Source organism: Zalophus californianus, chromosome 9 (assembly GCF_009762305.2).
Source record: "Zalophus californianus isolate mZalCal1 chromosome 9, mZalCal1.pri.v2, whole genome shotgun sequence".
NCBI lineage: Eukaryota > Metazoa > Chordata > Mammalia > Carnivora > Otariidae > Zalophus > Zalophus californianus.
This window is the reverse complement of record NC_045603.1, coordinates 135394886-135465664: the sequence shown is the minus strand read 5'-3', so window position 1 is coordinate 135465664 and position 70779 is coordinate 135394886. Positions and strand designations below refer to the sequence as shown.

At 53.6% G+C, this 70779-nt stretch overlaps 2 protein-coding genes across 2 annotated transcripts; one reads left to right on the top strand and one right to left on the bottom strand.

Moving 5' to 3' along the window:
* Positions 1–5896: 5896 nt before the first annotated feature.
* LOC113922995 (calmodulin-like) lies at positions 5897–6471 on the bottom strand. Its single transcript, XM_027595438.2, has one exon. The coding sequence runs from the start codon at positions 6469–6471 to the stop codon at positions 6022–6024; it is 450 nt and encodes a 149-aa protein (XP_027451239.2). The 3' UTR covers positions 5897–6021.
* An 18754-nt stretch (positions 6472–25225) lies between these two features.
* CALML3 (calmodulin like 3) lies at positions 25226–25674 on the top strand. The gene is given in 2 exon segments (XM_027595474.1): positions 25226–25529; positions 25532–25674. Coding segments are annotated over 2 exon segments (447 nt in total).
* Positions 25675–70779: the final 45105 nt, after the last annotated feature.

The following is a 70779-nucleotide window of genomic DNA, read 5'->3' as shown; positions in this document are numbered from 1 at the left end:
TGTGGGCACCTGGTAGAGTCATGGTTTCCAGGGACAGGCTGGAGCAGTACTTCTTACTCTTGACTTCTCAATCTCCGCCACATAAGCACTTGGGAGCGTAAAACAGATGGTCAAGCCTGAGCTCCTGGACCAACAGGGGGGTCAGAACATCAGGGTCCACCAGACCAACTGGGGAGGTCAGAACATTGGGGAGCCCCTAGGCCAACTGGGGGGTCAGATCATCAGGGTCTCCCCCGGCCAACTGGGGGTCAAAACATCAGGCCCCCCTCAGACCAACTGGAGGGTCAGAACAACAGGGTCCCCAAGACCAACTGAGGGGTCAGAACACTGGGGGACCCCCAGACCAACTGAGGGTCAGAACATCAGGGCCACCTAGACCAACTGGGAGTCAGACCATCAGGGTGTCCCCAGACCAACTACGGGGTCAGAACATCGGGGGACCCCTAGACCAACTGGGGCTCAGATCATCAGGGCCCCCCAGACCAACTGAGGCATCTGAACATCAGGGTCTCCCCAGACCGTCTGGAGGTCAGAACACTGGGGGATCCACACATGGCCTTTTTCAGCAGCTCTCCAGTACTCCAATCGTTTGGTTGAGGGAGGACTCTCTGGGTTTCAGCAAAGGGCAGGCGCAGGGGCGCCTGGGTGGCTCAGTCGGTTAAGCTTCTACCTTCAGCTCAGGTCATGATTTTGGGCTCCTTGCTCAGCGGGGAGCCTGCTTCTCCCTCTCCCTCTGCCTGCCGCTTCCCCTGCTTGTGTTCTCTCTCTCTGTGTCAAATAAATGAATCCAATTAAAAACAAAAACAAAAAAGGGCAGGCACAGGCTGGACCAGTAGAGGTGAGACGCAAAGCGGGTGCCAGTGCCTTGGGCATGAGGGCCATCTGCAGTAGGGAAGAGATGAGAGCACCATAAGATGGTAAACAAGTGTAGATGAGCAAGAAGGAGCTTGCAGAATGGGACGTCTGGGTGCTTTCCCAGATAGAGTAAAACCAGAGAGAAGGGTGGGAGGAGCAGGGGAGCTCCTGTGTGGGTGGGCGGTGGCTGGGAGAGGCCGGCTCTGCTCCCTCAGAGGGTAACTGAGCAGTCCCAGTGAATGAGGGGTATGGCAGCCGCACTGTGGACCCTCAAACTTAAACCTGGACTAGTTTACAGAGAAAAAGGGACGAGGTGTCCTATCTAGATTTTTTTCCTGACAATCTGGACCACACAAGCCCTATGCCCTGGGTGGCAGAGGGGATGGTGCCCTGTGAAGAGCATTGATTTGAAATCCTAAAAACTGGTACAATGGCCTGACATCTACATCTCTGTCCTATGACTTACATGGCCTGGACCCTCCCTGTTTCCACACCGGGAGCGAGTGAGCTTGTGACGGTTTGTTTTTGGTAACTTGGCTGGACTGAGAGACACCCAGATGGCTGGTGAAACGTTGTTTCTGGGTGTGTGTGAGAGGGGTTGGTGAAAGCAGGTGGCCCCTCCCAGTGTGGGGGGTACCAACCTGCCCATCCAGGGCCCAGATAGAACAAAAAGGCGGAGGAAGGGCAAATTTGCTCCCTGCTCTTGAGCTGGGACATGGGCCCCCCTGGATCTTGGACTTCCAGACTCAGGCTGAATGACCCCATGGATTGTGGGACTTCTGGGCCACCATAATCACGTGAACCAATTCCTCTTACATCCCTCTACACGTCCCATCAGTGCTGTGTCTCTGGGGCACCCTGGCTAATCCAGGACTGTTGGAATTTTATATCCTGTGCGTAGAGGATGGGGCAGCAGAGAGGTGCCCTCTCGCTCAGTCACTCCAGGTCTTTTCTCTTCCTGTTGAGTAGACATTGCAGAGACCCCCCACAATCCAGTGGGCACTGTGGAAGCCATCACTTGTGGGGCACAGGTGAGGCCTCGTGGGGGAAGGAGCCCGCCCGGTCACCCAGCATCCAGAGCAGATGCGGGGAGGGTTTACAATCGATCAGCCACACTCCCGGGGTCCACACATCTTGCGCTCAAGGAGTTCATGATCCAGTGTGAATGTGGATGAGTTTATATTATTATTTGGGGTTCTGAGGAAGAAGACTAGGCCTTATTCACAAGGAGCTATAATATAAGATGCACTTTGATGAGAATGGTACAAAGAGAGAGTCAGTCATTCCAATGTGTGTGTGGAGGATCCACCACCCTGTTCTGGAAGGCTTCCTGAAGGAGCAGCCTTTTGATATGGACCTTAAAAGAAAAGCCTGTCAGAAATAGACATAAATTAGGATTTTTAAAAATCCAGGGGCAATTCAACAAAGAAAATGTATTACTTAGTATACAGAATTTGAAATATCTGTTTTGATTGGAAGTAGAGTAATTCATCTAAAATCAATGTCCTGATGAATATCTTGAAGGATTTGGCGAGAATTTTGCTTCAGTTCAGATTAGTTTTACTTTCACCAAAGCTGGTTTCCCCCAGTAGACTTGTCAGTTTAGTTCTGCTCAGCTAAATGTCAGTTTTGTGGGTGATTCCTATTTCAGACATTCGGTAAAGACTGAGCCTTTACCGAATACCACCTAGAACACACGCAAAATCTGTCTCACTGAGCCGGTTCATACATCTGTGAATTAAAGCAACAGGCTCTACTGAAAATCTGTTAGAAGAGAGAGACCTGCCTGATCCATATGGTCCACGAGATCCTTGACACTGGAGTCTGGCTCTACTCCATCTCTAAATGACTCCATTCTCCTCCCCCCAAATCATAGACCCGATGGACGAAAACGAACACAAGAGCAAACCAAGAACAGAACGCGGAGAACGTTCATCTTAGTCGGTGGTGGGGTGAGGTTCGGGTGAATTGGCTAAGATACATGACCAAGCCAGAACAACACAACAAAGCTAAAACTTTCAACCAGGTGAGGAAAACTCTAGAGAAATACTCAAAAAGTCTTAAACCATCTCCTCCAATATGATCTCTGTGATCCTCATAAAGTGTTTTTACAATTTTTTTTTTTTTTTTTTTTTGGTAAATTGGGAAATAACCAGCACATCGGCCATTGGCAGAGCCAGTCTTGGCGAACTGATTTTCAGAGAACTGACTTTCCCTGAAGTCACCTCGAGCTGCGTTGGCTCTGGGATGCCTCTTGTGCCCCTTCCAGTCCTCCCCAGAGCTCTAGACTGGGGCAGGGCGGCTTCCTGAACTTGGACCCCACCCTCGAAAGTCCTCCAGGAGATTTGGAGTCACTGCTGAGGCTGTTTCTGTTTATCTCCCAGGTGCCAGGTGTAGCGAGCAGGTCACTAGGATTGTCGCCTTCCAGAAGGTTCTCCACCCTGTGGGTCCCGACCAACCCTCTCCACCAGACCCCCCATGCCCAAGGGGTCCTTCCTCCTTGGGGCGGGGCCACCAGGGTCTCAGGGTGGAAGACTGCAGGGGGGTGCGGGATGAGGCACTGCTGGAGGGGGCAGCCTCTGAAGCCTCAAAGTCCACACACATCTGTCTCTCATTGGAGACCTGAAGTGAGTCACTTCCTTTCCCAGACCCTCAGACTCCCCGTTTGTCCTCCTGGGGCAACAGATAAAGAGAGGTTTCTGCTGCTCTGTTCCTGCCCTGTGGCCCCGCACGCCCTTTTCAGGAACAGCTCCTGAGTGAGCAGCCTCAGACGCCCCATCTCCTAGCCCCCCCGGGGCTGCCAGGGGCCTCATTTCTCCCCTTCCCTCCGCCAGTTCCAATCTTTCTAGTGCCACGTGCATGAGGTTGAGCAGAGCATGCTGTAGACATACGAAAACACGGACAGCAGAACGGCCCCGTAGCTGGCAGCCAGCTTGCGGAGCGCCGCCGGAAAGCATCGGTGGACAGCCTCCCGGCCCCTTGCCCCCCGCGCCTGTGCAAACACCAGTCCTGAACGTGCGCTCACTGTTGATGGTGGGAGTTTACTATTCCCATGCATGAGCCACGTATGTCTTCAAAGTCAGGGAAGAAAAGGTTTTTTGTTTTGTTTTGTTTTGTTTTGTTTTAAGAAAGAAAATCGACTTTACACTCCATCCACTCCAGCAGCGGTTCTCAGATGTCTGGGGCCGTGGCACAGTGAAATACCCACATTCATTTGGGGCACTTTGTAAGGACTCTTCATTTTTCCGAGTAAAAACATGAAAAAAAAAAATCCCACCAAAGTATCCCCTGCCATCACGGTGGCTACATGGAAGAACGGACATTTAACATGGAAAATACAGAAAGAGCATGTTCTCAGAGTTTTAAACACGGCATACATTTAGGTTAGTCGAAAAAGTCTTTATTTTTCCTGTTTCCACACAGAGCCTGGAAACCTTCACCTTGGGCCAGCTTGGCATTTAGGCCTCACTCATTTAGAAACTCAGACCTCTGTGACTACGTCTGGAAGGGGACAGGGACTTTCTGGAGGGAACCACCCCTGTCCTGGACCCGGAGAGTATTTCTGCCGCTCCTTCCCTCACCACCCCAGGTCTGTTTGCTGCTTTTGTCCCATCTCTTTATTGCCACATCCGAACCTCCCCCAGATCCCACATTTCGGTCATCTTGCTCCCTGGCCCATCCCCTGCCTCCCTTAGAACCTTGGGGGATGTGAGACTCCTTCCCTGCCTCAGAGCACCGCCCCCACACAGCCCACCGGGCCTCCCAGCCCTCAATCCGGGCAGGACCTGCCCTGCTGTGCCTGACACCTGCTGGGCTTTGGAGGGGGCCTGGCCTTGGGGACTCGGTCTGAGGACAGGGCTGGGAAGAAGGAGACAGCAGCGTGTGAGGGTCATGGGAGATTGGAATGACCCACCGACGATGTCAAATGGGAGAGAAGAAAACAGAAAGACTTCATCCGAACCACAGCCCCCCCTTGGTGACCTGGCCCTGCCCCCCCGCACTGGGGGTTAGCTGAACAGGCTCTGCCACTCACCCCCATCCGCGCCAGAATGAGGGGCAGGCGGGAAAGGGCGGGCACCGGTATTTTGCAATAACCCCCCAGGGAAGCTGGCTTGGTCTCCCCACCCTTAGCTGAGAACCACTAACTTGGCACAACTAGGGTAAGATAAAGTCAGTCACTGCCAAAAGCAAAAGAAAAACTCATTTCACGAAGGAGGAAGCAGAAGCCCACCATCACAGGACACCCAGGGCCGCACAGCTGGTTGAAGACGATGCTAGAAAACCATGTGTGTTTTCCGAATCCTGAGGCCCCGGGCTTGTCCTGCCTCCCCTACAGCCCTGGGATTTCAATCTGATGCCACCCTGGGCCTCGGCTGCCTCCCGTGCAGGGTGACCTTGGATTAAGCCATCTCTGAGAACCAGGACAAGGAAGGGAGTCTTGGAAACTGTGACGAGCAGCCTCCAACAGGTCTGATTTTGGGGAACCACGCCGCAATGCCACAAGCCCCAGTTCGAATGGGGTTGGGGGCAGCAGAGGACGACGATGGTGTGAAGGATGGTAACCTCATTGTTTGTGGTGTAGACAGTGTCTCGGTCCCAGGCTCTGGCCTCCAGCCTCCGGTCTGGACCCAGGAGCTCAGGCAGAACCTTGAGCCAAAGAAACATGCCTCTTGTGTCCTCCCCCAGCCTGACACACCCCTCCTGCACCTGTTCTCCTCAGGCATCCGGGAGATGCTGGAGGACCGTCTGGCCTACGCAGGTCGGCTCTCCCACTCGGGCCCAGGGAAAGGGGCTGAGGTGCAAAAGAAACCCAAATACCACCATCTGGAGCCTTTGATTTTCCACATTCCAACCAAACATTCAAGCACCAGCACACACCACCCTTGGAGGTCACATTCCTTTTATTTCAACCACCACATTGCTTGGGGTTTCCTCACGACCGCCCAGTGAGGCAGGGGGCTCCCCACTTCTCTGCAGGAGCAGCTCTAAGGCCTCGCTGGGCACAGAGAGCACAGAACACGGGCCCAGGAGAGGCCAGGCTTTCCCACCAACAGGTAATCTCCCATCCACCACCCAGACTTCCCCTTGACGTCCCTGCCACAGAAGCAGGGGCCCCGAGAAGGCATGAGGACCAGAGTCAGTCAGGAGACGGGCCAGGGCCGGGTCTCACTTCTGGGAGAGGATGCGCAGGAACTCCTGGTAGTCCACCTGCCCATCCTTGTCTACGTCGGCCTCCTGGATCATGGCGTCCACTTCCTCCTGGGACAGTGTCTGGCCCAGCTTGGCCATGGCCTGCTTGAGCTCGTCCACACTGATGCGGCCGTTGCCATCCAGGTCAAAGGCGCGGAAGACCTCCTGCACGTCCTGCTTGCTGCCCCAGGACTTCATCCTCTTGATCATCTCTGCCAGGAACTCCTGGAAGCTGATGACACCGTCGCTATCCGTGTCCACCAGGGCGATGAGCTCCTTCAGCTCGGCCTCCGACAGATCCTTGCCCAGAGCCTGCATCACGGCGCCCAGCTCCTGGGTGTTGATGGTGCCATCGCCGTTCTTGTCAAATCTGGAGAAAGCCGCCTTGAACTCGGCCACCTGCTCTTCAGACAGCTGCTCGGCCATGTCGCTCACACCCGTCACAGAGCGGCCAGCCGGCTCAAAGGGCTCACGTCAGAGCTGGGGGCCAGCGACTGGCACAGGCAGCCAAGTCTGTGTGAGGGCAGAGCTCCCGTGGCAGCCTTGCCCTGGGATGGGAACCCCCTCCTTTTCTACAATTGGAGCAGAGGGAGGGGAAAGGCTCTCCACCCTCCGCATGTCCTTGGGCGAAATCCTCCTCCCAGGGAGGGACAGGCAAGCGCCAGACCAGAAATGCCGGAATTGGAGTGGCGGGGCCCGCCCAGGAGAAGCTGGGGGAAGCCAGCGTGGGGGCCGTCAGAGGCCTGTCAGCCTCCCCAGGCCCCCATGGCAGACACAAGCCACCTTGGAAGCTTCTCACACAGACCATGGCGGGAAGGGAAAGGGAGCCTCCCTCGGTGGCCACGGCAGGTGCTGGAGGAGAGGGGGACTGTCCGGCGCTCCTGTCTGTGCTCCTCTCGGGCTACTGCCCAGCTCTCATCCCGCAGGGCGGACCGGTGGGGACGGGTGTGGTAGAACTGCGTGGAATTCCACCAGGGTGGACCCATGGGCATCATTAAATCCCCCGCCCAGGGCAGTTGACGGATCTGTAGATGGAAGATGCAGCCCGCTGCCCGCGGCTTCGAGCAAGCAAGGGGCCTGGGCGCACGCAGAACCTGGCCCCCCGGGTTGGTGCTGTTTATGACACGAATATTCCAAGTGTGATTTCGGGGGGTGAGGAAGAGTCTTTCTGTCCCCTCAGAATACCGCTCCTCGAGCTCCGTGATTCCTCTGACCCCGTTCCATTGTTAGGTTCAAGCTTCCGCGTGGGGACACAGGGGAGGAGTGCAGGGTCATGCCCGAGAGCCATGGGGTTGCTGAGAAGCGCGTGGCCCCCAGGCTCCTGCGTTCTCTCGAAGGAAATCATCTCTGCCCACTGCTCTGAGTCGCAGAGTTTAGACCAAGAGCTCAACCCTTGGGGACTATTCCCAAGTCCTTAGCAAGTGGGACCCGAGGCTCTGAGGGGACGTTTGCCCCGGAGTCTCTATGGTGTCTTTCTCAAGCAGATCTCCTCTTGGCCCCTAACATTCCCAGGATTTCCACCCACCTGTGCCTCTGTGTATGGAATGAACTCCCTCACTCTCCCGAGGAACTGTATAAATTCCAGGTCTCTCTGGCTCAGCCCCTCCGACAGACTGAGGAGCCTCCCCTTCCCTAGAGTGCAGCCGGGCAAACACCTGCCCCCCCCAGCCCACCCCGAGTCAGGGGACCCGGGTGGAGAGAGAGACACAAAGGGAAGTGTTCCAGTTGTCTAACTTCTTTTGCAAAGATGTCTTGATGAAGGATTGCTGTTTCATCTTTGTGGTGGAATAGTACAGAGACCTCAATAAACATTGAGCAATCAGTTTCTTAATGAAACCGACAGCCGGTATCGTGTGCAGAATGTGGTCTACCTGGGATGCTCCTGCTTCCACACGTGACCCAGGACGGGTGGGGCTCCTGACAACGAAGACCTGCTCTTAAGGATATTTGAAGATATAAACCTATACTTTACATTTTCTTCTTACCTTATTAGCAGGACTTGTGATTAAAAATCCAAGACGCGTAACATTTTCTTAGTTTCCCTTGGTATTAGATGATGCATCGTAAACAACGAAGAACTTTTCGGATGCTATCAGGAGACTAAAGCTCTTGGTTCTAGCTCCGTCACGGATTTGGAAGCCTAACTTGGGTCTCAATATCATCATTTATAAAATGGGATAATACGTCTGCCATATATGATCAGGGCACTTGAGATCAAAGATCAAAGTGTCTTTGGTCAACGGGAGGCATCATTATTCTAGATAAATCTCATCTCTGGTAGCAAGCTGGTTTGTGTTTGATGTGAACCAACACTCAAGAAAAGGAGGACCTCAGTCTCAGTTTTGTTATTATACCTTTCTTGATTGGGCTGATAAACTAAACTCGTCTGCCCGGAGGTTCTAGTCACATCAAACAGTCCAAGGCTCCGACACATTAGTCAGCTCTTGGACATCAGCCTCAACAACGCAGTTCTGCACAGGGCAGGGGCTTGTGTGTAGAAAGAGCATCTAGCGAGTGTCCTCAGGGGACCGGAAGGTGAGAATGATTGTCGCTCACTCTCCCCACGGACAGATGGAGTCTCGGGAGGGACAGACCTATGCCCAAGGGCACCCAGTAACTGCGGAAGGAGCCACCGTTCTGGTGAGTACCTCCCCCGCCTCGGCCTGCCATCTTGGACCCCGCTTCCTCTCTAATACGGTGTGTTCTCTTCTCAGAGCATGAATCCATGTGGAAATCCCTCCCTCACCCTCCCCACCTGGCCTCCTGCCTCAGCAGGTGAGCAGCCGGTCAGCTGCACGGGGCCATCGCTGCTCCCGAGTGACCAACAAACACCACGGGGCGTCTGAGAGTTGAACTCAGGGCTGGGAAGGGGGGGCGGGCAACACGGCATGTGTCACCAAAACCTAATCCAGCTGGATGAAGCCCCCTTCTTCCTCTGCAGCCGTGGTGCAGAGCCCCGGCCCAGCTCTTTGGAAGGAGCGGGAGGGAGCTGGGGATGCCTCGCATCCACGGCTGAGTCCTCATGGGACCGCACCTCTCGCCGGGCTCCCTGTGTGTTGGGACGAGGGTGTCCATCAGGGATGAGTCTGAGGATGGGAGATTGTCACTTGCTCAGCGCCCACCGCTAAGCCCTGGTGCCGAGTAAGAGGTGTGCACAGGAAGACAAGTGAGAAGAACAGCTCACATCAGCCCATGGGGTGTCCGTCTCCCTCCAGCTGAGTGTGAGGGAGACCAGGAAAGGTGGCCCGCCGAGGGGCACAGAAGGACCGCAGCTGAGTGGCGGGGGGACCCAGGTTGGCTGAGAAAGGAGCCCCTTGAGCCAACAAGAACAGAGAGGATGTGGCTGGGCAGAGCAGAGACCGGCAGGGTGGCTGGAGAAAGCCGGGGGCCTTCCTGGGGTCACCTGTCAGAGGTCAGCTCTCCTGCCCAGGACCCCCTCCCGCTCCAGCCCCTCCCAGTTTATCTCCCTGACCCTGCTGCCAGGGACATTCGGACTTCTCCCAGGGAGGGCGGCTGTGGTCCTGGAGGCAAAGAGGGTGCCCTGGTGGAGGAGGCAACAGGGAGGAAGCAGCCTCCCCCTGCATCCCCGGCAGGAGGGGTCCCAGAGGCTGTCCCCACAGGCAGCAGGCCCCGCTGCCCCAGGGAGTCCTGACTCCCCACTGCTCATGCAGTAACCCTGAGTGTGCGTGCGTGCGTGAGTGTGCCTGTGTGCGTGCATGAGTGTGCGTGTGTGTGTGCTGGGCACCGGCGTGCGAGGTGGTTGGCCTCGTGCTCAGGCCTTCAGAACAGATTGCGAAGCCAGCCCATGGCTTCCCCAGGAACAGGAACACACTCAGCCCTCCCTTCCCTGTTGGCTTTGTGGGCCAAGTACTGGTGAGAAACCAGTAAGACAGGTTTGGGGGCCTCCTCTGGCTCCTCAGACAAGCGGGAACCTGCTAGTCCCTCCCACCTGAGCCAGTCTTTGGGGTTGGCGCCTCCCCCCAGCTTGCCTGGAGCCCCTGTGGGGGGACCCCTGTGTGTCCGCGCGAGGCTGTCTGCACACAGAGCTTCCAGAGCCAGCTCCCAGAACCCGGCCTCGCTCCAGCCTTCTGTGAGTCCTGAGCAGGAGAAATGATGAGCCGCTGCGCTGCTGGCAGGGGCGGGGGGGGAGGGGGGGGGTAGCTGAGTCCCTGCTGTGCCCAGAACCTGAAACACAAGTCACACTCCCCGTGGAGCAATGCGACAGGTGGCTCCGTCGCTTGTCTTGGAACCGGGCAGCTGTGGGGCGTCGCCCTGGCCTCCCAGGTCACGGGCTGTGCAGCCTGAGGCAGGTGACTTCACCGTACAGAGAACACCAGCCCTGCCTTGAGAGGGTGGGGCCCGAGGTGGCTGCAGGAAAGGCACTAGCTGGGGACTGGCTCAGGCACCGGGTCAACAGGAGCTCAGCTGCCATCCTCCCCTCACCCAGCCGCCAGCTCTCTGCGGGGCACCTCCTCAGGCTTCGCGCTCCTGCAGGCATCTGCTCGCAGGTCAGAGGACAGACAGCCTGGAAGCAGACCAGGGTGGCTGTTCCCAGTTCTCTCAGGAAGTCTGAGGCCAAGCGGAACACCTGGTCTCAGCGATGCGAGGGACAGCCTCCCTCTTGCCCAGCGTTCCCGCTCCTAGCGCCTGCCGCGGACCAGGTGCTCCCGGGTGTTGAGTGAGTCGGGGAGGTGACCATCATTCCACAGGAAACGCTCACATGTTGAAGGCTCAGAAGCCGGGGGTCACCTTTCCATTTAATCTTACTTTTTAAAAAAGATTTATATATTTATTTTAGAGAAAGAGAAAGAAAGGGAGAGAGCGCGTGTGCAGGAAGGAGGGGCACAGAGAGAGGAGAGAGAGAATTTCAAGCAGAGCCTGGAGCCCGACTCGGGGCTCGACCCCACAACCCTGAGATCATGACCTGAGCTGAAATCAAGAGTCAGACTTTTCACCCACTGAGCCACCCGGGCACCCCTCGTCTCTCCGTTTTAGATCCTTGTCCAAGCAAAGGCGTGATTCTTGGGCTACCAGCGGGTCACCTGGAAAAGGGCAGAGGCCCTGCTGTCGTGGGGCTTGTGTTTAAAGGAGCGGGGTTGGAGTCGGATCGCTCTGCACTCAGCACCGCTTGTTGGCGGGGGCTGCTGCGTCGTCGGTGCCCACAGTTTGCCCAGACTTGCCGGGTGGTTGGCAAGAGCCGTCCTTCCCGCTCTTTTTTTTCAGTGACACACCTGGGAGCTTGGCAGGATGCACGTCGCTCCCCCCGTGCCGTCCACCCACATAGGCAGCCTCAGTGACGATGACGTTCTTGCTATCTGGGACTTTGTGCGAGAAATACTTTGAGTAGGGTATTTTTCCAGAGAACGGAAATGTATCCCTTCAAACACCAAGCCTTTTAACTTTAACCATCTGTGCTGGAAATCCTTCTAAGACGCATCATCTGTTTTGTTTCCCACCATTGCAGACAAAGTGAGGTGGACCGTAGCTCCAGTGGTGAGAGGTGAGAAATGGGACCGTTGGTCTTGTCATAGCATAGCCCTGCCCGTGGGGACGGGAGCAGGTGTGTGTGCCGTGCACTGGACGGTCCGAGTTTGCTGCAGTTTCTGCAGCTGATGCTCCCCACCCGCTGTCTGCAGTCGGCGTTACACTCCATGGTCCCAGGCTTCATTTCACGACTCGTATGGACATAACAAGGTAGAACCAAAGTTGTCAGGGAAAAAAAGAGTTGACCAAACTTGTAAATCAGCAACTTTAATTTAAAAACAGTCATAAATCAGGGCCCCTGGGTGGCTCAGTCGGTTAAGCGTCTGACTCTTGGTTTCGGCTCAGGTCACAATCTCAGGGTCGTGAGATTGAGCCCCGAGGTAGGCTCCACGCTCAGCACGGAGTCTGCTTCAGATTCTCCCTCTCCCTCTGCTCCTCCCTCGCTGGCGCGCATGCTCTCTCTCTCTCTCTCTCTCTAAACAAACAACAACAACAACAACAAAATGGGCACTTCAGTGGATCAGTCGTTAAGCGTCTGCCTTCGGCTCGGGTCATGATCTCCGGGTCCTGGGATCGAGCCCCGCATCGAGCTCCCTGCTCGGCGGGAAGCCTGCTTCTCCCTCTCCCACTCCCCCTGCTTGTGTTCCCTCTCTTGCTGTGTCTCTCTCTGTCAAATAAATAAAATCTCTAAAAAAAAGCAGTAATAAATCAGTTGCTCTGACGGCGGCGCCCGATGCTTCTACTAGATCTCTAGATTCAGGACGAGATCCTAAAGCATCAGGGTTGCTGTTGCCTGAATTCTGGCTCAGAGCAGGTATTCATTCCCACAGACACACCTGCCTCAGCACCGTCCCCCATCTCTGCTCCAGGCGCTGCTGGGTCCATCCATCCGCAAGAAATGAGGGAGGGGGCAGCCCCAAGACATGGCCGCAGACCAGAAGAGTGACTGGGGCGCACCCATGCGTCCGATGCACTGCTCACAGGGCGTGAATTACGTCACAGCGCTCCCAAAGCTCTGCCCACGGGACCCCCATCCCTGCCCCCTGGGGTTCCCTGGGAGAGCTCACAGCAGTTTTCCACCGTCCCTCCACTGCTGCACCTTTCTGTTTGCCCTGAGGAGAGCCAGGCAAGAGGGAAATAGGGTCTCCATACACACATGCCCTTCCCACTGGGGAAAATGCCCACGTAAAGTGGGTCATAACGTCCTGTGTTGCCGAGCAGAACATTTCAGAGTGTTTGTGACAACCTCCTGCCCCACAGAAACTGAACTACATAACTGCCCACATTTTATCTTGCTTTTAAAATGACCTTTTAAAATGACCTTTTCCTTTACCCACCATCCACCGAAGCATTAAGAATGGACCTTCTAGAGAAAGAACAGTTGGCAAGTTTATATGAACTCCTCTCTTGGTGGGTGGGTGAATGCTCCATCACGGTCAGGCACCAGACCAGGGACTGACTTTTGGGATCTCTGGGGGCAGGTGCAGAACCGGGGTGTGGCAGGAAGGGTGGGTACAGCTGCTAGAGCTTGGAGGGGGCAGTCTGGGGGGACAGTGGGGTGCCAGGATATCAGGTGGGGAGAGCGGGGTCTCTAGGTCCCTGGAGAGACAGGTGCTAACAGGAGGAGGAAGAGGGGACCCCCAAAATGGAAAGGTTGCCAGAAGCTAATTATGGCTTCTTCACCATTTTGTCAGAAGCACCAGGACACAGCGAAATAGTCCACCTGTTACAGGAGAACATAAACAGCTTGTTACTGCGCCCATGTTAACGGCCGTGACGCTGGAACACAGGCAGCCTTCAGGGAGTTTAGATCTAGCTAACGAAATGCCAGCAGACGGGGGTGGGGGGCAAGTCAGAGGTGGGAGAGCAGAAATACATTTAAATAATTCTGGAAACGCCTAAGTTATGAAAGACTATGTTAAAAATAATACTGACTACATCAAAAATACACTGTTCTGTGAGTGACAAAAAGTGACTGTCAAGGAAGAAGAGTTGGTGTCTCTTCCGTATCGTATTTTTAGTGTCAGAACTTAGAAGAAGAGATTAAAGATCTCATTTGAAGCCTCAGGCGCACTGAGAACGCAAACAGCTTCTTTGGGATTTCGTGGCAAAGACAAAGCTGTTCACGATAACAGCTGTTCTTCCCTGAAAGTAATACGAACACCATGAAACTCAGATTTCTCCCAGGAAACGTGGCCATCTGGAGACGTCCAAGAACAAATTTCCAACATCCCTTGCTCCAGTATAATTATGTGAATAGTTTCTGGCCAAAATGATGTAAGCAAACGAATTGTGGGCAGCCTCTGGGAAGAGAGGAGATTGACTTTCTCCACCGTGTTCCAGAATTCTGCTGTGCAGAATTCGGGTTTGAGGGGAGGCCTTTGACCCGCCACCTTGGGTCAGGAGGTGGTATAGAAGTGTGGACAGGGCTAGAAAGCCCTGGTCCCGAATATTCCGAAGACGCCTTGTCACATCAGACTGCTCTGCTGTGGACTTCCTTCATATTTATGAAATAAAATCCTATATTGTTTAAGCTTAAAAAAAAGGGGGGACAGATCTGGGAGGAAATGATCGGTAGACCAATGATTTTGTATATGAATGAAGAGCTCTTAATTAAAAAAACACACACACAATAAAATAGAAACAGGCCAGCTGTGTGTGAAGCCAGCTCACAGAAGAGCAAACCCAAATGGCCAACATTGAGAGACTCTACAATTGGGCAGGAGACGGAGACATACAATTTAAAATGATAATGAGGTATCATTTTATCCCCAATCTGGCTGGCAAACGTTCACTGGACGCTGTACCACCGGAGAGGACACGAGGAGATGGGTATTGGCCCAGGCTGCTTGTGAAGAGGGCGAGTGTGGCCGCCTTGGTTCGTCCGAGAAGTCTGGCAACCTGTCGTGTAGGCAAAAGCCGTCCTGGGATTATAGGGGCACAATCACAGGTCTGGGCCATTAACGGTGGGGAGGTGCCGAGATGCAGGACAGCGGGCAACTAGCAAGAGAAGGAAAAGATGAAAGAGATGGTCAGTGCGTGTGCCTGTGTGTGTGCACGCACGTCTGTGTGCCCGCGTGTGCGTGTGTAAGAGATCAGCGATCTCTTGAAAGGACGTTTATTCCGCTCCTGTTTCTGGAATGACTCATTTATTTTCTTCACAATCCGAGGCCTCACAAAGCTTTCATTTCTAAGAAGGGAATTACGAGAATCACACTTGGCGGAATCAAATTTAAAATCCTGGGTTTCCGCCCCGGAGGAGGCCTGAGTGCCCCCAGCTGCGCCCTCGGGGAGAGTGCGGGGCCCTCTGCGGGGTTCTCTGCCCCCTCCTCTTAGACCCAGGGACTGTCTGAGGGACTGTCTTGGCAGCTTCTCAAACTTGCCCAGGACTTGATCAGGTGTTGACTTTTTTTTTCCAAGTTGCAAATTTGGTGTCGTTGAGTGTCACCTGGGAAGCCTTCACAAGTCGGGGAAGTCGGCTCTGTGTTAAATAATCCCTGTTGGGGAAACTCTTGGCCCCTTCAAGGAGCCAAGTGTAGAGTATGTGGGTCCTGAGCAGGCATGGGGGAAGCTATTTGACGCCCCCCACCCCCCCAAGCCGTAATAGCGCAGTCGAAGGTAACGTCGTGTGTCACATTCCCTCGGACCAGGGATCCCCGCGCTTGGCTTCAGGAGATGCAAACGTCTGTCTTCCCGCCCCCTGCTGACGGCGGCATGGGCAGCCGTCCTCGATGTCTCCGACGGCCTGTTTGGCAGCTGACATGATGTATCCGAGGCGTGGCTGGGACCGGGCCGTAGGGTGCGGGCCATGCACTGAATTCTGGGAGAGAGTAGGCCTCAGAGATGTCAGTTTTCCAGCAAGCACAGACTGGAACAGCCTGGAAGAGGGGCACACGCAGGTGTATTTTGCTCACACACACAGTTCCCTCCCACAGGACTGAGGCCTGTGGCCGGCCTGCCCCCAGCCCCCCATCGCCCGCTGTTTGCAGGCCAACCCTGGCACAAGGACCCTTCATATTTTCAGGGCGGGACGCGGGGTGGTGCCTGTGGCCGCGGGACCCTAACCTCACAAAACTGAGGACGGGGACTCGGTCCCCTCCGAGCCCGACCCGGGAGCCCTGCCGGGAGCACAGGCAGAGGGCAGTGGCTTAAACCAGGTCAGAGCCTGGAGCGGGGAGAGCAGGACCCGCCCCGCCCCGCCCCCGCCCAGCAAGCTCGTTGCCCAACCTGGGAAAGGGCCCTGGTGACACCCCCCTGGGGGAAGGCGTGGCTCCCCGTGACCCCTGCCCGGAAAGGCTCCATCATCCCCTAGGGGACGGTCCCCGATGGGCCAGTTTCAGCGGGGAGAGGTGGGCCTCTCGTCCCCCCGGGGCCCCAGTACTCCTGCCGCCATTGGGGACGGGGTAGCAGCAGGGTTCCAACACGCCAGGTGGCCACCACCCCATCTGACCGCGCCGCACTGGCTCACCGGCCAAGGACTCCGATGTGTGACCCATGTAGTCGCCCAGTGGATTGTTCCTCTTTTACAGATGAAGTGAGTGAGGCTCAGACACGGTGCAGAACTCGTTCGTGGCACAGCCAGGACCTGGAACGCAGGTTCCCTTCCTCAGGGGGTCTCAGGCCTGCAGCTGCCCTCCTACGCCACTGAAGGCAGCCACACGCACGGCTCAAGCAACCGTGGTGGCCCGGCAGAGCGGCAGCCAGGGCTCCCCCCCCCCCCCGGGCAGCCGCGCCCCGGGTGCAGAAGGGCAGCAAGGCAGGTAAGGCCACAGGATGTTCCAGAAGGAGGTAGCGGTTCGGCGGGCGCCCTGCCTCCCACCAGCTGCCTGGCGTCGGCAGCCCCTTACCTGATGGCAGTCTGCTTTGCGTTATATGTATTATTATATTATATTATATTATATTATATTATATTATATTATATTATATTATATTATATTATATTATATTATATATTATATATAGATATATATATATATCTACAGCTCTCTCTTCTTTTCTTTTCTTTTTTTTTGAGACGGTGAAGGAGAGAGAATCTTAAGCAGACTCCACACCCGGAGCAGAGCCCAATGCGGGACTCCATCCCACGACCCTGAGATCAATGACCTGAGCGGAAATCAAGAGTTGGACACTTAACCGACCGCGTCACCCAGGTGTCCCAGTTTTGCATTTTAAATAGGATAACTCAGCTAATGTGCTTGGTACGTAGCAGATCCTCTGTGCACTTTTGTGAAATCCTTGGAAACGGTTTCTCGAGAAGCCCTCATTTGCAGTCAGCCTTCAGCATCACCCCCACTAAACTGTATTTACCTAAGTCCACCATTATCCTCCTATTTTCTGGAACGTTCTGGGACAAGCTGCCCTGATTCTTGCTTGACTTTCTCTGTCCCTCGGTAACCTCATCTGTGGCTACGCCCATCTCTTTACTGGGGCTTTGATATTTCCCCTTACTTTTATTCCAGGTTCTTCATCTGTGTGTTTCAATCTCCATGCTCCCCATTAACACATGGAACAGTGATTTGTGTGGGATTTTTTTTAAAGATTTTATTTATTTATTTGTCAGAGAGAGGGAGAGAGCATGAGCAGGGGGAGGGGCCGAGGGAGAAGCAGGCTCCCTGCTAAGCAAGGAGCCAGACTCGGGACTCGATCCCAGGACCCTGGATCATGACCTGAGCCGAAGGCAGATGCTCAGGCATCCCCAACAATGACTTGTTTTTTAAAGATCTCTAGACTTTAACTCTTCCCTTAAGAGCTTTCTTCACATTTTTTTTTTTAGTATATCTGACTACTTTCTCACATCTTGAAAAGAGAGCAGAGCTTCCTCTCCACCCTGCCCCCTCTAACTGCAGTGTTAGGAACCTTCCACTTTCTCGCGGGAGCTCGGCTCCCACCCCCCCTGCCCCTCCGAGCACACGGGCTGCACTCTCCAGCCTGACTCTATTCCGTGCACGATCAGAGAGCGGATGTCTGGCTTTTTTACACGCTACTCTCTTTTTTTTCTTTCACATACATGCTGCCTTTATACCGGCCCATTTCCCTTTCTTGAGTGTATTCCAAGCTGTCATCATTTACCGTGAAACACCTTCTTTGAGAACTAAAGTGTCGTGAACCTGTTCTCAGTATTTGGGTTCGTGGTCATTTTGTGTGTTTGTTTCCTCAAGCTACACAGCATTTTCCCTATGATGCATTTGAAATTCCTTCTTCCAGGTATACTAGACAGACAGACACACAGATAATAGACAGGTAATGGGTGATAGATGATTGATAGATAATAGATAGATGATAGATACACAGATGGGAGAGAGAGGCCATAGTTTTGCAACTCCCTATTTGATTCTGGAAAGGAGTTGGGGCGGTGGACTGAGCAGCACGGGGCCCACGTGAAGGGCCCCACCCAGGCCTCCCCACGTCACGCATCTGCCATCTCCTTCCCAGTATGGAAACAGCGCCCGCGCAATGCCCTCCTTCACAGGGTCCTCCGCCCTGTCAGGTCTGGGGGTCAGGTGCTGCTGAGACCCCGACTTCTCAGGAAGCCAAAGCCGCTGCTCCCCAGAGCTGCCCATAGAGACGCACCAGGCTCCGGCAGGCAGAGGGACAGCTTTCTGGTGCCACCCGGTGCACACGGACAGCACAGATGCTGATCTCTGTGGGCGTCTTCGCAATGGCTTCTACCCCTTCTTTGCCAAGAACTCAGAGTAAGCTCAATGCAAAGGAAGTGTAGGGCTCAGGGGAAGTTGGGGGGTGGGATGCCAGGCCCCCGGGGCAGACCCTATGCTGGGCTCATCCCCCACCTCGTGTCAGGCCTCTGGCAAACGCCGCCTTCTCCCTCACGCCCTGAGCTCTCCCATGGCCCGCCCTCGAGCACCCCACGGGGGGGACATCTCAGAACTGAGCACTCCCCAATCCCTCCTTCCTTTGCTTTTAGACTTCCCATGGGGTTCCCTTGGGCCACACCACACCTGCTCCCTCTGCCCTTTCCTCCTCCTGATCAAGGCTCCTTTCCTAGGGCTGTCCCTTCCCTTCTCCAAGTCACCAGATTTGGCCTCCTGCAGGCATACAACGCTTGGTCCTGGGTGAGGTGCTTTGGGTCACCTCCATATTCCTTCAGAGATGAGGTCAGGAGCTGTCTGTTCTCTTCCTCATACAAATGTAGAAATGCATACACAGAAACGCCACCGGGTTTGATGTCGGTGACGCTCTGAGTCGGGACCTTGAGAGTCCTGGTTCGCTCTGAGATGCTGGACCCCCGTGGTCGATGGCAGTTGTGTCATGAGCCCTCCTGCCCCGTCCCCCCACCACAAATGAGGCACTACTCCTGGGACCAAGCCTTCCACCACCTTCTGCTTCCCAGAAAACCTGCGTTCTACCCCAGCCAGCTGACCTTGGTCAAAGCCTTCATCATCACTTCAGCAGATGTTTCTCGAATGCCTGTTTTATGCTGGGGCTGTGCAGGACTCAAGAGAGTCTCCAATGAACAGAACACTCCCTGCCTTCCAGGGGCTTGAGGCTGATGAGAGATGGCCTTAGTAAGTGGCGATGGCCCCCGGGCTCTGTTCCTCGCAGCTCAAAGAGCCAGGAGACCCTCCTGCTAGGCCCATTTTGGCGGCTTACTCAATAGTTGCCTAGTCCTGGGTAAAGACTTTTAAGTTTGATGAGTTATGATGTCCTTGAAGTCATTTTTCAAATGAAATCTTCCTGGGACGGTAAGTGATTGTTAACCTTTATTGAGCTCTGATTCCAGCCACCGTTCTGAACCCCCACGTGTATTAATCCGTGGTGCCCTATGCTACTCTTGTACCCATTTTACAGATGAGGACCTTGAGCCATGAGAGTTGCAACTTGCCCAACACATATGAAGCAGTTAAAAGCAGGGCTTTACCGGTCGGCAGTGGGGGAAGGAAGGAGGCCAGGCACCCCGGGCCCTCAGTATCACCTTCTCTCGCTCACCACGCATCTCTGGAAGGACTTTGCAGACTCCAAGGGATTCAACGAGCTAGTCTAAAGCCACTGGTGAATGACCTCCAAAGGGAGTTCTGCCCTTTGCTGAATCTCTTTGCCTCTCTCAAATCGCGTACCCAGGCACGGAGCCCGTACCCCAAACGCTCCTGCTTTCTCCACACCTCACATGCTCCCCAACAGGCTCACATGTCCTCACGTGGACTCCTGAGCCCCGTGCAAACACAAACTCGCACACACCTGGCTTTCTGCATCGAATGAAAAGGTTTTCTTCACAGCCATAAACTTCAAAGGCTTGGAACTTAGAACAAACGCTCTTTCTGCCTCTTAGGGAGTTCTGTGCCCCTCAGGGAAGAGCAGCTTGTTCTCTGGAAGGTAATTACCACACCCCTGTGGTTGCCGGGGCTTAAAGTAACCCGCTTAGCCAGTGATCAAATGTAGCTGGGTACCAAAAGATTCGTTCAATGTAGTTCTAGCCCCTCAGCACATCACCTCATTTAATATTTTCTGTTGGTCATTTTTTTTCAAAACATCAAATATAAAAAAGTTTAGAAAACACATCAAATATCAGATTTGAAAGGCCAGTGGGTCACACAAAGGAGCCCTTCCAGAACCCTGCTCTGCCCTCCACCACCCTGCCTTCCCCAAGGCCAGGGCAGGACCCCTTCACCTGCCCAGAAGTTCAGGGGCGGCACCAGTGAGCATGGTGAGTGACCTGAGCTAAGTCACCAATCCCAGCAGGTGTCATTAAAAAAAAAAAAAAATGCCCTTTTCCCAGGAAAACGGGAAGTCTGAGAAGAGATTTTAATGTGTTTGGCTGTCTTTATTGTGGGACTTTGTGCTACTTTGCTTTTGTTTGGGGTGATCATTTAATCCTGATTTAGTCAAAGTGGCTGTCAGTAATTAAATACAAGTCACTTTGTGTCCCTCCTGTTGCCTCTTGCGTAAATGTACTGAGCAAGGTGCTCAAAGTCCCCGGAGGTCAGCAGTTGAGCTGCTAAGGAGCTTGAAGATACCCAGCAGAGGGGGTTGGCACAGGGTGGACAGGGGCTCCCCTGTAGGCTGCCCTCATAAGGCTGCTGCTGGGTAAAAGTAGTGGGAGCTGACTTGAGGACACACTGACCCAAGAAGATCCAAGAAACTCTCCAAACAGTCTCTTGTTTGCTTCCCCTGGACTCAGTAACCTTCATTCTGCAGGTGAGGCCTCCAATCATAAACTCAAACCACTCCTTCCCTTTATGACCCAGCAGGAGGTAACACATGGTGCCCTGCAAAGGCCGGGAAGGGTGTTCACATCCCGTACCAGCCTCCTAAACCATGATGTCACTCGGTCACTTATCAGATTTCAATCAAAGAGCTCACAGCTTTGATCCAGAGCAACAGTCTCCTCCCTGAGAGCTCAAACTCCACTCCCGCCCAGCGCCCAGCCCAGGACAGCCCTGGAGGAATCTGGATGATTCACACAAGACTGACCAAAAGTCATTCCAAGATCTGGGTCATGCACCGAGTCTGGAAGCCATCCAAGTTTGTTGCATTTTGTTGTAGCAGCCTGAACACATTAAGACAAGGTGTTTCTGTTCTTACTGGGGGCTGGTCAATGAGCAACTGTTAGGGCTGGTGAATGGCTTAATCCAGAGCAAGAGAGAAGTTCTCAGGGCCACTCTCAGCCGCAGGCATTCTCGCAGGGCACAGGCATGAGAGGGTTGACAAGAGTGGGGAATCCTGATGTGAAACTTCAGAGCCCCTGGTAGCAGAGGCAGATCCCCGAGGGTGCTTCGTGAACTCTTTTTAACAAAAACTACCATGACGCCAATCCAGATAGAAGAATGGACCTTGGGTCCTCTACTCTTCAAAGGAAGTAGCTGCAGCAGGCAGTCCCGTTGATGGGTGTCTTCATGAATGCTTGGGGCGGATTGGGGTCTTCGTTAATACTGTATTCCGTAGGGCCGACACTGTCCCTGCCAAGATTCCAGTGTGCTCGGTACCTCTCAACTCCAGCCCAGGGAGTACTATCCTCAGTTCAGACTTGGTTCTCAATACTCCACCAGTGCAGTCTTCCAAGAGCGTTCCAAGGATCCATGTAGGGGAAGGGTGCCCCCAGCACCCTTTCAGGGGGCCTGGGAGGTCAAAACGATTCTCCTAATAATACCAAAACATTATTTGCCTTTTTCACTGTGTTGACATCTTGCACCAAAGCCAAAGCAATGGTGCATAAAATCACCGGCCCCTTAGCATGTGTCGAGGCTCCTATAATAACAATCATTATATTCTTTGCTGCCACAGAGTCTCAGTTGAAAAAAAGAAACAAAAACAAAAAGCCAGTTTCACTTAAGAATGTTTCTGGAGTAGTGAAATTATTTTATTAAATCTCCACCCTTGCATGCGTATCTTTAATATGCTGCTGAACATGGAGAAGCAGTGGTTGCCATAGGAAAAGCACCGTGTGAGTCCGTGAGTAACAGGATGAGCCTTGTTTATGGACTGCCATTTTTTTTTTTTTTTTTTTTGGAAAGAACAGCTGATATGACGAGTGTGGTTGCTCAGCCTGGGTATTTAGCAGACACTTTCTCAAAAATAGAGGAAGTGAGCCTGTCACTTCAAGAAAAACAACGGGCAATATTTGCTGTCCGTGATAATAGTTGAGCTTTCAAATGAAAATCAGAATTTTGGAGATTTCGTATGTGCCCCTGTGAGCTCGAGACTCTCTGCTACTTTTCTACTAGGATTGGTGGCGATATGAATGACTGTGACTTTTTAAATTATATTTGCAATGGCTCAGCATGCGGAAGATCCGCAGAACTCGGTGAACCAATATTGTCCAAGTGACCAATGCGTCGCGTGACAAAATCACAAAGCACGCCAGTGACCAGTGGATTTTAATGTGACATACGAAAAGGTTCATTGACATGGTTTCAGATTTCACACTACAGCTAACCTTTGAGAAACCACCACTTGCCCAGTTTTGATACAGTATCAAAGAAGAGCATCCCCCAGTCTCTGAGAGAGTCATTTGCATGTTCTCTCCTTTTCCGCCTGCATGTCTGTGTGAAGCTGGGTTACCCTACACTTCAAATCAAAGCATCTGCCCCCAAATCTGCCCCCCATCTGCAGACCTGCTCCTACAAAATGGGACAGAGGGAGAGACGTGCAAAATTATTTTTATTACGTGCCACTCATCTCCTATTTTTGTTTGTTTTAGAACTATAATTATTTTTTATAAAACGATATTATTTATGTTAACATGAGTTTTTTATTTGTTTTTTTTAAGTTGCAAATAAATGTTGAAAAATACATTTCAATATTTAACGTTTTTCCAGCTGTAATTTCAAATCCAGCAAATATTGATAGATGTAGCCCACACAAACGAAAGCTCTTTGGGGTCCTCAATCACTTTAAATGTTTAGATGGGTCCTAAGATCAAGACTGTATGCTTGGGGAAGGCTGCAGTAGCCCGTGAACTAAGTGCTGGGTTCCTAACTAGCGAGGTGCCACAGTGTAGCCCACCCCAGCACTCTCCTTTGTGATGAGTCATGAGTAGCTCTGTTTAAAATCCTTTACTGAGCTCTCTTTCCATGTGCCTTTTTGAAGGACACGCTCAGGGCGAGGGCTGGATGTTGGGGTCACGACGCCATAATCCAGAAACCTGCAGACACCTGCCGGCCACGCACCCCCTTGCGGGTGAAGTAGGCAGGAAGCAAGACCCCAGACTGCACGGGTCCATCAGGGGGACTGTCCCGGGCACGCACTCCCCCGTGTTGCTAGTCCCTGGTTCTCCAGGACTCCGTGCCACTTCCACGCCTTTGTCTGGTGTTTCATCTTCTGTTTCCTGCTACTGCGCTTGTATGATCTCATGCATACATCTCTTTGGGGGTGAGATTCTGGCTTATGAAATTCGGGGGGACACATTCAGACCATAGCATCCAGTTTATCAATTCTTTCTCTCATGGATCAAGCCTTGCATGTCCTCTCTAAACCCAACCCAGACCCAAGCTGGATGAGCTGGTATCACTGCCAAGCCCAAGGTCATTCAGACTTTCTATGTCATCAACTGCGAGTTTTACAGTTTTGCATTTTACATTTTGTCTGTGATCCATTTGAGTTACTTTTTGGGGAAGGGGTAAGGTCTGTGTCTAGATTCACTGTCTGCACATGGATGTCCCATTGTTCCAGCATCGTTTGTTGAAAAGACTATTTTTTCTCCCTCTTATCGTTCCTCTGTCAAAGACCAGTCGACTGTATTGTGCGGGTCTCTTTCTGGCCCTCTGTGCTTCTGTTCCTTCGATCCCAAGAATGGATCTTGGGCAACGGCGCCATCTTAATTACTGGGGGCTTACAGCGAGTCTCGAAGTCCAGCTTTGTCCTCTCCTGCAGTATTGTGGTGGTTCTCCAGGGTCTCTCCCAGTTTGAATTTTCATGGATTCCCACAGGCAAAGCCACCTTTTCTCACTCAGGGGGTGGTCATTTTCCCAGGCTTCCCTGGAGTTGGGAGCAGGAGTCGGAGCATCATACTTTGCCTTCTTAAGAATATCTCCTCTTAAAAACACCCCTTTCTTCTGCTCTGCTACCCCAAAACACGGGGTCCAGACTTCCAGACCTGCCTTTGTTTGTCTTGCCGTCAATCAGAGAGTAAAACGTGAACCCCCACCGCCTCTGTCCAGGCCTGCACCTTCCCCATGTCCTCATTTCCTCCCCTCCGCCGGGCTGCAGCCACGCCGGCCACCTCTCTGTCCCCCGACCATGCCAAGCCCTCTCCTACCCACAGGCTTGAGCCTACTCAGCCTCCCTGCCTGGACAGCACCTTCTCCCCTCAGGTCACCTCCCTTGCCGCCCCGAGGAAGCCTTCCCTGACCATCTACTGTGGAAGCGACTTCACTTTCCTTCATGGTTTTTGTCACAATATCCAAGTATCTCACCTGTTCGTTTACTCACTAGCTAGCCGTCTCGCAGAGGGAAGGGAAGCTTCTGGAGGACTGGGAGTTGCCTGTCTCATTCGTGGCTCTAGTCCCAGCTTCTAGAACAGTCCCTGCACAGAGTAGGCCCTCAATACACATGTAGGAATGCATGAGTAGGAGGAAATCTGTCTCCATTCATGTTTTTTTCTGAAGATAAGAAGACAGTGCTTCCCCCTGAAGAAGAAAACCTTGTTCCTTCTCTGAAAACCCTCTTGGGAACCCGGAGGCTTTCAGGCTTTGGAAAGCAAAGACACAGGGAGGAAGTTCCCTTCAGGCAAAGGCAACTCCTGCCTTTCATCCTGCCCCGAACCTCCACTGAAGGGAAGCTGGCAGTTCTCTGGAGCGTGGGGTCTGAAGACAGGACAGGGACAATTCCGGAAGGAACAGCCCGGACCACCAGTGTCCGGTGGGCTGGGCAGGCTGCCCTCCCTGTGGGTGTCCTCGCGGGGGTTCCCGCCGGCTCCCAGTGCGGTGGGCGGGGAGCCGTTCACACACACACACACACACACACACACACACACACACACACACACACACACACACACACACACACACACACACACCCTGGCGCTGGCATCAGCGCAACCCTCAGCCGGCCTCGTTCCTGGTGCCGGACTCCTGTTCCAACAGCACCCGGCCTGGGGCAGCTGCAGGGCGGGGAGCCTGCGTGTGAGCGGGAGCCCTGCTCCTTCTTAAGCGCCCGCCAGTCAAGCCCGGGCCAGACGGCCGGCCAGCCGGCGCCCCGCGCACCGCCACCTGTTCCGCAGCCCCGCCGGCCGCCACCGCCCTCCATGGCCGACCAGCTGAGCGAGGAACAGGTGGCCGAGTTCAAGGAGGCCTGCTGCCTTTTCGACAAGGACGGGGACGGTGTCATCACCACCCAGGAGCTGGGCACCGTCAGGCGCTCCCCGGGCCAGAACCCCACGGAGGCCGAGCTGCGGGGCAAGGTGGGCGAGATCGACCGCGACGGCAACGGCTCCGTGGACTTCCCCGGGTTCCTGGGCGTTATGGCCGGGCAGCTGAGGGGCAGGCACAGCGAGGAGCAGATCCGCGAGGCCCTCCGCGTCTTCGACCAGCATGGCAACGGCCTGGTGAGCGGGCCGAGCCGCGGCACGTGATGACCAGGCTGGGGGAGAGGCTGAGGGACCAGGAGGTGGATGAGATGATCCGGGCCGCCGACGTGGACAGGGACGGGCAGGTGAACTACGAGGAGTTCGTCCGCACGCTGGTGTCCAAGTGAGGGGCCGGGCCTGGTGCCGCCTGGCTTTGCTGCAGGAACCTGGGGCCGGCCTTGCTCCCTGCGTCCCTCTGGCCCCTGTGGGCTCTGCCGCTTCTCCGTTCCAGGTGATTCCGCCCACCTTTGTGTGGCCTCCCTTTGTCCCCTTCCCCCCTCTGCCCAGCTGGGTGACACGGGCCACCCCCAGCCCGGCAAATGCCAGGTGCTTCTGCCTGTCAGAAGCAGCAGTGACATTGCTCTGCATGGACAGTGCGCAGAGGACCGGTGCAAGTCCCACTGGCCACCTGGGGAGGGTGACATCATAGAGCCCTTGGCTGGACCCCTGGAAGGCGCTCAGCACCGGGGCGGGGGCCGCGGGAGCCCCCAGCGCCGGGGAGCGGTTCCGGAGCCTCCCCGGGCTCCGTCTGCCGCTGGGCTGGGGCGGGCCTGGGTGAGGGGCTGCTGGAGATGTTGACACTTGCGATCAGGCTTCCCCGAGAAACATCACCCCCTTTCCACCGGGCGCTCGCTTGTCTGTGCTTCGTCCTTTGCGGCTGGGAGTAAAGCTGGGGTCAGTTGTAACACGTCTGTGTTCAGCTTCACGGAGGGAAATCTGAGCGGGAGGGAGAAGGAAGTACAGGGGAATAATAAAATGCTTGCATCCCTGTCGCGTATCCTTCTGTTCTGCTGCCCACTGAAATGATCCTCGATGCGTCCGGGGTTTAGACGAGGTGCGATCTCCATTGTCGTGCTTTTTGCAAAGGCCACGAAACCTTGCGTTGGAAAGCAGAGTGAAAAGAGAGAAGCCTACAGAAGGTAAATCTTCAACGTTTATTTCAAATAAAATGGGGAAGTCAGTCGAGCCCCCGGAGCGCCAAGCGGATTCCAGGTGAGAATTACAGGTGGTCGCCCCTTCCCATCACTAGCGGGCTCTGGGGTGACAGGAACGGGGGCGGCGGAGGGTGCGAACTGCCCGTCCAGCACGTGTGACGTCAAAGCCACTGACATGGTTATTCCTGCATTTGCCGGCATCCCCCTGAGGTCAAAGGGACCCCGCAGAGGTTACCTCAGTGCCAAAGGAAGGCAGTGTTTTGTGCGGTGGGCGCTGTCCTGGGGCTGGTGACAGATGGCTGCCGGCCCGGGGACGGTCATGCAGCCGCTGGCTGATCTTGGATAGGTCCTTGGTCCCCACACACCCCCCCCCCCCCCCCACCGCACGCATGCATCCTGACATGTAAGATGAGGAACACGGGCCCTGGGGCTGGACAGACTGGGATTTCCGGCCTTGGGACTGTTGCTGGCTGCCGAGCGCCAGGAGCGCTTCATGAAGAGAGCAGCACCCCGCCCCCCGGCGCGAGGCCCCGTGGGGCACACCCAGCGTGCACACTAGCTCACTACCACCCTGTGCCGTGGTTGCTGTGGGAAGCTTCCCCGTCTCACACATGAGGAAGCTGAGACAGGCGGAGCTCAAGAAATCCGCGCGATGCCCCCCAGCTGGAAAGGCACAGGGCTGGGATTGCACGCGGGTCTGCGCCCTCGACCGCACCGAGCGGCCTCTCCACAGCCCCTTCGCCTCCACTGATGGGGCGTGACTGATGACTGTGTCAGCGCCTCTCGAGCATTTGCGAGAGGATCAGAGATCACCCTAACGTGCCCAGCATGCAGTAGGTGCCCAATCAGTAGCAACTACTCTGACATTCACCTTTAGGAACGCCCTTGAGCTCTAACACTCTGTGAGGCCTGGCCACGTACATCCACCCCTCAGTCCAAGAGGGCGGGGGGCTGAGGGGACGCCGGGCAGGGTCTCGGACAGGACCCCCCCCCATGCAGTACAGCTGTGGGGCCCTCCCCCCGCCCCCAGGCGTGGAATCGGACAGCGGCGCGCTGACCGCAGGCCGAGCCTGTCGGAGCTGAGCTAAACACCTGCAGGTGGAGCGTTGGCAACCAGCCCCTCTGCGTGCGCGGGGACGGAGTGTCCAGATGTGGACGCAGCTCCCTCAGGGGCCTTGTGCAGAAGAGCCCCGAGCGAGTCATCGCCTCAAAGGTTCAGACATGCATGACGGTCCCACCTGCCAAAGGAAACACTGACGTCACCCCCAGGGACGAAAGGATTCCAGCTCAGTGTTTTTCATGGGACCACGGCTTCCGGAAGCAAAGAACCAGGTAAGGGGGGGCTGGGTTCTGAGGTGCCCTTCTCCCCGGCTGGAGAGTGGGCATTTAACCCCTGCTTTCCCGGCATCGGCCTCGGAAGCCCCTGCAAGCCCAGGGCCCTATTTGCCCGCTGACACTCAGACAGAAAGGGATGAGGTGTCTTCTTGCGCCTTCCACCCAGCCTCCCGGTGATTTAGCCGATGCAGGTCTTGTAATTACTGTAGGCATCCTGCCGGACCCACCCAGCCTGCAGTTTAATAGGCTTTAGCGTCTTTCGTGGAGAGTCGTTGGGCCAGGGCAGGAGCTAGGGAGCTAGGGTGCTGTTGAAAGGCCTCCTGCCAAGCTTCTCCTTTCGGTGTTCCTGGAGCTGGGCTGCGGATGAGGGGGCCAGCAGGCTGGAAAGGGGGTGCTAAGCTCCCCGCGCTGCCCCCAGAGTCAGGACAGCTCCTCAGACCACTGCCTGCCGTCTCCACCACTTCTGTCGGGAGCCGAGCAGGTAGGAAACAGGCCTCTGGGAGCCCCTGGACGCAGGTCCCTGAGAAACGGGGTTCTCTTCTGCTCGCAGGTGGGAAACCTGAGGCGCCAAGGGCAAGGTGGGCCCACGGGGTTGAATATGTGCCCTCCCCTCCCTTCCCCTCGGTTTTACTTTCCTGAACTCAATTTTTAAAAAGCATTTGCCATTGTCCTTCTCATTCAGGCAAGGTCATCGGCCAGCTTGGCCACATGGCTCAGCCCCTCTGCCCCCCTGTGGGGTTAGGGACAGGGAGCCAGGCCTGAGGCCGACTCTGCTGGGCAGGTGCCCTTGGATTCGGTGGACTCCCCCGCCTCGGCTGGTGGGTCCAACACTCACAGTGGGTGTGCGAGCCTTTCATTGTGCCTGGCATGCACGCAGGCCCCTCACGGCAGCTACCTCCGTGCCGGGCGTGGCTCTGACTGTGGGTGTCCGGTCACAGGTCAGCCTCGGGGCTCGGGCCCCTCAGGACACCCGTGTGTGTCTTCAGCCCCCTCCATCTGCTTTCCCGTTCTTCTTCCACGTGGCCAGAACCTGTCCTGTCCCCTGATACCGAGGCAGATGTTGGTGAAATGTGGTCACCACAATTCGCAGGGGTAGGTCCCTGGCCTTGTGGAGTAGGGCAGGGGGAAGCCTGGGGGCTGGAGCACCGGGGAGGAGCCCCCGAAAGTTCCTTGACTGGAGTGGGTCCCAGAGGGTGTAAGGAGGCCTGCAGATCAGCTTCCTTCCCCGAGTCTCCAGGGAGCCGACATCTGGGCAGCGGCTCCTCACCCACATTCCCTGTCATTGAATAATTGGACTTAACTTCCCTTCATCCCCCAAAAAGGTGCTATCTCACTGCGGCTCAGAACATTCCATCCAGCCCCGGGGAAGGAATTTATAAATATTACTATAGGCTTTTGCCAAGCCGCTCATAAATCAGTGCTCGGGGCTCCCGGACCTCCCAGAGGGTATAAAGCCCCTCCTCTGCCTCCTGTGCTCAGCCCTGTTGGCTCCTGTTGATCCTCGCGGATTCCAGGGGCCTGTTCAAAGGCTCCCCGAACCAGCCAACTAAAAATGACTCTGTTGTTCTCTTTGGAGAAATTTAAAATGAAAACTCATGCATGAGGTAGAGACTGCCCCAGGATGAATGGAAGCCATGGGGATCCAGGGTGTGTTTCTCCGCCAAAATGCAAAGCACAAGCAAACACGCAAATGATCTCTAAGAAAGCTCTGGGCCCAGCCCACCTGCAGACCTCCCACCATCCTGCTGTTCTGGTGGGTGTCAGGCAGGAGCCTGGCCCCACCCAGAGGGGGCAAGGTGGAGCCTTTCCCGGGCCCTCCTGCCAGGTGCTGGGTGCTGGGGGGCAGGGGAGATTGAAGGCTAAATGTTGGGCGGGCCCAGGCTGTCTCAGCTCAGCACAGGGTGCTGCCCTGCAGGGCTGAGGAAACTGAGCATGGCCGTGGAAAAGGCCCGTGCAAACCCACCAGCCATGTGCAAAGCTTCCCCCCCTTCGTCCCCACCGAGCTGGTCTCATCTCCTGGCCGTTGCGTGCCCTGCAGACTCTAGTTTGGAGGGCTTCCCCGTGATAGAAGGACAGCTTTCCCTGAGGGCATGCTTCCTCACACCCCCTCCCCGGGGACCGACCAGGACCCTGTGAGATGCCCAACCTGTGCTGCACTAGCTCATTTCATCCTCAGAACAGGTGGGTGTGGCAGCTACATCTATTAGCCCATTTTAGAGAAGGGAAGAGTGAGACCTCAAGAGTTTTAAATAGGGGCTCCTGGGTGGCTCAGTCGTTAAGTGTCTGCCTTCGGCTCAGGTCATGATCCCAGGGTCCTGGGATCAAGGCCCGCATCGGGCTCCCTGCTCCTCCCTCTCCCACTCCCCCTGCTTGTGTTCCCTCTCTTGCTGTGTCTATGTCAAATAAATAAATAAAATCTTTAAAAAAAAAGTTGAAATAACTTCCCCAAAAGTCACACAGCCTAGTAAATTAGAGTTTGAACCTGGGTCTGACTGGCTCCGAAGCTCCATCCTTCCTACCACTGATGAGAAACTTCTCGGAGCAAGCTGGGCAGAATTTGGGCAGACGGGACCCAGAGAAAAGAAAGACCTTAAATGGTGTTGAGGAGCACGGGAGCCATGAGAGCCCCTGGGTCAGAGGTTAGGGGACCGCAGAGGTGGATTGTCAAAATGCCCCACAACCCAGAGCCCCTCTTGCCCTGGTGCTGGCTGTGAGCGCAGGCACAGGGGTGCTACGGTCCCTAGCAAGTGGAGGTGGCCACCATCAGCAGGAGAGAACTCTGCCCTGGCCACATCTTTGGGACAGTAGACAGTCCCATGCAGGCATCTCTCCGGCCAAAGCTGGGCCTAAGCCTTGTCATCGATACAGAGCGGCTGGGCCATGTCTGGGCCTCTCAGCCTCTTTGTGGAAGGAGGGCTCTACCTCCCACCCAAACTCATATCATGGGGTGCAGGCGATGGGCAATCAGACAAAACACAAGTCCTCCCTTAGAGGTTGAGTTATGTCCCCCCAAAATTCGTATGTTGGAGTCTTGACCCCCCTCCAGAACCTCAGAATGTAAGCTTATTTGGAGATAGGGCCTCTATCGAGGCGATCAAGTTAAAACAAGGCCATTAGTGCGGGCCCCAATCCAGTATTACTGATGTCCTTATAAGAAGGGGACATTTGCAGACACAGGGACGACTATGTGCCCACACAGGGAGAAGACATGTTCTGTTCACCAAGGAGAGCAGCCTTGGGAGAAGCCAGGGCTTTCCACAGCTGGATCTCCGACTTCTGGCCTCCAGATGAGAGATATAAATGTCTACTGCTTAAAGCATCCAGCCTGTGGTAGTCCATGACAGCAGTCCTGGCAAATATGCCCCAAAGGGAGGTCGGAGGGACCCACAGACTGTTTTCTTACCCTGAGTCCCAGGAAGGCTGTGGGGACCCGGCCAGAGCTGGCTTTCTCCTGCGCCCTTTGAGTAGTGCGCTGAGTCATATGCCCTGGGTTCTGGAGAAGACCCAAACAAGGAAGGCGAGGGGGGAGAGGCAATCCCCATAGCGTAGGGAAAGGCCGTCCGCAGACTCGGGACTCGCCACTGGTGTCAGAAGCCTGGCTCGTCACTCCCAACCTCGACACTCCCAAGGACCAGAGTCGGCATGATGAGGCCCAGTGAAGTCTGGGGTGCGTCCTCTCTGTCTCCAGGCTTGGACGCAACATGGCCTTCTTACCACCGGGCCCGAGGTGGAGACGAACTCCTACACGGGCAGGGTCTTAGAACCACACACCATCTTAGAGGCTCTCTGGCTTAATCTCCCATCCAGGACCCAAGGCCTAAAGGTGACGACATCCTGGGGAGGTGGCTCCTTTGCATCTCCTTGGGCTGTGCCCATTGTGGGGAGTTCAAGGCCAATTGTCTAATGGTTGGATAATTTTTATCCTTAGACAGTGTTTCCTTATTGGGTCTGAAATGTGTCTCCATGCAACTTTGCACACTGGTCGCTTTCTTCCTCCCGTCTATGTTCTAGAGAGATTCTAGAGCACCAGAAAATTAGAGGCCCCGGCTTCTCCATACTCAGGACTTCAAAGAGCCGGCAACCTCTCCTGTCCGGGGCAAGCAGCACTAACCCTTTCAAGAGTGCATTTAGATGACGCACGTCTGGCCCCGCCGCTCTTGACACATTTCAGCTTCCATCAATCCCCTGTGGTGACGCGTCCCTGGACCCCAGCCAAGCTTGACCAACGCTGGTGGTGATGGGGCCCCCTCTCCCTGTTCCGGACACAGCACTTCTGAGAACGAAGTTCAGGGTCAAACCAGACTCGCGCCCAGGCAATGCACCACTCCTTCGGCCAACACTGTCGAACATACGTGCGTGCGTGCGTGCTGGGCTTTAGGGGACACAAAGGTAAAGATCAGAACACAAATGGTGGCATGAGGGATGGATGGAGACATGCTCTGGAAACGTGAAGGAGGCGGCTTGCGTACGGAGCGGCCTCCAGGCGGACGCGGTGGGTGGGGAGGAGGCAGGCAGGCCTGGGTTTGCTGTTCCCGGGCTGAAGAGACAGCATGGGAGAAGGCACAGAGGGGCACAGAGGGGCACTTTGTGCGACCACTTCCCACCCAGCCCTATAAACTCAGCTCTGCCGTCCAATCCTCAAGGAAGGCTGACTCGCATTCCCTATCCTCCTCGTCAGATCAGCTACCTTCTCTCCATCCTCCAGAACCCTCGCAGCATGTCCGTGGCCTCTGCACGTACCTGATGATATCGCCTGACCCGTTTTTGTCCCCCATCTCCCCACCGAGTGGCCAGCCCCTTGAGCGCAGCCACCTCGCGGCTGAATGCCGAGCACAGAGCCCAGCCAGAGTCGGTGTTCACGGCAAGGGTGCTGCCTGAGCCGCCAAGTGCCTCCCAGCTAGAGATGTCCTCGCCGTCGGAGGAAGGTCAGCGGCCAAGTGAGGTGATGAAAGGCCCCCTCCGCCATTCTGGGGGGATCTGGGCTTGATGCTGCTCGGTGGGTCCTCTGCTGTCACTACCCTGAAATTCTGAATGGGTTCTGAATCATGAAGGATGGGCCCCATAAATCATGCCGCTGCTTCTGCGCTCTGTGATATCCTTAGCTATGGGGGCAGGGGCCTGCCCTGCGGGGGACAGTTCAGCGGGTGGGCGGAGGGTCGGGTGCTCACAGAGGAGGAGGAAGAGTCGTCAGAGGGAAGAATCCCTGTGGAGGGCTCTGGAGGGGAGGGCTCCTGTGCTTCACGCACTCGTGGGGAGGGTGTCTGAGCGTTGGCCTCGGAGGCACGGGGTCCTGCCGGCTGAGGCCTCGACCCACTGAGTGCCCGCTCTTCTCAGACTGTCTCTGTTCCGCTCAGCCCCTTCCAGACTCTGACATGCAAGAGCAAAGCAGGATGTCTGCACAGGCGCTGGTGTTTGGGTCCACCTAACCTGCTGGCACGTCTGGCTGGTTCTTCTGGAGGCTTCTTTCTCCAGAAAGCACTGCTGTGATGCCAGATGACCCCCAGAATGGGGAGATGACTACTCCAGCGGGAGCCACCCCCTGTGGACTGCAGAGAGCCAACACATCTAACGATGCCTTACCTCCCAGCCCCGCGGCCCTGGGCCAGGCCAGCCAGCTCGGGCCCTTCCACCGGCCCTGGAACTTTCCCTGGGCTGACGCCGCCAAGACAGCAGATCCGGGTGGGGAAGAGACGCTGGTGACTCCAAAGGTGGGGTCGGCCTGGCCTGAGATGACAGATTCTTCCCCGACAGACCCTGTCTCCCGTTGCCGTCACCACCACCAAAGGAGGGCAAGAAAATACTCCCCGGTGAGTGAGTGGAGGCCTTTCGGTTCAGACAGGGAGATTAGGCAGAAGCCAGGAAAGCGCTGTCTTTCTTGCCTTGGAAGAGCTGTACCCCAAGAAATGGTCTGAAACATCCACACGCACAATTCTGATGAGTTGTGAAGAAAAATTTCACAGTAGCACGGATTTTGAGAAGTCCGCGGAAGAGACCACACGGGAGACAGCTTAACCTGCATGAGAGTGCGGCTCATCGCCTGTGTGTGTGTGTGTGTGTGTGTGTGTGTGTGTGTGTGTGTGTGTGTGTGTGTGGGCGGGGGCGGGTGGTGTGTCTTCGTACCCTAAGAAGCCCCATCCCGTGCTTGGCCCGGGCTGTTCGCAAGTAAGTGCCTGAGGTTAGACATCAAAGTGTTTTTAGCCTATCCCAAGAGATACAAGCAGCATTTCCAAGAAGCAGTCTATCCAAATAAAACTCCCGTCCAAAGCCCTCTACCTCATTTCAAAAGTCAGGTTTTAGTTCTTGCATCCAGAGTCTTTGTGGCCCTTCCGAAAGTCCCAGCTTCTGCATGGCCACAGCCTAAGAAATGCAACAGCGTTCCGCAAGGAGAGGCTCCGAGGGTGGAGCAAGGCCCCGTCTCCAACACAAAACCTGTGAGGAAACCGGTTCTGTTACCAAATAGAGGTTTCCATCAAAAAGGGAACGAAAACATCCAGAGAGGTTTTGCAACCAGCAAGCCCTCTGTTTAACAAACTGCGGGGATGCCGGGGAAACTCCGAAGAACAGCTGAAAAGAGATTTTTTTTTCCCACCTAGAACGCAGGGGCCTCCCCCCGCGAGTGAGCCTGCATGTGGGAACCTGGGCCCACCCACCCACCTCCTGCTCGCCCAGCGTTTGTCACTGGGCAGGGGGCAGGGTGGGGGGGCACAAGGACCGGTCCCTCGTGTGGGATTACGTCCTTACAGTGATGGTTTTTCTGGCCGTGGTGAAAACAAAGCTACACTGATGGCATCTGCAGAATGAACAAGCAGCTACGGATTTCCATGCGTGTTTCACGCCTTCATTCGTTCGTGAGTCTTACAGAGTTGTGTGTCGGACGTCGGCCAGGGGCCCGGCACCGTGCCGGAGACGCTCCCATGCTCAGCGAGCTGGGGCTGCGGTGGGCCACACACATAGGGGCACGGCACACATCTGGGGACCCCGTGGCTCCAGGGCTGGAGTGCCACCGAGGGGAGGGCGAGAGACGCGTGGTGGCCTCACAACCACAGCACAAGCAGCCTGATGGCCTATTCCCAGCACAGGAGAGCCTCGGGTTTGATGAGGCCTTGGCCGGACGTCGATCCTGTGCTTCCTAGTTTACATCTGATGATGGCAGGAGTTTTCCCCGGCCCGGCTTCTGGCTCTAGAAATCTCAAACCTCATTTCTCCTTTGCCGCCCCGTCCCGCTGGGGTCCTGCCGTGACGTGACAGGAGGACCACAGGCTCTGTACCTCCATGCCATCATGCCAGTGGTAGTAAGCACGCCCGAAAACGTGTCCCGCCCAGGACATCTGTGTTCACGGGGGCTGGAAACGCCCTGGGTTAGAGAGAGAGGGGACCGCAGTCTCCGCTGCGCTTAAACAGCTGACCTGTGCAAATCGTGCAAAAAGAGATGACCATGTGAACCATGGCAGGGCCCCTCCCGGGCCAGTGGAAGGGGTCCCAGGAGAGAGGGCCCCCAAGCAGAAGCTCGAGCTCGCTTTCATCAAGGTAAACACATCTCGGGTGAGGGACTGAACACTGGGCGTGTCCATCTATGCCGAGCCTTGAATGTACTTGACTCACCTTGACTCATCCTGCCCAGTGTGAAGGCGAGTCATGCTGATGGCCTGGATGCTCAGCCCTGGGGGTTTCCTCAGGTCCACGTGCAACAGGCACACACACATTTCAATCAGAATGCCGGTAAAATGTTGCGACGCTAAACCCTTGCCTCCCCTTTTAGATCTGACCTCTGCTCTCCCTCTCCGTGGTCCCCCCCAGGTTTCCTGACGTGCAGACTGCTCTCAACCAGACCACTCTTTCCGAGGCTCGCTGTCTTCAGTTCTCTTAGTAAAGCTACTCAGGGCTTTCTTTCCATTCTCCACTCCTATAGACCTCTGTTGTTCGGTCTCCTCCCACCCCTTCCCCTCCCCCTTCTCCGCTCCCCCCCCCCCCCCCCCCCCCCCCGCGTCTCTCTTTCAGGGTCATCTGCCTGTTCTGAGATCCCTGCCCCTCCATCTCCTTTTCCCTCCTGGCTTTACTCTCGCCTCACTCTCCCTTACTTCTGCACTGCATCTTCAGTTCTCTAACTCATGGCTCTCCCCCGCCCCCGACCCTTCCCTGGTGGCTGCCACTTATTTCCAAACACAACCCAAGCTCCACTGCCTCCTAACATATTTTTTTCCTATTTATTCACTAGTTGTTTAAGAACCTGATCTCGGGACGGAGCCTTGCTGCAGATTGCTTTTCCTTCCTGAGGCATGAGAGCCTTTGAGCAGCCCTTCCCTTCTGGCTGCGGCACAGGGAGCAAGGCCAGAAACAGTAGGAGCTGGTCCAGGGCCCCCGGCTGTTGTTTTTGCAGGCATGCCATAGAGGGGAAGGTCTCTTGGTACGTCCCGTCCCGTATCTCAGACGCAGTGGGGAAGCCCCAAGAAGAGAAGCCCGGGACGGTTGTTTGAGAATCCCTCTTAGTGCTTTCTTTTCTCTCTAACTCTTGTTGTCTGACTTTCTACAGAAACCTACACCTGTATGTGTATCACTCAGGTACATTCTGCTGGAAAGCCCTCCATGAGCTATGAAGAGCAAAACAAAATCCTTGTCCTCAACAAGCTTTCTCTCCGGTGTCCGTGGACATAAAACTCTCACCTGTAAACAGAGGACGTGTAAGTAATAACATGTATGCTGCTGACGATAAATGCACTAGGTCAGAGAGGGAGAGCCCAGTGCAAATCTGAAGGATCCAAAAAGATGGTAGGAGGGTTAGGACTAAGGCTAACTAACCCCTGTAGGACTGCAGGGGGAGTGGGCTTGGGGTCTGCAGAGTGGGAAGGAGGGTGTCTTATAGGAGGAACAATAGTCTGAGCAAGGCCAGAACCTCAGACACTCAGGCCAGGGTCCAAGGAGAGCAGGAGGCAGCCTGGCAGAACAGTGATGGCAGATGCAGGGGTGGGTAGTGTGGAGCTTCCACATGGAGGAGACAAGGCACTAGGGACTCTTAGACTGCTTGAGTGTCTAAAACAAAATATCAAGGCTGCAGGACATAAGATCAACGTATAAAAATCAATTTTATTTCTATATATGCTAGCAGTGACCATCTAGACACTGAAAGCAAAAATAAAATACCATTCACAATTGCTCAATAAAATACCCACGTGTAAAACTAACAACATACATGTGGGATTTGTACACTAAAAACTACAAAATGCTGAAAAAAAAATCAGAGAATATCTAAACAAATGTAAAGACATACCATTTTCATGGATTGGAAGACTCAGCATCTTAAAGATGTCAATTCTCCCCAGACTGACAAACAGGTTTAAAGCAGTTCCTATCAAAATCCCAGCAAGGGGCGCCTGGGTGGCTCAGAACGCTGGGCATCTGCCTTCGGCTCAGGTCATGATCCCGGGGTCCTGGGATCGAGTCCCACATTGAGTCCCACATCGGGCTCCCTGCTTGGCGGGAAGTCTGCTTCTCCCTCTCCCCTTGCTTTTCCCCCCGCTCATGCTCTCTCTCTCTCTCTCTCTCTGTCAAATAAATAAATAAAATTTTTTTTAAATCCCAGCAAGACTTCTGTAGATATGACAAGATTATTCCAAAATTGATATAGAAATGCAAAGGAACTACAATAGCTAAAAAACTTTGAAAAAGAATCATACAGTGGAGAATCAAAACAAATAAACAAATAAAAAAAGAGACAAACCAAGAAACAGAGTCTTAGCTATGGAGAGCAAACTGATTATTTCCAGAGGGGAATGGGGTAGAGGGAGGAAATGGAGCGGGGGAGGAAATAAGTGAAGGGGGTAAAGGAGTGCACTTACTGTAATGAGCACTGACTAATGTATAGAGATGTTGAATCACTATACTGTACCCTGGAAACTAATCTAACACTGGTTGTTAACTACACTGGAATTAAAAATTATTTTTAATTTTTAAAAAATAAGAATCATAAAGTGGGAGGCCACAGGGCACCCAACTTCAATACTTACTATATAGCTAGAGGAATCAAGACAGCATGGGATTATTGACAGAGGGATGAACACATAGATCAATGGAACTGAATAGACAATCCAGAAATAAACCCACATAAATATATCCAACTGACATTTGGCAAATCTTTGGAAGAAAAATAGCCTTTTTAAATAAATGGTGCTGGAGCAATTGGGTCAGAAAAAAAATTACTTCAGCCTAACCTAAGTCATACCTTATACAGAAATGAACTCAAAATGGATCACAGAGACCTAAATATAAAGCTATAAAACTTTCTGAGAAAAACATAGGAAAAAATCTGTGGGACCCAAAGCTAGGCAAAGTGTTTCTGGACTTGACACCAAAAATATGATCAAAAAAAAAAAAAAGGAAAAATTTTCCGAGATCAGACGAGATCAGGCGCGTTCAAGGTGGTAAGGCCTGGGACAACAAAAAAAAAGGAAAAAGTAATAAACCAGACTTCATTAGATGTAAAAACTTATACTCCACAAAAAACCCTGTTTAGAGAATGAAAATACAACCTACAGACTGGGAGAAAATATTTGCTAATTACATACTTACTGTCTAGAATATATAAAGAATTCTCAAAACCCAACAGTAAAAAAAAACAAAACAAAACAAAAAAAAAACCACAAGACATTTCACTGAGGAGGATCTACAAGCAGCCAATAAACTTAGGAAAAGACGCTCAACATCATTATTCATTAGCGAAATGCAGAGAAGAAGCACAGTGAGAGATCACAATCTCCGGAATAATTGAAATGAAAAACACCAACCAAATCAGATGCTGGCCACGGGGTGGGGAGACTGGATCACTCATACGTTGCTGATGGGGATATAAAATGATACAGCCACTCTGGAAACAGGAGTTTGGCATTTTCTTAAACAAGCAAACAAAAACTAAATATGTGATGATCCGGTAATGACACTTCTAAGCATTTATCCCAGAGAAAGAAAAACATATAGTCACATTTTTTTAAATGGTATAAAAATGTTTTATAGTCGCTTTGTTTGTTTGTTTTAAAAGAGAGAGAGAGAGAGCACAAGCAGGGGGAGCAAGGCAGGCAGAGGGAGAAGCAGACTCCTCGCCGAGCAGGGAGCCCGATGTAGGACTCGATCCCAGGACCCCGAGATCATGACCTGAGCCAAAGGCAGACGCTTAACCAACTGAGCCACCCAGGCATCCCTAGTTGCTTTATTTGTAATGCCCCCAAACTGGAAATAATCCAGACATCCTTCATCGAGTGAATATGGCTAAACAAATGGGGGTCCATCCACACATGGAATGTGGTTCAGCACTAAGGAGAAAGGAACCGCTGATGTGCGCAACAACCTAGATGGATCTCCAGAGAATTATACTGAATGAAAATAACCTAATCCCCAAATATTGCATACTATATGATTCCATTTATACAACATCCTTGAAATGACAAAACTATAGAGATGGAGAGGAGAGTATAGCTGGCAGGAGTTAAGGTGGGAATGGAGACAGAAGTGGGTGTGGCTAGAGAAGGGCACCAGGAGGGATCCGGGCATCAGGGGAAACATTCTGTACCTTATGTATCAACGTCAGTGTCCCGGTTGTGATACCATACCCGCAGTTTTGCAAAATATAACTATGGGGAAAAAATGGTGAAAGGTTCACTGAATCTCTCTGTACTATTTTTAAAACTACCTGTGCATACTCTGCCGCAAACTTGCAGTAAGACTTTCTGGGCAGTCAGCAAGAAAATTTTACATTCAGGGTGCCGAGAAATTTCTCCCCCAAGGAGAAGGCATTCTTGGGCTGGTTACTTGCTGCCACATACTAACACACAAATTCTATCATTTTACAGATGTGCCAGAATGTGAAAAACGTTGAAAAGCCTTGACTGAAGGCAATGACAAAATCCTCACCCCAAAAACAAAACTCCTTAAGTTCATCATTAAAATAATGAAATAGGATCACTTCTTTGAGATTAAAGATCAGAATGCAGTACCGTATTTCAGGGTGAAACTGGATTTCTTTTTTTAAATATTGGGTGGGTTCTTGTTTTGTCTTGTTTTGTTTTAAGTAAGCTTTAACATGGGGCTTGAACTCATGACCCTGAGATCAAGAGTCTTGTGCTCTACCAACTGAGCCATCCAGGCGCCCCTGAAATTGGATTGCTAAGCCTCAACAGCTGGTCAGCATTTAATGTTAATTTTATGGAGAACTCTAAATGTTTCTTACATATTTGTTTTACTTTACTGGAATCTAGCTAGGGAAAGATATTAATAAAGTGCTTACTATAAATTTTTTGTGAAAATCACATGTGAATATGCAATTACCTCAAATAAAACATTTGATGTTTTTTAAATTAAGAATAAAATTATGAGTATACATACTTTACATTTTATATTTAATAATGTGAGCATTTTTTCATTGCCTAAAATATGCCTGTATATTATATTTATTGACTATAAATGTTTCACTTATAGATATGCCATATTATTTAACTATCTCTCCCCCAGGGATTTAGATTATTTCAAGTAGTTTGTTTATTATTTTTTAAAATGCTGAGAATAGGGACTCCTGGGGGGCACAGTGGGTTGAGTGTCTGACTCTTGGTTTGCAGCTCAGGTCATGATCTCAGGGTGGTGGGATCTAGCCCCGAGTCAGGCTCCGTGGTTGGTGTGGAGTCTGCTTGAGTCTCTCTCTCTCTCTCTCTCCCTCTGCCCTGCCCTCCGGGCTTTCACTCTTCCTCAAATAAATAGATAAATCTTTTTTAAAAATGCTGAGAATAACATCCTGGTGTCCTTTTTTTTTTTTAACACCTTTATTGAGATACAAACAACATAATAATAATAACGCACCCACTTAAAGTGTAACAGTTTAGGGGCACCTGGGCGGCTCAGTCCGTTAAGCATCTGACCCTTGATCTCTGCTCAGGCCTTGATCTCAGGGTCATGAGTTAAAAAAGTAAATAAAAAAAATAAAGTGTACAGTTTAATGTTTGTGAGTGTATTCACAGAGTTGTGCAACCATCACCACAATCTGATTTTAGAATGTTCTTGTCCCCCATTAGCAGTCAGTCTCCATCCCTGCCCCGGCCCCCACTCGTCCACCCCAGCCCTAAGCAACCACTCATCTACTTTCTGTTCCTATCAGTTTGCCTCTAGAGACAAATTCTGGACATTTCCTAGTAATGGAATTGTAAATGTGTAGTCTTTTTATGACTGCTTTCTTTTACTTAGCAAAATGTTTGCCAGGGTCATCTGTGTGGTAGTGCCTACTAGAACTTCATTCCGTTTTATGCTGGATAATATTCCATTGGATGGATAGATCACATTTCACTTATCCACTCAACAACCGGTAGACACTGGGTTGTTTTCACTTTGAGGTTATTGTAAATAGCGCTGCTTCTAAACAGTCATGTGTAATTTTTGTGTGTGGATGATGTACCCACATCATGATGTACACCCCTTGGGTGTACATCTCGGAGCAGAATTGCTGAATCATATGGCAACTCTATGACTAACTTCTTAACCAAGTGCCCTTTTCTGAGTACTTCTTTAAGATACATTCCTAACAGTGACAGTAAGTGGTCAAAGCATCATGGGTACCTTTCAGGATTTTGATGCATATTGACAAATTATACTCCTAAAAATTATGCCAGTTTCTGCTCCCACCAGTAGCAGGAGAATGCTTTAACATGCAAATTTGGGATCCGGAAGCTCTTTGATGATCAGACCCACAGTTATCCAATCTCTGGACCTGCAGGGACTCACGAGGCAGCCCACCGGACAAAGCTTAGTGGAAGGAGCCAGAAGATCTGGGTTCTTCTCCCAGGCCTGCTGCTTGCTGCTGGCCACGCAGACTTTGCCAAGCTGTTTTCTCCTTTGTAAAAGGAAGTTAATACCAGGCCTGCCCAGGCCACTCAGCCGTTGGAGGATCAGAGCAGGAAGGCGTGTAGGAACACTCTTGTGACGTGGACACACCCAGGCAGGAGTGAGTCTCGTCAAGGTGTCACTTTTTGAGAAGCCCTGCTTCACTGGCTTGTCCTTGAGGGTTGAGATTTGGGGCCGAACCTGGAACCTGAGGGGTCAGTGGCCGGTTAGTCCAGATGTATCCACTTTAACAGAACCTGGGGACAAACAAATCTTCCTTTTTCTCCTATGAATGTGGTTGTGCAGCATGGTTTGGACGGTCCTTAGGCTAAACCTCTCCCACTGCTACCAGCGGCTGTCAGGGAGGGGCAGCGAGGGTTAGAGATGCCGGGGAATCCGTACCTGGACCTCCACGTGCTGTTATTACTAACGGAAAGTGCTGCCCTCCACAGGAGTGAAAGGTGCCCCTGCAGAAATTCTAACCAGTAGTGCCCCCTTTGTCCCCCGCTGTCGGCCATGACCAGTGGATTTTGTCTCCTGAGTCTTCCCACACGCCCAGAGCCTTCCTCGAGGACGGTCGGGCCCACAGCTCTGCCCCGCCGGCCGGTGGCCCCCGCGCAAAGGGCCCGAGGTGGAGCCCGTGCCTCCACCCTGGTCCGCCGTGCCTGTGACCACGCCAGGCCCCACAGAGCATTCATCCCAGGGTTTGCGGGAGATTGCGCCTCCCTTTCGGGGGTGTGAGGAAGGTGGCAGAGGCCAGGGGCCCGGTGCTCAGATTCCACCAGAACAAGCCCCATGTGGGCAAACCCCAGCTGTGGGGGCCACGGGCAGACCAGGTTCCGCAGACATGCCCTCTGCCCGGCGCAGCTACGTGCTTCCACCAGAGAAGGCCTGGGTGCTAACTCCGTTTCTTTTTGCTAGACCCAGAGGGCTTATCTGGGAGGTGAAGATATTTAATTCAGTAAGATTTGCTGTGAAGTCATAAGCGCCCCTCACATTTTAGGCACTTCGCCGACGTCATTTTTAATCCTCACGGCAATCTTGAAGGTAGGCGCTACGCCTATTTTACAGATGAAGAAACTGAGGCTGAGAGAGGCTAAGTAACTCGCCTGGGGCCATAAGGCCAGTGAGCAGCAAAGCCAGGTCTTGCCGACGCCAACCTTCGTGATGCCCTTCTCATGTCGTGATGACATCAGGATGTGGCCGGGAGCCCACCTGCAGGTCCAGTCCAGCCAGCGATGCAAGGGTCGGTCGGCTGTGGATCTCATCCTGGGCCAGGAAGGACCTGCAGGGGGCCTGCCTGTGAATCGTAGGGGAGGGAGCGGGCGACAGTGCTCGGTTCTCTGTCCCGCCAGAGTCCGCTTCGCCTGACCCAGGCCCTGCTGGGCCTGGCTCCCCAGAGTGTTTATTCTAGCGCCTTCTTCCCTCTCCCCCTGCAAAGCCCTTTGTGTAATGGGTTTTCCCTTCCAGTGCAATTTCAAAACATATTAAGCCAAGGAGAGCCCTCAGGCCTCCTCTGGGTGTTTGTTGTTGTTGACGGGAAACATTAGTGATGAGTCACTCCAAAAAAGCAGTGTATCAAAGAGCAGGGCAGACTCGGGTGGGTCTGGAGAGCGCCTGGTGTCAGCTCGGGGAGGCCTTTGTGAGCGCAGCTGTGGGCATTACTCTCTCTGGTGCAGGACACAGAGGACAGTGCCCCGGGGAAGGAGCCTCAGGTCAGAGCACACGCTGAGCAGAAGTCAGCAATGGACAGCTGATGAGATTCATGTCCATCCGGGTCTGGGAGCCAGGGTGTCATAGCCAAAGGGTGCTCCCGCTGCGGGACCAGGCCCGGCCTGAGCCCCGAGTGGGAGAGGGCTGCCGGCCGACCGTGTCTGTGGGTTGACCCCCCGGAGGGCTACAGGAGTTGGGGGCCACCTGAAAGTATGGGCGTCCCTGGGGGACATGCCAAAACCCACCCAGCCTTTAGGGAGACGAGCAGTGTGCGCGTGACCAATGTCGTCAGCACGTCACCACGCACGGACTGCGGTGGACTGGATGTGCCCACCCAACATCCTTATGTTGAGACCTAACCCCCATTGTGATGGTGTTAGGGGCGAGCCTCTGGGAGGGCATGAGGTCACGAGGGATTAATGTCCCTATAAAAGAGACCCCAGGGCCCCCACGTCTCCTACCGTGCGAGGAGGACACAGCAAGCAGACGTCTGTGAACCAGGAAGTGGGGTCCCACCAGACGCCGGATCTGCTGGTGTCTTGGTCCCGGATGTCCAGCCTCCAGAGCTGTGAAGAATGAATGAATGTCTGTTGTCCCTAAGCCCCGAGTCTGGTGTTTGTTGCGGCAGCCAGAGCTCACTAGATACATCCTCGTACTTACCTCTCGTTGCTCAAAATCCTCTGTGTGTTGATGACCACAAGGGCTGATCCTGGTGCTTCCTACAGTGTCTATAGCATTAGGGGTTTAGAGAGGACAGAAAACCTCAGCATTTAGAGTCATACTTAGAGTAATCAGGGGAGGCTTCCTGGAGGTGGTGAGGCCTTGGTGAGTCTTTGAATGTTGAGTTCAGAATGGAGAGAGGAAATTCTAGATGGAAGGAGCAGCATGAACAGTCAGAACTGAATTCAGAGTTAGCTCGAGGCTTGTGGGTCATTCCCTTCTTGGCCTCACTACCACAGTCCCGTCAAATAGCAGATGGTGGATGATACCACTGACGTGGGAAACAGCGTGCAGCCCACTGACAGATCCCCGAAACACGCAGAGCGGGACCTTCCTCAAGTACTCGTCGCTGCCTCAGTGCCTTCATGTGTGAAAGGAACTTGATCCGGACGCCTGGGTGGCTCAGTCGTTAAGCATCTTGGTTCAGGTCATGATCCCCGGGTCCTGGGATCGAGCCCCATGTCGGGCTCCCTGCTCAGAGGGAAGTCTGCTTCTCCCTCTGCCTCTGGCCGCTTGTGTGCTCTCTCTCTCTGACAAATAACTAAAATCTTTTTAAAAAGAATAAAATAAGAGGAAACTTATCTTGGCAGCAGCTGGCCCCCGAGGTCCTGAAAGCCTCGCTTCCAGGTTCCTTGGAGACTTGCACTATCCCTCACCCCCACGAATTGGAAAGTATACAATCAGTCACTCCTCCCAATCCCAGGACAGCTTTTTCTGCCCACAGTTCCTGTCCCGGGAGTCGGGACAGGAGAGATAGGAGGCTCCTGACCCCCCTGACTGGGTTCCGGAACCACTCCTGGCAGGTGGAGACGCTGAGACAAGCGGAGCAAGAGATAAGGGGACAAACCAAGACTGCACAAGAATCTCAAGGCCACGAACTCCCCAGTCAGTTCTCAGCAAAAAAAAAAACTTCCTCTAGCAGCCTCAGGGGCACCCCACTGGGGACCCCTCGCACGCTAGAGAGCTTTTTCCTTCCTTCACTTACTAAACTTTCACTTCACTTCACCCGTTTGTGTCCGTGAGATTCATACTTCAACTCCATGAGATGAGAATCCTGCAAGCCTGCGACCCCATCTCTTGAGCGCCTATTGTGTACGAGGCACCTGACATAAAGTCATGTATGTAATTTTCGCAACAAACCTCATCATGACCCCCAGTTCCCAACTAGGAAAATGGGGGCTGACAGAGGTTAGGGAACCTGCCTAAGCACACACAGCCCAGTGGCAGAGAGGACTCCAGCCTGGGCCTGCGGGGGAGGTGAGGGGCACCGGGTGGTAGCCCCAGCTTAGCCAGGAACTCGCTGTGTGACCCTAGGCAGAAGGCTCAGTTGCACCACTCCCAACAATACAGAACATGTGCAAGTACTGCGGAAAGTATATAATTTCAGTATTATGCACCATTATTTTAAAGACTAAAATCCCGATGACCAAAATACCGCAGAAGCGTCACTACGGTTCTCTGCTCTAAGAGATAGAATTACGGCTAATGGAGGATTGCATGCCCCGGCCACGGGGAGGAAAAGCCAGGTGGGGCTAGTCTTACCCAGACACTGCAGGAAAGAGAAAGAAGCACGCGCTCTCTCTTACTGGTTCCTTGTTACGGGTCTCAGGCTGCAACAAAGAGCCTTTCTGCCAGCTTAATGGGGCCTGACTTAGCAAACTTCTCTGTCTCCTTCTTCTGTAGGAGAACAAAAACAAACCTTTCTCCCTGGGTTTGCTAGGTTCCTTTGGAGGGCTTGGGCTTGGGCAAACAGGGAGCTGGCAGGCCCGGCCCTGCTACAGGAGGAAACTGGCAGGAGACAAGGAGTGGGCGGCAGGGAGGGGCCCCAGAACCCGGCAGGGGACAGAGGAGCCCTGGGCCAGCCCTGCGCTGAGCTGAGCGCCTGACGCAGGGGCTGCTAGGCCTGATGTTGCTGAGCCCTGGGCCAGTATCGTGCTCACCTAGTTCGCTCACTCAACTCTCTCCAGCACCCAAGGAGGGAGGCCGCCGCTCCACTTTCTTGAGACTCACAGAGGCCACGGTTGGGGGGGGGGCAGGTGAGTCCCACCCCGAGGCCTGCACTCCTTCCAGTGGCCCTGGCTGCCCCCTGGAGCCCCAGCCTCCGCCCCTCGTTCCCAGTCCCCCAGAAGCCGGGGTCCTACGAGCAGGAAACGCCACAGCCAGCCTGAAATCTCGTCCCAGCCACTGCATAGTTCCCCAGCCTGGAGGAGAAGGAGCAAGGTCAGATCCCCACTTGCACACCTGCAGATGTGGGCACCCCTGCACTCAGCCCCCCACTGAGACGCTGTGTCTGCTGCAGAGTGAGCCCCTCCCAGCCGGCCCCGCTCCACACTCACCCCCATGGGTCCCCACACTCACCCCATGTGCTCCCGCACTCGCAAGTCCTCACCCTCACACACACGGTCACACTCACCCCCGTGTGTCCCCACATTCACACACCGTCACCCTCACACAGTCACACTCACCCCCGTGTGCACCCATACTCGCACACCCGTACACACAGTAACACACCTGTATGCCCCCACCCTCACACGAATGTGCCCCCAGCACCTTCCAGAGAGAGGGGAGTTCGTCTCTAGCTCAGAGGGGCGTCTGGCCCTGCCAACAGCTCACTCAGGGTGACTGGTGTTGGCGGACTCTCCTCTGAGCTCCCACAGCTCCGTGACAGCAGAGCCAACACTACCCAGCTGGCTCTACCCCTCCCTCTCGGGCACCGTACGAAGCTCTACGGTTAGGGCCACCTCCGCTCAGGGGACACGGCTCCTGGCCCGTCCCTGCATCCGGCTCAGCCTGCCTGGTGCCACAGGGGGTGGAGCTCCGAGCAGGGCCTTGTCCTATAGCTGGCTTCTCACAGGCCCACGCCATGGAAGCCAGGTTGGGCTGAGAGCAGGGGCCAGGGTGCGAAGCCAGAGACCCGCGTATCTTTTGTTTCCTGGCTGACTGCTGAGGCTAAGCAGGGTGGTGCGCCGTCGGGAGCCAGCGCGGCGGGGCCCTGCGGCCGGCTGAACACCATCACCCCCCGAAGATGTCGTCCTCCTAGTTCCCAGAACCTGCAGATAGCCTTCCTTACATGGCAAAGGGGACTCTGCAGATGGGATTAAGTTTAAAGTCTTGAGATGTGGGGAAGGCCCTGAGTCACGGGGTCACTGGAAATGGGACTTCCTTCTTCTCTCGCCCTTGGACATCAGCTCCTGGCGCCCAGGCCTTCAGGAGGGACTGGAATGGCATCCCCATCTGCTCCTTCCAGGGGGCAGGCGGGAGGATCAGAGCCAGCAGCGGGGCTCAAGGAAGACAGAGGAATTTGAGAAAGGGGCTGCAAGCCAAGGAACGTGGGGGGCCTGCAACAAAAGGCACGGGGAGAATTCTCTCCTGAAGCCTCCGGAAGGAATCAAGGCAGGAATACATTCGTGTTGTTCTTAGCCATAAGTCTGCGGTAACTTGTTACAGCCTCCGTAGGAAACTAATACAGAGGGGAATTGGGTTGGCAGAGGGTTCAAACCTGCTGCAGAAGAGCCTGCGGACTGTTTTGATCAGCTCAGGCTGCCTCGGCGGCAACCACGCGGGGGGCTTCAACGACAGACGTTCACTTCCCGCGGCCTGGAGGCCGGACATCTGAGGTCCAGGCGCCCGCAGGGTTGGCGTCCCCCGAGGACCCTCCTTGACTGGCAGACGGCTGACGCTCCGTGCACACACACAGTCCTGGCGTCTCTGTCCTTATCTCCTTTTATAGGGGCGCCAGCCACCCTGCATTAGGGGCGTCACCTCAGTCTCCTGTAGAGACCCCGCCTCCAAGCACAGTCAGGTTCTGAGGGGCTGGGGCTTCGGGCTTCAGCGTGTGAATTTGGGGGGAACGGCCCACGACAGCGAGCCTCTCTGCTTGCCTCACTCCCATGGGGTCTCCGTCTTCCAGCAGCTTCTGGGCCCGCGGACGGCCCATCGGGAGCAGAGGCCCACACTGGCAGGGCTGGTTCCCGCCCGCCTAAAGAACCGGCCGGGGCAGGCCGAGGAGACCTGTGTCCGCCCGAGGGCCCGAGGCTCCCTGAGGAGGGGCTCACGGTAAGGACCTCCGGACACAGGTACGGGGGATGCCAGGTTGGGTGTGGAGTCCTCGGGGGGGCCCCCGGGTAGACGGCGAGCAGGGCCGCCGTGCGCTGTGCAGGGGCCCAGATTTAACCCTGTGCGGGGCTGGGGGCTCTTTGCGGGGGCAACGGCCAGGGCCAGGGGAGGTAGCAGAGTGTGGAAGCTGCCTCCATACCAGCAGTCCCCAGCTGCACACCCAGGACGCCCAGTCCCTGAGGGAAGAGCCTGTTCCTGGTCGCCCTGCTCCCACTACCACTTCTGGCCTCTGACTCACGCCTGGCCCCTGGCAAGACTCTCAGCGGCAGAAGTGACTCAGAGCTGCCTCCAGAGCTCCCCGCCCACCCCCCCACCCCCCCACCCCCCACCCCCCCCACCCCCCCCACCCCCGCCTCCCCGCACCCACGGCCTCCTCCAGGCCAGGGCGGAACCCCTCACTCTCCCCCACAGCAAAGACACAGGTCTGAGCTCAGACCCATTCAGCCAAGCTAATTACTCCAATGGAGAAGATTGAATACAAATGCTCGCCTGGGTAGAACACTGCTAACTTGGCGAGAGGAATCTGTAGCCTCCTTCCTGAGGCTAAGGGGGTGAAAGAAGAAGCTGGGCTGCAGAGAGGGGCCGGGGGTGCCTGGGACCCCACCCTTGGGGGACGGGGCTCTAGCTGGTGCCGGCACGTCTGCAGTGGGGAGAAGCTCCTCACCCCGACCCTCTGCCTCTTAGATCCTGAGCAGTTCTGTAGCGTCTTCCTAAGCACATAACTCGCATTCACAGCGAAAGAAACACGTTGGTTTTAGGGTCCTTCACCCTGCCTTTCCAGCAGCCCAGCAGACCCTGCCACAGGTGAGAAATCCGGGCGCCTACTCAGATGGCTCTAGAACTCACGTCTGACTTTTCCTCTCTCCTGTGACTTCACTGTATGTGATGATTAAGGTGTTTCTGGAAGAGATGAGCACAGACTGAATACAGGAGGACCACCTCCCCCTGGGCGGGTGGACCTCAGCCAGTCCTTTGAGGGCCTGGGTGGGACAAAAGGTGGAGGAAGGAGAAATTCACTCTCTCTGCCTGTGCCGGGACATCTATCCGCTCGTGCTCTTGGCTACCGGTGCTCCTGGGTCTCAGGCCTTCAGGCTCTCCTGGGCTTCCAGCAGGCAGACAGCAGATCCTGAGACTTCTCAGCCTCCATAACTTTGCAAGCCAATTCCTCATAATACATTTCTTTCTAGTTATCCATAGATCCTATTGGTTCTGTTTTTCTGGAGAAACCTGGTTAATATACCAGCAGGGTCTCCCTTTGGTCTGGCATCCCCTACCTGTGGCCAGGAGGCTAGGTCCACTCAGGACCATGGGGGCTTTTCAATATAATTCTCAGGGCTGGGTCCCCGAGGCACAGGATTTCCATTCAGTTGCCAGCATGTGATGCGGGATGCCAGGAGACAATGGGTACTCCCGTTCTTATCCTTGTCTCTGCGAATGGGTGGCGGCCACCTCACCCTGAGATTCAGCCACAGCTGTAAGATCACTCTGGTGGTTCCACAAGACCGGGGAGTGTGAGCCATAAAACCACATAATCCTGCGGCTGTCCAGCACAGGCTTTGAGGAGCTTTGTTTTCAGAGAATGAGACTGTCAAAACTCACTTTATAGAAAAGATGGTTTTCCTGCTTTGTTGGTCAGCGACCCGGCAGGAAACAGCGCAAACTTCAGTTAGGGCAACCTAGGAAGGCGTGACGAAGGGACTGGTTCTGCAGGCACACACAGAGTGTGCAGAAACCATGGGGTCACGTTGCACCCCACACTCGGCAGCCCCAGAGACCCGAGGAGCTGGGGGAGTCGTCAAGTGGAGGAAGGGAAAGAAGGCTGAGAGATCCTCTGCCCAGGTTCTAACTGGATTATTTGTTTATTTGGTGTTGAGTTATGTAAGTTCTTTATGTATTTTGGATACAATCCTTTATCAGATATGTCATTTGCAAATATGTTCTCCCACTCCGTAGGTTGTCTCTCGGTCGTCTGTTGATTATTTCCTTGGCTGTGCGGAAGCTTTTTATTTTCATGTATTCCCAATAGTTCATTTTTGCTTTTGTTTCCCTTGCCTCAGGAGACAAATCTAGAAAAATATTGCTAAGGCAGATGTCAAAGAAATGACTGCCTATGTACTCTTCTAGGATTTTTATGGTTTCAGGTCTCACATTTAGGTCTTTAATCCAGTTTGAATTCATTTTTGCTTATGGTGTAAGAATTGTGTGTGGTTTCATTCTTTTGCATGTAGCTGTCCAGTTTTCCCAGTACCATTTGTTGAAGAGACTTTTTCCAGTGCATATTCTTTCCTCGTTTGTCACAGATTAATTGACCTAATTCATATAAACAGGGGTTTATTTCTGGGCTCTCTGTTCTGTTCCACTGATCTATGTGTCTGTTTTTGTGCCAGTATCATGCTGTTTTGATTTGTAGTATATCTTAAAATCTGGAATGGTGATACTTCTAGCTTTGTTCTTCTTTCTCGATTGCTGTAGCTACTTGAGGTCTTTTGTGGCCAACAGACACATGAAAAGATGCTCAAAATCACTACTCACTAAGGAAATGCAAATCAAAACCACAACAAGATGTCACCTCACACCTGTCAGAATGGCTAGAATCAAAAAGACAAGAAACAACAGGTGTTGGAAAGGATGTGGAGAAAGGGGAACCCTCGTGCACTGTTGGTGGGAATGCAAACTGGTGCAGCCACTGTGGGAGACGGTATAGAGGTTCCTCAACAAATTAAAAATAGAAATACTATATGATCCAATAATTTTACTACTAGGTATCTACCCGAAGAAAATGAAAACACTAATTTGAACACTAATGTGTACCCCTGTGTTTACTACAACATTATTTACAATAACCAAGACATGGAAACAGCCCAAGTGTCCATCGATTGACGAATGGAAAAGAAGATGTGGTGTATATACACACAATGGAGTATTACTCAGCCATAAAAACGAGTGAAATCTTGCCATTTGCAACAACATGGTTGGAGCTAGAGACTATAATGCTAAGTGAAGTGAGTCAGTCAGAGAAAGACAAATAGCTTATGATTTCACTCATGTGGAATTTAAGAGACAAAACAAACAAACAGAAAAAAAGAGACAAACAGAAAAACAGACTGCTAGATACAGAGAACACACTGGTGGTTGTCAGAGGGCAGGAGGGGAAACGGGTTACAAGCACACTTATTAGGGGCACTGACGAATGCATAGAACTGTCGCATTATTACACTGTACATCTGAAACTCACAGAAGGCTATGTTAATGATACTTGAATAAAAAGGAATAAAAATAAGGTTGAGAGGACGTGTGACTTCCAGGGGAGAGCCCAGCAGGGCGAGAGATGGCAGGAATACCTATACCTCACACCCTTCCCTGTGAGCTCCCGCTGAGGCTCCTGAAACAGAAGGCAGGGAGTAAGGGGTCCCCCAACCCAGCCCGTGCAGTCCGTGTTGGGTGAAGGAGCAGGGTGAACCTAGAGGGGAGATGGAAGGCACCAGGACCCCCGAGACACACCTAGTTCCCCTGGAGAAAACCTACCTTCCTGGAAAAGATACCCCGTGGGAAACGGTCATTCTACCTCCAGGCTGAACCTAGGAGCTCTCCCTCATGGAGGCCTGACGGGAGACCTGCACAGCCCCCAGAGTCCTCGAAGGGATTCTAGCGTGATGAGAATGGTTTCAGGGCGTGAGAACGATCTGGGCCATTCTGTAGAGATGCATGTATCCTCAGAGACCCAAACTTTGGGGTTTAGAGGTGTGGGCTTATCCCCTCTCTCTCCAGCAGATTCTCTGAGGAAACTCTTGCTCTTTGATTTAGGCTACTTTGATTTAAAGCCAAATCTGAGATGAATCACTGAGACCAGCCTCTTGCCTCGCTCTGTGTAGTGTCACCAAATTTCTTTCTAAGGACCCCAAGGCTCCCCTCTGCGGCTCCCTTTCTGTGCCACATCCAGAGCTAGAAGTGATGTGGGCCCCATAACTTATGGGGTTCAGTTCCTCCCACCCGGGGTCATTTTCCTCTGAAACCACTTTCCTCTCCAGCTAGCATTCCACACTCACGGAGCAATGAGACTTGCCCAATGAGCCGAGGTGGAGAGCTTGGTCTGGGAGGTGCCCCCAGGCCACCCCGCGCGTCCCTCGAGACTCCAGCAAGCGCACTTGGCACTACCCAGCAGGAGAAAGCAGGGTCTGAACAGGCCCAGGATCAGCCTCCCCTGGGCCAGCAATCAGGTCGGAGCCAACTGGACACCAATTACTCTGTTCAAAATCAGAAAGAGTCCTGCAGGAAAATTCATCAGGCTCGGCTCCAGGCCAGCCAGTTAAAAGTGGATTCGGATCCCTCGGAGGCTCACACCGATCACTTCTGCTAATTAAACAAATATTTTTCCAGATTTTTCTGCGTTTGCTCTGTGGCTGCCCGTGGAGGTGGCAGGCCCGCCATCGGAGAAGCGGCACAGAGCAGGAGAGAACAAACGGAGATTTGGAGCAATGGACAAGACATGTCTTCGGAGCAGAGGGGTTCTGAGCCCAGACAGAGAGAAGGAAAAGCAGAGGAACGGGGGCGCCTCTGAGTCACACGGTTCATGAATGCCTGCTCACTGGTGGATGTGCACGCGCGCACACACACACACACAGGCCGCCTAGCCACAGAATAACAATTCCAAATTCAGAAGCCAGCATGAAGTTTTAGTTCCTACCCAGAAGTACAGGGGCAGCGAACCCAGTTCCGCAGAATAAAGAACTTGACAAGACAGGCTCAAGGTCTCCACGTGGCAAAAGTCAGCAGGCTTCACCCCTTCGAGAGTGCTGTTATCGAAGACCGTCCCCCACCCCCACCCCACCCCCCCCACCCCGCCTCCCGAATGACCTTCATCCCGCACACAAGGTTTGGGTACAAGGTCGGGAAGGTTAGGACTTTGTACAGCTGGTCCAGAGCAGCCCGCCGACTGCAGGTCTAGAAGGCCAGGGCTGGACCACCCGCCCCGGGGGGGAAGCAGAATATTCGAAGTCATCCTCCTGCAGCACCCCCAAGGACCCCTTGACCAGAACCACTCAGCACGGTGCAGCCTCCCCCTGCTGACCTCGGGGCTGCTGGCCTTTCTCAGGAAAGCCTTGCCAGCTCGCGCTCTCCCCTCCCGCCCCGGCATCACGGAGCACTGCCGGCCGGACGCTGCAGCACGCCCAAGGAAGCAATGCACCAACACCCCGGGCTCTTGTCTACAACGAGAGAGGCACGGGCAGCGGCAGCTTCGTGCTCTTTTCAGCCGAGAGCCCTTGCGAGGCCAGCTGGTAAAGCACAGCAAAGCAGAGGCGCGCCCGCTGAAGACAGGGCGGGAGAAGCCCCCCCATGGACCCCTAGGTCTCTGGGAAGCACAGTTAGAAAATGCTGGGCTCACAGATCCCAACAGTGCCCTCCCGTCCTGGAACATTCCAATCCTGGGCTTCCTTGGGGACCCCAGATCTCAGATGTCCCCCTCCCCACATCTCGCCACCCACCGCGCATGAAGCAACGCTCTGTTCGCTCGTTACGCATTCCTTCTTTCCAGATCATTCTGTTTTAGATAATCTGAAGAACTATTGCTTCAGAGTTCCAACGGCCTGACTGGGTGAACAAGCCAGTTCTATGCCCAGGGGAGCTGCACACTAATGGGAATCACCCTCCACCAACGGAGAAATGTTAAAACAGTGTGTTTTAAATTTCAAAAGTAATGTGCGAATTTAACAGGCCACTGCTATACTATAGAAATACATCGCACGGGAGGGAAAAGTGTCCTCCCTTCTTTCCCCCGCAAAGCCAAGGCCTTGAGACAAAGCAGTACTCGAATGACAGATCATGGCAGGATTGGGGGGGCCTGGTGACCCCCAAGTGTCACCAGGGGGTGACAGTGTTCCGGACAAAGCTGACACCTGCAGTGATGGCCTTTCCCTGGGGCTCAGGAAACACCCCTGCTCCTCTCAGCTCCTGCTACCTTCCTGAAATAAAGGGTTAACCGCCCCGCTGACCTCACGAGGCTGGGAACAAAACCATAAAAGATTCAGACACGTCTCAGTGAAACGATGACAGAGCTCCCCTTGGTAGGCCAGACAATCAGGGTTGGGTCACAATCATCGGAGCTTCCAAACCACAGGGGGTCTGATGTCTCTTCAAGGAGCTTCCAATCGAGCAGGACTGGCAAGAAGCATTAAGTCTGGTGTCATGTGGTTGTACAGACTGTTTGAATACCTCTGGTGATGGGGAGCTCTCTACCTAGATTTGGGAGTAGGTCCTGATAATTAGGAAGTCCTCCCTCACAGGGAGCCCAGACCCTCCTCCACTGCTCCGCACACCCCTCGGGGCTTCCGCTGGGCTCCTCACGTGTGGAAGCACCCAGTGGACCCAGGGATTCCCTGCTGCCCATGCTAAACCCAGACATTTCACCAAGTGAAAAACTCCCATCTCACATCAAAGAAACCTCCCAGCCTTATGAGGACCTCGGTGTCTTTCAGGCTGGCCGTTTGCTCCTCCACCAGCCAGACCTTCCCATGGGCTGCGCTTGACCGAGTGTTTCATCCCCTCCCATGTCCTGTTTGTGGCCCAGGGGAAGCAGCGGTCTGCAGCCAGACAATACATCAAAGGCAGCTCCTTTTCAAAGTAGAGACTGTCTTGTTACTATTCCGGAACAAATTCAACCGAGCCTTCCAGAAGGAAATCCCAGCCCGAAGGGCCCTCTTGCTCCCCGAGAGCTTGTCCCTGAACTCGGGGCTGCGCCTTGCACCATGAGCCTTTATCATAGGCTCTTTTGGGGGAATCTGGGTACACAGAGCATTTCTCCTCCTTTCCCGGGAGGAGAGGGAGGGGCAGGGGTCCCTCCCCAGCCCCGCATTCTGACCACAAGCATTCACTGAGCTGTCTGGCTGAGCCCCCCCACCGCAGACCCTCCCAGGGCCGCCCCTGCAGTGAAGCGTCGGGGGGTACGTGCCCGGGGAGTCTCCTGGCGGGAGCAGGGGAACTGGCTAACATCAGTCAGCAGCACCTCTGCTTCTTCACTCTTCCCAAGAGCCAGGTGGATGCCGCAGAAGTGCAGGCTCATCAAGAAGGGAGGCAGGTCCTGGGGTGCAGGGGTGTACAGCCAAAGCAGAGCCAAGGGGAGGAGACAAGAAACTGGCTGGAGAGGGGGTCACCCACATCAGGGCTGCTGCTGTGCTAGGACCCCATGTGTGTGTTGGGGGCTCCTCCAGAAAACAAACACACTCCCTGGAGAAGGCCAGCAATGTTACCTGGGATGAGGAGGCCACTCCAGAACACACAGCCCCTTGCCCCCTGCATGGCTCCTCTTCGGACCCCAGAGAAGCCTGGGGCCAGGGGACTGTGGCCCTGAAGCTCTGGTGCCCAAGCCTTCTCCCAGCATGGGGAAGGACACTGCCCTCTGGCTACCTCCTTGGAAGCGGGCTCCTGGCTGGAAAGAACACCACTTGTCTGCACAGTGGACACCATTCCTGGGGCGGGGGGTGTTCTCTTTCATGCTCTTACAGCAACGGGGTCCCCCCCACGGGATGCCACACTCATCTTTGAACGCCCAATTGCCCTGGATAGTTGGGTATCCAGCACAAAGAAAGTGCTCCAAAATACTTCCTGAACTGAGCTTAAAACAAGGAGCCCACTGTCTGGGGGCAGCTCTAGTACCGTGGAATCAGCCAGCTGTGTCTCTTGCCCTTTACAAGGGAGGAGGGCATCCTGTCTGAAGTCCCTGTCTTGGAGGCAGGAGAGATGTTGGAGAGTATGGGTGTCGTTCCAGCTCAAGATTATCACATGCTTCGGTGTCTTTGAGCCCAGAGAAATAACAGATGATACAATCCCTAATTCTCTTACAAGTGCTCCTTATATGGGAGACCCGTCTTATAACCATAGCTCAGCTTTATGTGAAAGTGCTCTTTTTTTAAGTGCACCAGCGTTTTTATGGGTCTTTCCTTCCACGGAGACATGCCTCCGTGTAGTGTTTAATAAATCAAGAGTAATGTGTTAGCAAATATGTTAGCGTGTCGACCTTCCGTGCGGTTACGCGCCGTTGCCCCCTGTGAACCTGTGATCTGTGATCAAGTGGCTTTTGGGCATTTTTGCTCTCCTCCCCACTTCTGGGTAACCTGGACCGTATAACTATTTAATCGAATTGCTCTGCACGGGAATTTCAAGTATGAACGATGCAATCTCCCTCATAAGACTGTATTGACCTTGATCTTGCAGCCATGCCTCCCCCGGCAGACCCCCCCACACGCTGCCTTCTTACCACACACACACTGTCTGGGGAGAGAGCCGGGAGTCCTCTTGGGAAGGAAGCTGCCAAGAAATTTAACGTCCAAATAATGTCAAGTGTTCTCTGAGCCCTTTTCTAAAGCACACCTTTCCTAGCGGCTGCAGAGGCTCCCAGGCAGCTCGGCCCAATCAGGCATACACATCCATAAATATCTTGTCCTCGAGCCAGCTTCTAAATTAACTGCAGTCTTCGGGGGGGGGGGGGGTGTGTGGAATGCAAGGAATTATTAACTTTAAACAATGACACAGACCCAAAACTGACAGGCAGGGCTTAAAGGAGTGAGTCGTGTTTTCTTCTAAAATTACATTTGGTGTTCTTGGCAAAACTCTAGCCACTTCAGGTTCCTGCCTGAAATAGATTCGAGCCTTTGCCTCTTTCTCTTGATGCTCCTGGCTTTGTGTCCAGACAGTGTGTGCGAGACAGGAAAAGGTCCACGCGGGCGCTGGGGGTGGGGCGTGACCGCAACCTCGGGGAGTAATAGATTGTTCTGGCCCAGAGAGTCTTTGAAAACAAGTTGGAAATGATTTCTAAGAGATGTAGATGTCTTAAAAGAAAGAGCATCTATTTTATTTAAAACAGTCTTGTGGGCCAAGCAATCAATGGATAGCTATTTATTGAGAAGAGCAGGAAAACGAAAACCCAGGATTGGCTCCTCGTCCCAGATTGCTTAGGCTACCGTTCCTAGAGGTGAAGAGCCAGTTTACCCGGCCCACTGCCTGCCAGCGGCGTCACTCTGGGCACATGGCTGCGCACCCGCAGCTCTGGTTTGCTCATCTGTAAAATGGGGATAACAGTTCCTGCCTCTGTGAGTCTCTGGAGGTTAGACCAGGAGGTACACACACAAAGGGCCTGGCACAGGCAGGCTCTCTAGGAAGGTGGGTTGCCCAGGGCACCATGCAACACAGCAGGTAAGGGCACAGTCCTCGAATCTGGAGAAGCTCAGGGGCACAGAGTCTCCTCCGGGTGGGGACCAGAGCAGTATAGAGACTGTGGAGGAAGATGCTCACAGAGGAAAATGTTGAGCAGTAACGACTGCTTCTGAGGTCTGGTCAAGAGCCTGGAGACTAGCATCCTAGCCCACGACCCTCACTCTTCCTTTGGTTTGTTCTAGTCTTGGCCAGACAGGACTGCTTGCTTGCAAAAGGTGGGGTTTGGGGCTCTCTACTGCCCTTCTGCCAGCCTGCCTTCCCATCCTAGACACCACATCCCAGTGAGTGACTCCTGCTAAGCGGGAGGTGGTCGCGGGGCTCCCGGGGTGAGGCTATAGATTACCTTCAGGGACCCGAGAGCAAGACAGCTTGCTGGTAAAGAAACCACCACGCTTCCTACCCGGTGAGGGAGACCGGGAAGGGCAAAGGCAGAGTGGGGAGACCTACAAGCCATGTCCCGAGGTCCGAACTCATTCAACACATCCATCCCCAGCACCTGACTGGCCTTGGCCCAGACCTGGGGAAAGAATGCAAGCAGACCCTTCGCAGAGCTCCAGCCGTTGCATAAACCCTGAGTAAAGGGTTAGCCAAGGGTCACGGTGCACAGGGTGCAGAGAGTCAGATGGAGGCTACGTTGGGATAATTTCTTCTGTTACCTGTTTCTTGAACATCTGCTGATACAGACAGTGTGCCCGGTGAAAGATGTGCAAATTAATTAGGACTTCAGGCCTCTGGGTTCTCGGAGACTGTTACTCACATCTCGTTATGGTCCAATCACCTCGTGCTATAGCTGTTGATTCATTGCTTTCTCCACTGGGCATTCAGATCTGGCTGCGTCTTTCTCACGTTGAACCCCAACACCCGGCCCCGCGCCAAGCACACGGAAGGCCCCAGCTAGTGTTTGTTGAGTTAAATAATGCTGAGTCCATGTCTCTGGGGCTTACGGTCCTATACCACAGTCAGCACTGGTCCTCAAAGGCTCTTGGGCGGTGAAGGATGGCCATGGGAGTTCAGGAGAGGGTGAGCTTGCTCCACAGAGGATTAGAAATAGGACTGGAGCTTCAGTGGGTGGACAAGAGAATCCCAGGTAAAGGGAAGGACCCGGAAAGGGGTACAAGTGCATGCGGGAAGCAGGGATCAGAGCTCTGGTGCGGGCGGAGGCTTGGAATGATGGGGGAGGTGCGTCCAAGCAGGTGTGGGCCCCGGGGAGGTGTGGGGGGCGGTGGACCATGTTTCCCATCACCCGTCCGCATCACATCATCTCAACAGTGATAATCGTACTAAAAACAACAGTAACAATACCTCTGATTGCCCGCGCACTGGACACGAGCAAGGCGCCGTGTTAAGCATTTGCACGAATCCTTCAGTCTTCACGCTATGTGGGCATGCGCAAACCGAGGCGCAGAACAGTTACGGATGTTTCCCAGAAGCTCAGAGTGGCAGAGTGAGGGTTCAGACCCTGACATGTAGCTGCGGAGCCCACATCTTGCCTCTCCTATCTTCCCCTCCCAAGTTCACGGTCGCCTCGAGCTTCCCCGCGTGCTCCCACCCACGGCCACTGCCCCAGACTCTGGTTTTAACCGCCCCCCCCCCCCCCCCAGCCAAGCCCCGGGTCCATGTCCAGCATAACCAGTGCTCGGGGCTGGAGAGCAGTCTGACAGACACATCCCCATCCAGAAGGGGTGTCCCGTCCTTCTGGGACATCTTGTCCACTCCCCCTACATAGTTCGCCAGCACCTTTGTTGTCTTATTCCCAAAGCTCTTGGCCGCGTCTGTTCACACAGCCTTTCGAGCATCTTCTCACAGCCACTGAGGGTAACCAGCACCACAGACCACGGCTGCCCAGCGCTCCCAGAGCCCAAATCCCGGGGCCGCGCTGCACGCGGGGCGCCTCTCCCCACCCTCACTGCCTGCCCACCCTTCCCACACACTGCACACCTCTACCTAACACTCCCATGGGCTCCAAAGGCAATTTATGGGACCACTTGGAGGGCCGGTTCCCTGCTACCCTCCGTCTCTAGGAACCTCATTGCTCCCCAACCCAGGGTGAATTCCTTCCCACTCAGCCAGGCAGGAGGGGGAGGCACCTGAGGTCCCAGGCCCAGCGGAGCCTCCCCAGGGACCACCCTGCCACCACCGAGACCCCTTCGTTATGGACAAGTCTGCAACGTGAATCGTCCCTACTTCTCCCCCCCCTTTTTTCTTCTCCAACCTGGTGAAAGGAATTTGAATGGCTTCATTTCCTCCCTACCTAGAAATTCTCATAAAAAGATTTGGTCAGAGTTCCCTACTGAGATATTTTTAAGAAGGGAATGATGCGTTGTCTAGATCTGCTCGGAAGTAGTGTGGGGGCTCAGGGGACTATCAGGGACAGGATGCTGGATGTGAGCTGATCATCGAGGAGGAGGATCGTCTGCACAGGCTCGTTGCCGCAATCCGTTTACTTTTGCATGTGTGAAAATCGTGTTCCTGTAAAATCCTCCCGCAAAAAGCAAAAGACAGATAACATTTTTCAGAGGTTGGCAGGGCAAGAGATTCAAACTCGTGGCAATAACATCATTTCGAAGTTTCCCTTGTTATTTCATTTCTCCGCCCCGTGAACCAGGGATACGTGGACTTGTATCCACATGCAGTGGCTGGCTGCGTGTTCCTAGTTCAACAAACCAGACAGAGCTGGCCCTGGAGTTGGGGAGGGGGGTGCACCCCAGCCCCGCGGCCAGGACGGCCCCGCAGACCTGGCGTTAGCAGCTCCCTCGTCCAAGCCGTGTTCCTGGTCTAGACACACATTTGCAGGGTTAACACTGCAGCTTCTTCTGAGTCAGCAAAACACTGACGTCAACAGTGAGCCCTGGGACACGTCTCTGAGGAGCCGCGTCCTGGAGGTGGCCGCCAAGTGCGGAGGCCAAAAGCCACAGACCGCCAGAGAGCATGGGAATGGGATGCGGAGCAAATGATGTCGTGGGGACGCAACCTTGGGCCTTTCAAGTGTCCACCTTTGGACAGAGGAGCCAAAGGGATGTCCCTGGAGGCTCAGTTTTGAAGGAATTTCAGGCTCCCCGGGGAAGCCAAGGCATCTTAATTCTGTAGCTTTCTGTGCTCCAGGCCTGGCCCCTTGTCCATGAATCTGGCAGCGTGACTCTCCAGAAAGGCACTGCTGGCCTTGGGCAGCCTTGGGGTTGGCTCAAGCTTGTTTGAGAATGCAGCGGCCCCAGCCAGTTTCCACTGGGCAGCCTGTCAGTTGGGAGGTCCCCCTCCCCCCGTCCCCTCCCCCTACTCCCCCGCACCCCACCGTCCAGGCAGCCTGGAGTCATGGGTCTGTGGTGCCGGGGGCTGGCCTGGGCTAGAGCCCTCCCAACTCCCGACGTTTTGGGGTGCTGTCTGTGACTCCACATCAAGCCCAGGGGTTGTGTTCCCTTTGGTTCTGAGGGAGTTTCAGGGACGTGATCTCACTTCTGCACTGACTTCCTTCTGAAGAGCAGGGTCCAGGCTGTCCCCTTCCATCTCACCCAGGCTGGAAGAGATTGGGACCTGAGAGAGCCGCCCGAATGGGACCCAAGCCCAGGCTGGACACAGGGCGTGTTTCCCAGCAAGGGTGTGGGCCGCCACGAGTCCGTCTCGTTTCCTCTGTCCCCTTAATTCAGCCCGTCACCGGCCACCACTGGGATCCACTGCAGCAGCCAGTAAGCGGTCTCCCCGTGCCATCTTGACTGCTCCATCCCATTCCCACAGAGCAGCCAAAGTGAGCTGTCAAAACCACACTTCTGATTACGGCCCCCCTGCTTCTGCACCCTCAATGATTCACCACCGATGGTCCCAAGCACCCTGACACTGCCCTTCCACGCCCACACGCTCACCGCTTCAGCCCACCGCCCTCCGCCCGGCATGCTGGCCTCTGCTCTGGCCCCACCTGGACCTGCTCTTCCCTCTGCGCCCCTGACACCAACTCGCCATTCAGTCTCCGCGCCCTCTCGATGCTCAAGGCTCAGCGGCGCAGCATTTACTACCCTGGGTTGCGATTGCTGGCTTGTCTCCCTGCCACGATGGACTGAACGTGTGCCCAAAATGCTTATGTCGAAACCTAGCCCCCAAGTGACGGTATGTGGTGGCGTCTCTGGGAAGTGATGAGGTCATGACGTGGAGCCCCCACGGATGGAGTAGTGCCCTTATAAAAGAGCCCCCGGAGAGCCCCTTCGCCCCTTCATCCATGTGAGGACATGAGAAGATACCATCTGGAACCAGGAAGCGGGATCCCACTGGACACCAAATCTTCTGGAGCCTTGATCATAGACTTCCAGCCTCCAGAACCATCCAGAAATAAATGTCTGTTGTGAATAAGCCCCCCAGTTTGTGGTGTTCTACTGTGGTCCCCCAAACTAGACTCGGAGGGCCAGAACTGCTTAATTTACCACTGTGTGCCCTAGCGCAGTGCCTGGCACACAGTGAGGACTCAAACACGGAGGGCAGATGATTTTGTGGTGTAGACCACATGCCCAGTACTGAGTGCCGGCCCCCAAATGGCTTCTCGACGATCCTTCCCGCTCTAGAGTGACTGCACCCAGATACTCTCTGCTCTCCCCATATTCTGTTCCTCGGAGACACATATCCTCCAAACCACCCTCAGGCTTCCTCCCCATCTGTAATTTTTTGTGAAGGAATGAGAATGTGCTAGAGAGATAATTCCCCAACTCAGAAGGGCAGCAGAAAGCCCTTGTCATTGCCACCTTTGTGACCCTGGCTACGGACGCTGACCCCACAGACTAAGGCTGAACCCCGGGAAGAGAGGCTCTCTGTGTATCAGCACTTCCCTGTTTAGTGCAGATGAAATCTCAATGAAGTGAACATCGAAGGTAGTAGCCCAGAGTTCCCGAAAGGGGATGGGCTTTGGAAGTGGGCAGACTTGAATTTAAGCGCTCTTTTCCGCCATTTGTGTCTGACGTAAAATGTGTGTAACGCCTACCGTATTAGAGCAAGTCCAGCTGCTACAACAAACAAGCCCAAATCTCATCACGAAATGCAATTAGACCCTTCTCACACAAAGCTGGGTGTGACTGTGGCTCTCTTAGGTGGCGCTTCTCCGAGACCGGGGACCCACGTTTCTCCCATGAGGAGCTCTGCCTCGTGCTATCAGCCTCATGGTCCTGCACTGGACCTTCTGCCCTCAGTCAGCCAACAAGTGAAGAGAGGGGCCACAGAGGGTGGCTCAGGAGGTTTAGGCCAGGGAGGAAGTGGCATACATCCAACAGCCCCGGGGCATCTAGAAACCGGGGCAGGTGGGGCAGGAGGGGCAGGAAATGTGGAAAATGAAAGTGTTTTGGAAAACACTTCATGTTGCTTCTGCCACACCTACCTGACAGAATTGTTGTACTTAATGGAACAACACATAAAAGCACTTAACAGGATCGTGGCCCGTGGTGGACACCAAAATAATGAGTTTCCTTCTTTCTTTGCCTTTGGTGATGGTTGGGGCTAGAAGGTTTCTAGAATGATCTTTGAATGTAAATGAGTCTCAGGTCTGTTTGTCTTTGTTAAGCACCTGCTCAAGAGGCTCTTTTGAGGCACTAGCCAGTCATCAGAGGCCCAGGGGAGTCTGAGAGGTCATGCTGATTTGTCAGAACTTTTGGAAATTTCTGCAGGAAGGACCATGACAGCTGTGTAGCCCCCACACCCACATCCACACCCACATCCACAAATACACGTTCTGTTCTGCTCCAGAAGAAGACACGTTCAGGATGACTAGATTCTGAATTTCCTCAACACACATTAAAGAGGCTTAAGGAGGGGCACCTGGGTGGCTCAGTCGTTAAGCGTCTGCCTTCGGCTCAGGTCATGATCCCGGGGTCCTGGGATCGAGCCCCACATCGGGCTCCCTGCTCCGCGGGAAGCCTGCTTCTCCCTCTCCCACTCCCCCTGCTTGTGTTCCCTCTCTCGCTGTGTCTCTCTCTGTCAACTAAATAAATAAAATTTAAAAAAAAATAAAGAGGCTTAAGGAGTCTTTGGGGACAAAGCCACAGAATGGGGTGCCTCTGTCTGAGAAGGTGTGACTCAGGGTGGAGTCAGATGTTCAGACAGGCTTCTGGAAGCAGAATGAGGAGGAGGAGACAAATGGGAGGTGAGAGGCAGAGGCTCAGAGTCTGTTCCCATCATCTGCCCATGCTCTCTTCCTGCCCTTACAGAGGCTCGTTGATGGACCACGGGACAGGAGCAGAAGGAGAGGTGTTGGCTGATGACCCCGCATCTTGGGGGCAGAGTCAAGCTGCTAGAGGGGATATGAGAATGAGGTGGGTACGCTTGCAGGGACTTAGACCAGCCCCCAGGCGATAAAGGAAGCTCAGTATCTGCAGAGAAATCAGTCGCACAGAAGGAAAGGTGAAACAATGCAAGACCACTTTGAGGGGACCCCGTCCCACCCTGGCCGGTGTTTAGTCTTCTCAGAGTTTTCCCTCAAGGACTGATGGGCCCTCTGTGAGATCATGACTTCCTGGCTCTGGTATCCAGTAGGAGCCCCCATACTTTCTCATTTTGGTTTGGGAGATCCTGTTGCTAATGTTACTCTTGGTTAAGGCAGCACCAGATTGTAGCCGCTCAGTGGTGATGATCCTTCAGGATCAGGAAAGATCCCTTCTTCCCCCACCCCATGCTGATCAGTGCTCCATTGGCAGACACTACGTACTAATCCCTGGGCCCCTGCGCTCATCAGACCTCCAGACCCCTCAGATACCTTCTTCTCACATCTGCTTCTCACTCCTCAGTCCTTCCGAGAAGTAGAAGAGCAAGGAAGACAATGCCAAGAGAATCTATTCTTCTCTGGGATGATGGCTGTCCCTTTATCTCTTAGGATTTGGAAGGAGAGAAGGCCCAGACAATCTTAAGCCTAAGAAAAGTGGCAGAACATGACACCTCTGGTCATGAGACTCCAAGTGTAGGGAGAACTAACTTCCCATGGGTGGCCTTTCCCTCCACACCCTTCACATCCCCAGAAAAGCCGTAAAATGGAAACATAGACATGTTCAAATCCAGTCTGGACAAAATTGTCGAGGACTCTAATACAGAAGTTGGGGATATGCCAACCAATTTCTCACCTAGCTTCAGGGCGCCATCTTGGTTTGACAGTCATTGCAACTGGCTGTGGTTTCTGGCCCATGGCCAGTTAGTATGAAGGCCGAATTTCCATAACTATGTGATAAGCACTCATCTCTAGGCTCAAATACTCCTGCTGCATTTCCTTCTCCCCTTCTCCCATATTCACACCCTCTCCTTTTAAGACTCCCATTTCATTTGAACCAAATTTCTCTTTCCTCCTTCATTATGTTGACGGGCCATCATCATGGCAGCCTCCCTACCCCAACCTTCTCTTAGGAATGGGCCCACAGGCAGGGGCCTGTACTCATCCTTGATTAGTCAAAGTCAAAGAGTGATGAGCTCAACTTCCCTCCCTGGTCAGCATGAGTATCCTTCAATTTGTTTCTTTGTAGCTAGGACAACTCTCTGACTGGTGAGCTTTGGGTAGGGCAGGAAAAGTCCTTCCCTGGGGGCAGGAAATTGGTTATTTGCCTTTGGAGTTAACTCCTCCAGTGATAAAATGCGGGGTGCTCAAGGTCCCTGCATGGCAAAAAACCTATAATGCAAGATCATAAACCATATACCGTTAAAAAAAAATTACTGTATACTACCCATAACAAAAACGGCTTTGAAGATTTTTCTTACACTCATGATCACCAGCTGCTTTGGTGGGTGATGTTGCTCAAAAATAAAGCTAGCCATAAATCTGAAAAACACAAGCATGAATGAAAGCCCAGTCACAGACCTTGCAATCTCTTGTGGGAAACAAACATAAAGCACACATTTGACTCCCCCAAATATTATCACAATACTTGCAAGCCAAAAATTATTCAGAAGGTATCATTTTAAATAAATTCTGTTAAAGTAACCATCCATAAATATCCACCTGGTGATAAGAGGAATACTACCTTGTTCAAAATTTGTATGCATAAGTAGTAGTTTTAAAAGAATCAGCTAGTTAAATAACATCAATATTATTTTTCATATAGTATAAGCAGAACCCTCCTTTTCCAATACATGTGCATGTTTTGCTTTGTTTTATGATATGAGTCATATCTATATGGGTGAAGGGGGTGAAAGCTCTCCTGAAAGTTGAGGTCATTCGTAATATCGTTCACCAGGTATAATGAGGTATGTGGCTCATGATCAGAGAACTATTCTAAACCTGATCCAGTGCTGATTTCACAATGTAAAAATTCATCAACCTGTATAGCTTTGCATGTTTTACCATGTTATCAAATATATAACATAAAAAATAGAGTAAGTGATGACGCACCTGGGTCACTCAGTTGGTTAAGCGTCCAACTCTTGATTTCCACTCAGATCATGATCTTGGGGTCGTGAGATAAAGCCCCACAATGGGGTCTGCGCTCACCGGGGAGTCTGCTTGAGATTCTCTCTCTCCTTCTGCCCCTCCCTCTGTTTGTGCACCCTCTCTCGCTCTCTCTCTCAAAATAAATAAATAAAATCTTAAAAAAAGTAGAATACATGATGACAGGGAGTGCAAAAGGTGAACTTCTGGTAGCATCTCCGTTTCTCTTGGCTTTGACATCGAGGTGTTAAAATGCCTCCTGGAAGCGAGGAGGGAGGCTGGACGGGTGAATCTGTGAAATGCCACCAGTGTGTAAGGACTGGGAAATACATAGCTAGGTAAAGAGTCGGTAAACGCTCATTCATCTCAGATTTCATAAGCGAATTTGCTTGATGCTTTTTGCATTCTCTTCATTTATTTCGCTTAGTTCTCACTTGGTACTAGACGAAGGACCATCACTGTTACCCACAGTAGCTGTGTTCTTGAAAGCCCCCAGGAACACTAAAGTAGCAGGTTCTAAACCCCTGCTCCCGGGGACATGGGGTTAGTGCCTGCAATCCTCTGGTGGTCACATTCTCATCAACCAGTCAACGCACAACCTTGTTTCATGTGTTTCTGGTGAAAGACCTCTTGCTTGATATATACTTATATACTTGCTTAATATATACTTGATTAATATCTACTACTGAGTCATTAACATTGAGCTCCCGGCCCTCAACACTCTAACTCATGCCTGAACGAGGCTTCTCTCACCCACGGATTTGCCCTGGGTGCAAATTCTAGCACTTACTTACCCTACACAGTGCTTCGGCACTGCGTCTGGGGGCCATTGTAATCCACGAAATCACCAACAAAAAGCACAAAAAAGGGGAAAATGTGGCCATGAAAAGGACACTTGTTTAGAGTACGAGAGCTGAAAACAAAGAGAGGCAGAGCGTCAGCTCCTTTGACCTCAGCTGGGAAGGTGTGAGTTGAGTGATTCCAACTTTGCAGCTCTGTGCATGTTCATGAATGAGTTTGAAAGTGCTGTGAATGTTGATGTCAAGGTTCCCAGTGAATCTGAGCAAGTAGGTGAATCCGTGAATAAGGAGGAGCAACAGGACGTTGGACGTTGAAGGTTTCACCTTGGGTTAGCTGTGGGAAACGGGGGCGAGGGACGGTAATGCCATCGATACCGACAGTTACCAAACTTCACTCCAGGCTAGAAACTTCTGGGGAGCTTTTAAAACCCTCGAGGCCCAGACTGCACGCCTGGACAACTAAGAATCTCTGGAGTGGGAAGCAGGAATCTGTTCTGTTTTGTTTCTTAACTCCCCCCCCCCCGGGGGGGGGTGCCGATGACAGAAATCGGCCATGTTTGAAAGGCAATGGTCTTTGCCCACAGGTCATGGTCTGGTCATGCAGGTGAATCCATCCATCCCCCACTGAGGGGGACACTACGGTCTTTCTCAGGGCCGTTGGCCAGGACTGCCCACTGACCGCTCACAGTACTTCCCTGTGGATTGCCCTGCAGAAGGGAGCCAACCCACTGCTTAACTTTTCCAGACATCCATCAAAATTCCTATCAGAGAGTGATGCCACTCTGCAAGCTTCCATGCTGCCGACCCCCACCCTGGGAACATAAACCCTTGGGACCCATGGCAGTAAAATGACAGCCCTAGGAACATAAGATTATAATTATGCTCAGGGAATTCACATGATGCATGGCAAGAGAGCCCCCACAGAAGAAAATGTGAAGAAGTTTCAAGAAACAGTGCAACAAGTCTTGCTGTAAAAAATGCCCTGGGCGGGTGACCCCCAGCTTCAGAATCTCCCACAAGGGGGTTGGGTCGTAGGCCGGTGACCAGGGACCACTGGAGTTGCACTGATTTCTGATGCATATGGAAGGGAAGGCTGGGAGCAGGAAGCACTCGAGGGCAACACCTACCTGAGCAGTGAGTGTGTGGGGCCCGCCCCTGGGTGCTGTCTGTGGCCGTGGCCAGGTTTCATGGCCGAAAACCATTGTACAAGAGTTTTTGTAGGTGGGAGCAAATCAGGTCTGGGAGGAACCCGGACAAGGCAAAAGACCCCTCTTCCCATGGAAAGTCAGGTTACACAGGTTCTCTGTTTTAACAGTAATTCTAAAACGCCCTTTGCCTTTGATCTGCTCATTTCACTTCTCATAAACGATTCTTAGGAAATTATCAGAAAGAAGGATAAAGTCATGTATGATGATATTCTTAATGTTGTTCATACCAACCACATGTTGAAAGAATCAAAATTTTAGACAGTGTGGTAATGGTTAGATAAATTATGTATACAGCCAATAAAAACATCATCAGAAACCATTTTTAATGAATGCTCGTGACTAAATGTTTATTTTTTAAAAAAAATGAAAAGGAGGATGCCAAAGCATATATATTATATATATGTATAATATATACATATTATACATATATATACATGTACACTGCCCATCTGCTGTCATGTGTATTCAGAGTGAAGAGCCTGGTGGGAGATATGTTGGCCCCGGGGATATTGTACACCTGAGCCCTGAGATGATTGTGCCTACTGGGCGCTAATGATTGGAGCCGCGTTTTCCACATTCTTGTATTCTTGTCTTAGCTAAGGTTTGTTCCAGAAAGCAGAGCCTAAGGCACGGGCCTCGGGGCAGGTGGTTGATTTGGAAAGGGCTGGGGGAGCGGGCAGGGTGGCGCTGCAGAGTGACTTGGGGGTAGGAGGGGCGCCAGGCGAGGCTGCTGCATGGTGGTGGGGGGGGGGGCTCAGGCTGCAGGTGCCCAGGGAGGAGAGAAAGAGACAGAAAACAGAAAGGGGAGGGGAGACAGAAAGCGAGGCAGGGGAGGAGGAGGCTAGAAGGGGAGAGGAAGGTGGAAGGTATCCAGGAGTCCACACGGCTGCATTTCCCTCCCCTCACCCCTGCTTTGCAGGAGGGCACAACACCTGCCCACCGCCGGCTCAGAGCCCTGCTTGTGGAAGAGGGACGTGCCCCCCGGCGTCTCAGGCCCCAAGCAGCAGAGATCACCCTCCCACCGGGCTCACACTTCCTGCCGGCAGGTCGGGGCCTGAGCTCCTGGCCGCCCCTAAAGGCGGGATGATAGGAACAATTTCCCAGGGCGAGGCACTTCGTGCTTCACAGAACTGTCACTGAAACCCCTTCCTTTTATTCTTGTGACCGAGGGTGACACAATCGTGGTGGGGTTTTCATCTCTGCTTTGCAGCCAGGGAACGAAAGCCCCGAGAGGTGAAGCGATCTGTGTAGGGAAGGCCACACAGCTCGAGAGCGGCCAGCCTGTGAGCTCTGGGGTCCGGTGCATGGTCTAGACCGCCCGCGGCAGAACGCTCCACATTCTCCGCTCATTCAACAGCAGGCTGACGGTATAAACAGCTACTGTGTATGGAGACCTTGTTCCATGGCGGGTCTTTCCCGGGCGTTTGTACCCTTACCTCCCCATCTTGTTTCCCCCCGTAGCGCTCCCTTTGCCGAGGAGGAGACCGGGCTCCGGAAGGGAAGTAAAGCCCCTGGGCACGCAGTGTGTCCTCTGGACTCCAGACTTGGGCTTGAGACCACTGCAGGTGGAATCTTCAGAGAGCTGTCACCTGGTCTGAAGGGGCTCTTCCGTGGGGCGCCTCTCCCCTCTCTCCTGTCCTGAGCCGGGACCCCGCTCTGCCTTCGGCACACTCCCGCCCGGGGCGCACCCGCAGAGCTGTGATTTTGAGCCCTGCCTTGCAGATGTCTGCACGCACGGGAGACACTGAACGCCGGGCTGTTGATTGCTTGGTTGGTCGAATGAATCACTGAAGTCTGTGCTCTCAAAAGCCCACCTTCCACAAATCTCTCCCCCATTGCTTGCAAGGGCTGACATTTCCAATGTTAAGGTCACCAGTGTAAAAGCTTTCTGGAAACATGGCTATTTTAACTGGATCATGGAAGGATCTGCCAGGGAACCTGGTAACAAGCTGATGGACCACCCACACCCCTTTCTCTGGCTCCTTCACCCCTTTCGCGCTGGGGTGACGCGTGCAAGGGACAGGCCGCGTGTGGATGGAAAAGAGAGATGTAGGAAGAGGTGTGGAGCAGAACTCCCCATGCGACGTCTAGGAAAACTGTTCTGGAAAAGCGGCTGTGAATTCGGCTGCCTCTCAGATGAGCTTGTTTATTCATCTGTAAACGATGGTCATCTGCTGTGAAGGCCCCTCATGTCCTTCCGTGTGTTACCTTGATCACAAATCTCCCCAAAAGGAGGACCGCGTGGGGAAAAGCTCTCAAAACCGGTTCACCCCAGAACCACAGCCAAGCAAAATGCACACTGGAGCAGCCCAGTGTGGGGCATGCATTCTCCAGCAGAGCCTTCTTTCTCATCTGTGGCCGGGACTGCCCATGACCAACCCTCCTAGAAACACAATTTCCAGGCCTCACCCTAAACCTTTGGGAACATCCTGGAGGCTGGGAGCAGGAAAAGGTGTTTCTTAGACACCCACCAGGTGATCTGAAGATGAGTGTGTGCCTCTTGGCCAAGGGCCTGGGAGAGGGCGTGAAGGCCTAGGTGGAAAGAAGCACAGGGTGGGGGGGGAGGGGGGGACCTTGGCAGGCAGGGAAGGGTGTTTGGGAGCCCAGAATCAGGCGATACTCAAAGGAGGGGTGTTGTGTGTTAAGGCCAGGCTTCGCCCAGCTGACAATTTCCCCTGCCCTTGCAGGAGTGTGGGGGGGCTGTGTGCTGTTAGAAGGGGTGCGTGAGGATGGCAGGTGCGTAGACGTGGCGTCCACCCGGCACCCTACACAGCCAGGCCAGCCTTGGAGGAAACTCATCACCCTTGGTTGGGTGGGGAGTTGGGGGCTACTCAGGGCACAGCTCAGTGTGACAGGCAACCTCGGGGCCTTTCCAGGTTCTGTTGGGTCTCAGAACCCACCTGGGTCAACGGCACCAAGAGGCCGGTGGGACCCTGCCGGGAGGCAGCCAGAATGCCTGGGGCTTTGTGTTCTGACT

Bases quoted from the DNA above. Each gene is read 5' to 3' on its own strand.
- LOC113922995 (XM_027595438.2), bottom strand. From the start codon at position 6,471: ATGGCCGAGCAGCTGTCTGAAGAGCAGGTGGCCGAGTTCAAGGCGGCT.